A 68,022-nucleotide genomic window follows, 5' to 3' on the forward strand; every position below is an offset into this window, starting at 1 on the left:
AGCAAATGTGCGATACACAAATTGAAAAAGTGATCTTTTATTACGCTGAGTGGCAGAATGGATATTCGGATTATGATAATAATTTTGTCGAATTTCGTGAAGGCCTACCAAGATCTGGAGATTTTGATGATAATAAGCCAAAATTGGTTGTCGTGGACGATTTGATGCGGGAATCTTCGAATGGTGCAATAGTTGATTTATTTACAAAAGGAAGCCATCATAAAAATCTCAGTGTAATGTTTCTATCTCAAAATTTATTCCACCAAGGAAAAGGACAGAGAGACATTTCATTGAATACAAATTACATCGTCGTATGTAAAAATCCCAGAGATCGTGCACAAATTGCCCATTTAGCTCGTCAAATATATCCAGAAGATCCAAAATTTCTGCAAGAAGCCTATTTTGATGCAACTTCGGCAGCTCACGGCTATTTGTTGTTAGATTTGAAACAATCGACTCCTGAAAACTGTAGGTTTCGAACCAATGTATTCCCCAGTGATCCCCATCATTATGTTTATATTCCGCGCAAGGATCGCAATATAAAAGGAGGAGGGGCATCACGGAGTGTACCAGTCGTTCATGTGTGATGGCAACGAGAAGTCGTTCTGAAAGCGGCTCTGTTCGCAAGTCGCTTGGAGAAAAGAATACAGCCTTATTACACGCTCTCATCTACGCACCACACAGGCTACGCCGGGTAATAATACAACACGCTAAAAAAGATTTAGTTCGCTGCATTTGCGAGTGTGTTTTAAATTTGTTACACGGAAATATTCCTTTGAAAAATTGTGAGAAATCAAAACTGTGCAAACATAAGAAACTATTGAGAAAACTTGCCGATAAAAAACAAAGTTTAAGCAGCAAGAAAAAAATCATTAATCAGAAAGGTGGTTCAATTTTGCCGATGCTATTGGGTCCTCTGATAAGCGCACTTATCTCAGCCATTGTATAAGGATGGAACATGCACGTAAAATGATTCTTGTACCAGAGGAGAGTGTGGAGCGTCTAAAAAAAAAAATTCTTCACATGTTGATGCTCACCATGTTTTAACGGAATTGGCTAAAGAAATTCAGCCATCAGCGCAAACTCCAGGCACTGTTACAAGCAGATTAGATACCCAGCTATTGGAAATTTTAAATTCGAAAAGCCCTAGAGATGACCATGAAAAATGGAAGTTGTATAACGACGTTCTGAGGCGATATTTGTTTTATACAGAACAAACTAAAACGCCGGTGTTAGAAACGGAGACCCCCATCGAAACTGAAACCACCGAACGCTACGACCCAAAAGCTATTGTTGCTACTGTACCTAAAGTATATCAGCGAAAAGCTGCTGGCATACTAGAATACATTGACGCCATTGACACTGCTAACAGACTCAAATGGAACTCAGAAGGACAAGTGACTTTGGATGGACAAACATTTCCTGGTGTCAATATTGTGGATCTCATACAAGATGTTGTCAGAGCACGGAAAACATATTCAGCTAAAGGATGGGAACATTTTGCCGTTTATCTCCAAAGTCTGAACACCCCTCGGGAGTTTCTGGGTAATCCCAAGTTTCATCAGCCTCAGCCAGCATTGCCAGACATTACGAATCGGAGAGAACCTGAAATTGCAGAGGACGAGAGTTCTGTAGACCAAGATAGAAGAAGGAAAAGCTATACACCACGCACTCCTCCTGTACATCGTCCCCGTAAAAACTCGAAAAGACCACGGCTAAGTCCTTCCTACACCCCGAAAACCGACAAAGTTACATCATGGCTTCCGTTTTGAACAATGAAAAACTCTCGAGGACATATTTTAACCTTCCAGAGCCTGAGGCATATACAGGGACTCGAAATATTTTGTCAAAATATAAGAAAGAAATACCTGAAAGTGAAATAAGAAATTGGCTTAATGCTCAGAACACTTATACCCTTCATAGACCCATTAAGCGTAAATTTCCGCGTCTTCATTATACAGTAACCAACATTGATGATGTGTGGGAGGCTGACTTAGTTGAATTGAGATCATTAAAAACATATAATGATGGGATTTCATATTTACTTGTAGTTATTGATGTCTTGAGTAAATTTGCCTGGGTAGAGCCATTGAAAGACAAATCAGCATCACAGGTTCTTGAAGCTTTCAAACGTATAATGGATACAAATGGAGGGCGCATTCCTGTTTCGATACAAACGGACAAGGGAAAAGAATTTATGGCCAACAGTGTCCAAAAATTTTTTTCTGATAAGAAAATAAAATTTCATGTTGCACGTAATCCCGACATAAAAGCTGCAGTTGTGGAGCGCTTCAATCGGACATTGAAGGAACGTATGTGGCGTTCCTTTACACATAGTCGAACATATAAGTATACAGATGTTTTGAAACAAATTGTCGAGTCTTATAACAACTCGCGACATTCTTCAATAAAGATGGCGCCTGCGGCTGTGACTATGGATAATGCACCATACGTATGGCGCAATATACAAAGTCGATTCAAGACGGAGAAACCACGTAAAGAATCCTTTAAATATAAAGTTGGTGACTATGTACACATCAGTCGAACGAAAGGCATCTTTGAGAAAGGTTATGAAACTAATTGGAGTAAAGAAATATTCAAAATAACGAAAGCCGTTTTCAAACAATCATTGCCGATATACGAGTTGATGGATTTTGCTGACGAACCAATTGAGGGATTTTTCTACGAACCAGAATTGGTGCTTGTCAATAAACCAACGGACAAGGACGAGTTCATAGTGGAACGTGTCATACGCTCCAAGGGAAAAGGAAAAAATAAGCAGGTTCTTGTTCATTGGGAAGGATATCCTGATAAGTTTGATTCTTGGATACCTGCTGCAGAACTGCATGCAATTGGGAAAAAATGAAGAGAAACGAATTTTATATGGTGCTCACCAGCAACAGCAGCATGAGCTATCATCCTGATAATACAGCATCGAAATTCACGACCTTGCTTCCAAAACAAGTTGAACTGGAAGGAGAATGGGTAGTGGGTCTGAGTGAAATACAGTTTCCTTGCAATTTTTTACATATACGTGATGGAAAAGATTCTCCAATCAATTTCGTCAGTAATTCAATCGACAAAAAGACCAAGACAAACTCGGTACAAACATTTTTTCTACCTACTGCAGTTTTCAAAGATATAACAGATTTAGTGGGGTTCATGAATACTTTTCCGTCTTTGAGTACTCATATCCGATTTGAATATTTAGCGCAACAAGGTTTTGTGAAAATTGTAAAACCCTGCAACTCCAGGAACTGCACGAGCACAGTTCATGCAATAGACTTTTCCGATAAAGTATCCGATATGTTGGGATTTGAGAGACGTGTACACAGCCTCACAAACGCCAGGCCGTATTGTCAAGGATCTTTACCAGCAAGTTTGGCCAGAGGTTTACCTGCGAATTTGTTCATCTACAGCGATCTTTGTGTACCCTCCGTACCAGGTGACGTGCAGTCATCTCTGTTACGAGTGGTACCATTCAGCGCTTCTACGTATACCTATGGGGCCATGCACTGTACTACGTTTTCCACTCCTCATTATATTCCGTTGATGAGGTATTCATTTCGCACAATTGAAATAGATATAAGATGCAATCAGGGTGATATGATTCCATTCGAGTATGGTCCTTTGAACGTGACACTTCATTTCAAGAGGATTGATTGACTAAAAAATGAGCCCGTACATTGCATATTACGCAAACCAAGCTGGTGGAGGAACAGTGGACCGATATAATGATTTTGGAAGGATATTCGTTGGAAGTCCTTATCAACGAGGTCATGGAATTGGTGCTTTCCTTGGAGGTCTGTTTCGACGCATTCTGCCCTATCTGGGAAGCGCAGCCCGAGCTGTCGGTAAAGAAGCTCTCAATGCGGGTATTAACGTTGTTGGGGATGTAGTGACAAATGGCAAGCCCTTAAAGGTGGCGCTGGAAAACCGATTAGCCGAGTCTGGGCTGAAATTGAAAAGGAGGGCCCAGGACAAAATTGGGACCATGATGCGTGGCTCAGGATATAAGAGGAAGCGTAAACGCCTCGCCTCTGATAAGCTCACTGGCCGTGGATCTGCCAAGACATCCAAAACTCGGGAGAATAAAAAGAAAAGACCCGTTGCAGACAAACGAAGCAAGAAAGTGAAAAAAGTACCGAGCCATAAATCAAAGCGGAAGACTCGTGATTTGTACGATATTTTCAACTAATCATCATGTCGTTTCTACATTCGCACTCTTCTGAGTGTGTGAAGTCGGAGCTGGACCTATTTACCATACCACCTACCCAAACAAGTATTGAAAATTCTCAATTTGTTTATTATAATCCTGTATCTACGCTGTCGGACGATGCCCCAATTGAATTCATCGTACCAGGCCATGGAGAAGAATATATTGATTTGGCACATACCATGATCAAAGTTCGCGCCAGAATCCTGATACCCGATGGCTCTGCTGGTCTAGACGACTCTGTTGGGCCTGTGAATAACTTTTTACATTCGATGTTTAACCAAGTGGATGTATATTTCAACCAAAAAGTTGTTACGCCTCCAAATAACCTGTACGCTTATAGAGCATACATTGAAACATTGCTAAACTATGGAACCGATGCAGAGTCCTCACATCTTGGAATGTCTCTTTGGGCTACGGATAGCTATGGTGCAATGGATTCTATTGCTGTAGCGGCGGGTGATGCAAGAAACAACGATGGGCTAGCCGTACGTCAGGCATTTCCTAAGGGTGGAAAAGCATTTGATCTACTGGGACATTTACATTGTGACGTGTTCAATCAAGACAAGTTTTTGATGAATGGCGTAGAGCTACGCGTTCGTCTTATCCGTGCAAAGGACGACTTTTGCCTTATGGACGCTACTCCCCTGCATTATAAGGTGCATATAGAAGAAGCCTCCTTGATAGTTCGCCGTGTGAAACTCAGCCCTGGAATTTTGATAGCTCACGCTAAAACGCTTGCAAAGACAACTGCGAAATATCCTTTGACACGGGTGGAGTTCAAATCTTTTGTTCTCCATCGGGGGATTATGGGAGAGACAATAGACAATGCCATTTTGGGTCAACTACCTAAAAGAATCATACTGGGATTTGTTGACAATGTCAGTTTCAACGGATCGAGAAAGAAGAATCCCTTCAACTTTCAAAATTTTGGGATAAACTTTTTATGCCTGAATGTCGATGGACGCCAAGTACCTACAAAACCTCTGCAGCCAAGTTTCACCTCTGGTGTCTGCCTAGATGTGGAGGCATTCAACACCCTATTTGCTGGTACTGGAACACATTTCAGCGACCATGGAAATAGCATCTCTCGTCCGGCCTATTCCGATGGATTTTGCTTGTTCGCGTTCGATCTGACTCCTGATTTATCTGCAAGTTCCGCTGGCCATTGGAATCTGGTGAAAAGTGGAAGTGTTCGCATTGAAGTTCGCTTCAATAGAGCAACAGAGCAGAATGTAAATTGTCTGTTGTACGCCGAATATGACAATTTGCTAGAAATTGATTCCACAAGGCAGGTTGTTGTCGACTACAGTGGATGAAAATGGAGGACTACTTAATGGGCGCGCACTATAAGATTGCATTAGTTGCATCCAGCCTGCTGAACGAGGCCCACGCTAATTTCCCGGATTACCGTCGTTCTATGAATACACTTGAGCTCCTGGAGGTATTACCGCATACAGATGCATGCATTGGAGGTGTCTACCCTGCCGACCGTGTCCCCTGGACATGGCCCCGGCCCTGTGCTATCATCATCAACACCGACAACCACAATCAGGCAGGAAGTCACTGGGTTGCCGTTTACCTCGGTTCAAATAGGCGAGGAATCTATTTCGACAGCTTCGGAATGCCACCCTTCGATACAAGAATCTCTCAGCGCCTTAAGCGAAATTGCAATGTTTATGAATGGAGCCAGAAGAGACTCCAAGATATATCGTCTGATGTTTGTGGGCAGTACTGCATTGTTGTGCTTCACTGGTTGTTCAATGATCGGTCTTTACAGTCCTTTCATAAACTATTTACGTCAGACACAAAACGTAACGATCGCATTGTTATGAAAATGTTCAACAAAATTATTCATAAACACAATTGTAATCGTCGAAATTTAAGTAAACCTTTTCAGAACTTGTCTGGTAAAAGTAGTTTGCATTGTAACCAGCGGTCTTTAAAAAATATATTCCATTTGCATTAATTTAATAATAATAATAATAATAACAATAATTTTGATTACTACTATTTTTTAAAATCTGTAATATTATGTACCACCCCTCATACAAGTATAATTTCTGAATAAATGATTTATATACTCAATAAATTATGTATTACATATTTATTTCATTTTCCCCATATATACCCACATTTCCCACGCCATCCACTTTCCCCCCACTCCCGCCCTTTTGAATCACGTGACCCTTACCACCCATTTTCCACCCACTCTCCCGTTTGGATCACGTGACCCTTACCACCCATTTTCCACCCACCCTCCCGTTTGGATCACGTGACCGTGACCACCCCCCCCTTTTTTGAATCGCGTGACCGTTACCACCCACCCACCACCCACTTCCTGTCAAACAAAAACATTCTTTTGGGGACCCTCACCCCAGGGGGTCCACAGCGCGGCGACGTCCTCCTCAAAGGACAATGGGGAAAACGTGTTCGGTCACGTCTGGAAAAAGGGGGGAAGGGGGGCGATTCCTGGAAGAAAATTCGCCAATCGTGCCCACTTACTACTGCGTCCGTCGAAGGAGCATGGTGGAATGGCAGGCCAGATGGAGCTCTGCAACTGAGGGGAGGTGGACTTACCGACTGATCCCGGATGTAAGCGTCTGGGAGAATAGGCAGCACGGCGAGGTGAACTATTACCTCACTCAACTGCTGTCGGGGCATGGGTGCTTTAAAGAATACCTCTATAGGTTTGGCTATGAGGTTTCCCCAGACTGCCCAGCCTGCCCAGCCACAGCGGAAAACGCTGAGCACGCTTTCTTTGCTTGCCCGCGGTTTGGTATCTACCGGGACCGATGGCAGGAAGTGGCAGGCCGCCGGACCGAGCCCGAAGAGTTCGTGGGAGCCATGCTTGCATCGGAGGCTGCGTGGGAGGCAGCCAGCGACTTCGCGGTAGCGGTGATGACGGACCTGAGGAAAGAGGAGCGACGCCGGAGGGAGCTCGATGGAGAAGAGGAAGAGCATCAGGAGCGACGGGGGACGCGTTGAGGTGGTCTGACCGCACGTAAACAGAAGGGGTGACCCGAATGTCACTGAGGTTCCCCCCCGTGAAGTGATGCCTGACGGCGGTTCCGCGGGGATCCGGGGACGCGGAGTCTAGAGGAGTTAAGGTTTTACTGAGTAGAAATCTCAGATCTGGCATCGAACTACTTGGCCAGAATCTTCCGAAGATTTCCCGACAACCTCTTTAAAAAAAAAAATTATCAGCCTAGAAAGCTAGGCGATAGAAGTGAAACTCCATGGATCTCGATGGGCACTTGAAATGAAAATACACACCCTAGCCAGCAAGTTTTATGAGATAGAATTATTTCCCCGATAACCGAAGCCACTATTGATTTTTCGGGAATTTCTAAGGGTGTTAGGTAAATGAAAAAAAAGATAGTTGTCGTTTTCGCCGCCATTTATAAAAAATCTATTCATTCACTTCCATACTTTCGTGTTCAAGAAAAGATACAATTGGTTTGTGATCTGACAAATATAAAATGAAAACTCGGGATTGTAAATTATTTAAATATCTTGAGAAAATTGCATCGATTGTAGTGCCTGATCTGGTTGTTGAGTCTTTGGGATTATTATTCATTTTTAGATTAAATTTACTTTCTAAAAATTGTACAAGTGGTTGAGCTTCTTTCAAGGCAAAATTTACATTAAAATCACCACTTAAAATCATGGGCATAGTGTTCAAATCTTCTTCTAATTCTGCTGCGCCAGAGGGAGTATATGCCAATAATGCTCTATGTATAAATTTTATGATATCATTAATTCTTTGGTTCGGTACTGCAGCCAAGCCTTAATTGTTCTCTTGTTGATGAGACCACTCAACTGACTGGACTTGTGAATTTTCTTTTTCTTAATGTGTACATTAATGCAATGATCGTCATCAAGATGTCGTGGAAGATGTTTCACCATTATATCCACTTCAACTGGAACATTGATGATCTGTCCATATATTCCATATTGTCCATGTCCATGCCGTAATCGCCGTATTTGCATGAATGGAATTCTCGGTGATATGAGTCTTTCTCATACCGAGTCGAGGGGTGAAAGATGGGCAGGTATTTGTACACATGAGAAGCCATTATATACTGACAATATTGGGATAGCATAAGCGTTGAGTGTTCGAAGGCAGGTGTAGCAAATTTTCATTTCATCTCTATTCATTGTTGGTGCAATTGTGTCTGAAATCTCACTATGTTGGTTGGCTGGAGCTCTCGAATCCTCTTGGAACCATAATCGATCACAGATAGAGCAAGAAAAAGCGAAAGAATTATTCTTGAATTTTTTATCAAATTCTTTATGTATATTCTTAAATTGAGTAAAGTCTTTGTAAGGGAGGTTAGGGTTTATGGTTATGGTTCGTACGTCATCGTCTCTTGCTGATGGCTCTGGGATGTCTGCATCAACCCGTGGAACAAATATACAGTGGAAAATTCTATTTGCAGCGTTTAATGTTGCGGAAGGCTCATTACCATCGCCCAAATTATTGGTCTGTTCGATTTCGTCTACCAGTGAAGGGTTCGGAGGTGGTTGTAAATTTATAGCCCTCTTCCTTGCTCGGTATTCCCGGACACGTTCAACACTGGTTTTGGGGATTTTCTTCACTTTATTTAGTTTATTGTTTGAACGCAGTCGATCTCTGTATTCCTTCCACAACTGAGCATCAGATTTAGGTATGATGTGCAGCTCTGATTAATATTTTTTAAACTATTTAATAACACTTCTCACTTCTCTATATAACCTTGAACACTTAGAAACACTATATAACCTCGATAAACAACAAATGCTGCACGACTCTTGAAATATATGTATATCTTAATAAAACAAGGAGTCTCCAACAATATTCGCTATACGTGTAGTATAGGCGGACATTACCATTTGTAATCTCTCGGTATACTCCCGCGCTCAACTCACGCTCTACGCATGCGCTTCGCTTGCGCTTCAGTCCCATTCCTTTGCGTCGGCGCATTCGAATGCCTGCCAGTCAGTGAGCTATGCGCGGTCTGCGCAGGCGCCCCGGAGCACGTGGAGATGGCAGCCGCTACAGTGCGTACACGTACGTACATTGTGATGTTACCTACCGCGCTCTCCCCTTCCTTCCCCTGATACTCATGGCTCATTTCGTCGGAGCCAATCCCCCTCCCTACACAAGCTTCCCCGCTCTCGTCTTTTCCTACTCCGAATCTATCACGTTTTTCTTTCTCTCTCAGGTCTCCTTCAGTTCGACTACCCCACCACGCGCGCTATCCCCTCCCTTTTCCTGTCGCTTTTTCGTTACATACGATATTTGATTTACACCCGAACGAGCGCAATGAAGTTTCACTTCAAAAAAAAAAAAAAACCCCAGTCCCTAGAGGCCCTGAAGGGTCTGGGGATGGCCCCTTTCTACTGCCTCGGCCGGCCTCGTTTTTATGAGACCCAGCGGAGAGCGGCGGCAGTAAAGGCGCAGCCAGGCCCAGTGGACGCGATCGCTGACCAAGGGGGGTCGGTGACCGCCGGGGATGGGGGAGGGCAGGAGGGAGCACCAAAGGGACCAGGTGGCCCGGAGAGTGCCCCAGTAACTGCCGGGGAAGGCGCCCGCGAGGGTGAGGGAAAGGAGAGCGAGGAAGGCTCCCTCTTACAGAGGACCCCCTTGCCCCTGAACGGCCGCCGCTGAGCGGACGCATTAAGGGCCGGAGAGGAAGACCGCCTCTGGTGAGAGGGGGCGCGGCGGAAACTGGGAGGGGGTCTCAAGGGACCCTCAACTGGGCCCTGCCGGGCTCATCCCGCTCGGGGCAGGTAAGGGGGCCAACAGGCGACCCTGCCTCACGGCCCACCAATGGCCAGGCGGACGAGAGGAGATGGAGCAGAGGGCAAGATACAGGGAGACGGCTTAGGCTCACTGTTAGTCCACTGCTCCCAGATTAACTTGCAGCACTACAAGGCTGCGAATGCCCTGCTGAGTCGCAGTCTTGCAGTAGAGCACACAGCCATATGCCTTATCCAAGAGCCCTGGCAACACGGAGGCTCAGTAATAGGCCTATCTGGAGGCGAGGTGGAGGTGGGTATTCTATGCTCGAGGCGACCTTGGCCCCATGGCCTGCATTGCTGTCAAAAAAGCGTGTGGAGCCAGGGGAATGGCCAACTTCTGCCACAGAGACTTGGTGGCGGTTGTCATGAGACTTCGGGGGGAGGCCGGCGCGGAGGACATCGTGTTCTGCTCGGCTTACTTCCCACATGACTCGCCGACACCACCACCCACCAAAGAACTGCGTGATCTGGTAAATCACTGCAGATCCAAAAAGCTGCCACTCACCATAGGTTGTGACGCAAACACGCAGAACGTGGTGTGGGGCAGTGAAAGATGTAATGACAGGGGCACTGCTCTCCTGGAATTTATGGCAGACGAGGACCTGGAGATCCTAAATAGGGGTTCGAGCGGGCTGGGCGCCGCCCCGCGGGCTAGCCTGGTATACGGACCGATAGCGGGTGAGCGGACGGGCAGGAGCGGGGGTCTGGTCAGAGGGGCCCGCAATAGCGAGGACCATTGGGATGGACTCGCACGCAACCGTGCTCCAGACCGAGCTGGCTGCCCTAAAGACCTGCGCCAAGATGATCCTGGAGAGAGGGGACAGGGGCAAAAAGATCTTCATCTACTCAGACAGCAGGCGCGCGCTGAGGGCAATACTCAGGTATGAGTGTTGCTCTAAGTTAGTGGGTGAATGCGTTGAGCTGATGGAAGAAATTGCCGCAAATAATCGGCTTGAGGTGGCTTGGATTCCGGGCCACGCTGGCATCAAAGGCAATGAGAAAGCCGATGAGCTAGCAAAGAACGGTAGCAACAGGGCCTTTCGGGGAGAGGTGGAGCACGTAGGCGTGCACACCGACTTTGTGAAGGACCTGGTCAAGGAGCGTGGGGATAGAAGGATTGTGGAGAGATGGGACTCGGAGACGGGTGCCAGGCACACGAAATCCTTCCTAGAAAAACCCACTAGGAAGATCGCAGAGACTTTGTTGGGCCTAAACAGGGTTAAGCTCCGCGCCATAGTGGGACTTATCACTGGACACTGGCCCCTGGCTCTGTATTTATCAAGGATAGTCAAGGGGACTGACCCCCTATGCAAAAGATGCGGGTTAACGGAGGAAGATCCTCTTCACCTATGCACAAGATGCAGCGGGCTCGATGAAGGCCGGTGGGATGTTTTTGGGTCTGCATGCATGGATATATGCGTCGACAGGGACGGGATCAAGGGGCTCTATGAGTTTGCTCGTAGGGCACAGATACTCGATACCAGTGACTAGACGGCTGCCCAAGGGCAGGGTGTAAAATGGTCGAGAGGCTGATTGCACCTCTGGCTTGGACCGTCTAAGAATAATAAGTGGAATAAGTGAACTGTTATTAAATATAAAATAATGTATCTCGATGTTGAATCTAAGTAGAGTTAAAATATAATATAACGTAACATTGTTTAAATATAATTATAAGAAAAATGAAACTTACGAAGGCATATGAAAATGTGGAATATTAAGTATACAATAGAAAAAAAATAAGCCGTCATGGGACGCCTGGCAGATGTGAAACATCATGTGTGTACAAGTAATATGCATATAAGATGATATTATTAGAGGAATTAAATATAGCCTAATGGAAAAATGAAGTATTACGAATTTCTTACAGAAAATGGTAGCTTTATTTAATAACCATTTATTTACATGTGATATAAAAGTTCGATATTAATATCAAGTGGCCACAATTTAAATATTTTCATTCGTGATTTCAGTAATAGTTATATTTGATGTTTCCTCTGCCGGTATTACTGTGACGATTGGTCGATGATAACTAAAGTACGTTACAAAAATATTGGACGGAACATCATCAAGATATCTCACAAATACAGCATCTAATTTTGTTTCATATTAAAAAATATCAACACACATTTATACTAAAAAAAATATAAATATGTTAATAAAATCTAAGATAAAAATTAAAATAGGTTGGTACTATTCGATTAATAAAGTCTTACACAAGATTGATAGTATGCCTTGTGTTTGAATGATCAGGGTGGCGTCCAGTTTCAATAAGAATATGTTGTGATCCCTGCGATGATTGTTGGGAACTGAAATATTTAAAAAAATATGATATTAAAATACACAAAAAAAAAAAAATTTTAAGTGTGGCTTCAATATACTCATGAACTCAAATCTTAGTTAATTATTGCAATATCTGACTAAAGATTTGCAAATATAAATTTTATTAATAAATTTTTCTATATTAATTCCTTCATGAATAATAAAAGAATACTTAATTGAAGATGTGACGTTTGGAGTTTGGCTACCCCCTCTTTTGGTGCAATGGATAGCCAAACTGATTCTTATTATTCCCAGTGTACTCACTAAGGGGTTATATATATATTTCTGGATGCTACTAGCGGTTGCTAGTAGCTGGTGTATATATATATCCCCTCTTGGGACTGATGGTGATGGGACACTCCTGTGTCTTGTCCTCTTCTGCTGGGCCGTCGTGCCCCGTCCGCCTAGATCTCGGTGAGCCCTTCGGGTTCACTCTTCTAGGAGGGGTGTCTTGGTGACGGGTTGGGAACAACACTTAATAATCTCACTCGCGGAATGTATTAAATGTATATATATATATATTTGATCTTAATGGTATACACTCCTTGCGCGAGTGGGTCGGTATCGCGTTATTAGGTGTTTATGAGTTGGACTTGGAGCGCGGTTACGAGCAGTGGAAGACCCTGTCTGGTCTGCTGCTGGAAGGTATCTGTCTCTCTGCGAGACTCTAAATCTCCTCCAAGTCCAAATCGCTGATCTAAGCAGTTCCACGGCTTTTTGCACCAATATTGTCTTGCGTCATCATTGACGCAAGACTCATACAGTCACACAGTATACTGGACGTGCCAAAAGCCCTGAAACTGCTTTATTTGATCCCTGCTGTGGCGTCATTTGGGTGCTGACAATGGTCTAAACATCCGTTGGATTGTTCAGTCCCTTGTCCAAATGGCGTTGCAGGGAGTAAACCGATTCTCCAAACACTGGGGCAGCTGACCACAGCGTCTCCAAGACATCGTGGGACTGCTGACCAATGTCTGGGCATCGATTTTCAAAAAACGACGCATTGGCGGAGGCCAATACGTCACACTCCCCTGATAAAACTATTGCTACCCTGGTTCACAATCAGGTGGCAATAGTACTAAACTAAGAGAAACGAATTTTAATATAGTCTGTGCCTTAAGGGCCTCGGCTTATGGCAAAAGGGCTATCAACTTCCCTGCCATAAGGGCAAAAATCCCTGCTATATGAGCAATTTTAAAACTATCCCTATCGACCGGACCCTTACAGTTTTCTTATTGCTAAAGTCCTTATCAAGAACAGTATTTAACTCCTTTCGGATAAGCGTAAGAATAAGTTAGCGAGGTCGTTGATAGGTGCTTTCGGGTTGGTTCTGCTGGTTACCATCCTCCCAGGTCGTCTTGGAGGGGTGGTCTGGAGTAAGACGTCTCCTCGTTCCAGTATGGGCTGACGATCTGCCAGCCCTGGGCTCCTGTTCGTTCCGGCGGCCCGCTGATCATCGGAAGGGCCTGATATTGTTGGGTGTGCGTGACTCGATTTTGGGGAATCAGCGCAAGCTGAGTGGTGAGGGGGGCGGCTGTCTCGACTGGGCGACTTGGTTCGACAGGCTCCAAGTGTTCGTCCAGCTCCACAATCTCCGTGATGGTGGCTGTAGGCCCCGGTCGTACTCCTCGAGCGAGCGTCTTCATCGGAAGGTGTATTTCTTGGTTTGTTTTTCTCGCGCGTGATCGTCGTGGTGGCGCCTGCGGCGATGGGGTCGTGGTTCTCGGTTGGTGGGGCTCGTCCTCCCTGTTTCGAGTACCTGAACAAAACCTAACTCCCCCACATAGCGTCGCGACCTTCGACGATAGGGAGAATTTCCAACATGCCGCGGCAATCACCCCAAGAATTCCTAGCGAAATCCCCGCGTATCCTAACCCGTGTTCAACCCTCCTCAGTCTTCTGTTTGTGTCTCCTTGTCTGGACAGCGCTCGGGCTTTATCGATAATGACTTGCAGCCCGAGACTGTCCCTTGTGACGCAGTCCTCGTTGTTCTGTCCAACCTGTACCGTTTGTAGTAGGCCTATTTCGCCTAAGATTTCCGTCAAATTGTTCGGTCCGAGTCCGCGTATTGTCTTGTTTAGTAGGGTCGGTACGTCGAAGACGGCTCGGTCCACGAATTTTAGGTCGAACTTCGACGTCAGTTCTTGGAATGGGGTGAGGGTGACGGATCGCGATCGAATCTCGCAGTCCGGCGCTAGGGTGACTGTTCCGGTTCCCGTAATGATGATCGTGGCGGGTTCGCGTCTTGTGCATTTTACCCGTATTTCGTCTTCCGTGACGACGGAAAAAACCCATGTGTTGGAATTTCCTATTCGGGCCCAATATGTTCGGTCCATTGAGTTTACCCGTACATCGCATATCTCGGAGCTCGAAAAAGGGGGATTGGAGATCATTTGTACCTCACAATCCTTGTTCCCATTGTCCTCGTATAAGGGTCGTGCGGTCTTGCATATAAGGCCGATCATTCCCGTTTTACAGTGGTTGATGTCTTCACTGTCAAGCTTGAGATACGTGTTGGCTTCCTCCGAAATGGCGGTGTAGGGATAACTTGGTGTTATAAAGGCCACTAGAGACGTTGAGGTATTATTAATTTTTGTCGGCAACGTCAGGTGTCTATACACGGTATATTTTGTTAGCTCAAGTATTGGTATCGTGATGACGAATACGACCTTTTCCTTATGAAAATAGGCCGTCAGATCCGCGAGTTTTAATAATTCGGTGATATATGGGATTTCTAGGGGGACCGGGAACTCCGCCCCCCGATTATGTTGAATTACTTCGTTAGCAGCGTCCAGGATATTTTCTGGCGACATAATTGACGGGTGCAATTGTCCTCTTTTCGCGAATAGGATGGCGTTAATCAGCATTTGGGTGTCGAGCTCATATTCGCTCAGTTCCGCATCGAAAGCTGATATAAGGCTCGCCATTTTCCCATTAATCCCTATAGTATCGATTCGTTCGAGGATGTTTTCGATGGCTACGTAGACCGTCGCGTTCAAGGTCTTAATTTCTTTAGTGAGACCTTTAATAGTTTGGTGGATTGATTCGAATTCGGATCGAATAATGTGTGTTTGATTCGCCAGAAGGGCTAGGGTTTCCCTAGTTGTGTTCTGTAGGGATTCTATGTATTGTTCGTAGTAGTCCGCGTCATCTTCGTCCATTGTCCCGAAAAGAATCTTACTTATTTTCCAGACAAATCCGAGGACCGCTCGTTTCGATCTCTCCGGTGTTTCTGCTAACAATTCTCTCATGTGTCGAGGAGTACCGTCTAATAGATCGAGCCGATTAATTACCTGGTCTAATTGGTCTTCATATAACAATTGCCTCGTAGTTGGGTACAAATCCCTTTCATTCCCAACCAGTGTCGTGTGAGGATTTGTTTTTTCTCTAGGAATTTTGTTACGTCGATATGTGTAATCATATTCCACACCGTGTGATAGATTCGCAGATTCGCATATTTAGTGGTTAGGATTCCGTTTCCTCCCTCTAATCGTGTGATTTCCACGCCTGGAGTTTCCGGGCTCCCTGCGAGCATGAAACATCCAAGTATAGACGGCTATTTTGTTGTTTTACGTTTCGTCCTGCACTCCCCTTCTTATTCCTGGCTGATTGTACTCTACAGTTCATCAGTCAGAAATAAGAATATTTTTCGGGCGAAATGTGATATGAGTATCCTGATTTTTATCATTTATCAACCAATTTTACTGCTCAAGTCGAAACGACTAATAACTCTAACAATGTGAGCAGATGGTTGAAAATGTGAAAACATTAAAATGTATTCCTGACAGAGGTAGAGATCATGCGGGATCCTCTATTCAATTTCCTGGTAACATATTTATATAACATATTACAACTAATGGGGCTGTGATCAGTTCGAAATAATTATTTCATTATCCCAAAAAAAATATAATTTATTATTCTCAATCCAATGAAGTTTCGCCTTTCCGAAGTGATGAGTTATTTTTTTTTTGATAAATTTTAATTTTTAAAATTTTAACAAGTTCAGATGACCAAATTTTCAGGTGCAATAGTTACTAGAACTATTGATCCATCAAAAATACCCTGAGAGCGATAATTAATATTCTCAAAGTCCCTTTTTTTTACAAAAAAATGAGTCTCAGATATCTCCGCAATCACCAAAGTGAATTAATAAATTTTTTTTTCAACATCCCACGCACATATTCACCCCATCTCTTTATTCCCTCTAATTTCCGGAATTATATTCCAGTAAAATACGCAATATTTCTCATGCATCAATGTATAACCTCTACCCCAAAACCCGTAAAATTTCTCTCAGCACCCGATAATAATGAACGAGGGGTGTCTCTAGGGAATTTCAAAATTTAAATAATCATCGTTGGTGCGCCAGCGGGATTCATTCGTGATATTTTTTTTCTTTTTTCTCGGTATCGATATCGGTCGCCGCCCGACGTCTTTCTTGGTGCCCATGGAATATGCTCTTCCGTTGGGGGGGTGTCGGGTTACCGGGTCGCATTTTCGAGGCGTGTGTTTCACCAGTCGCTTGGTGACACTTGACGAATAGTGAAGTTTTTGTGTGTGATTTTAATATTTTTGTGAGGATTTTTTTTTCAATTTGTGGAGAATGCCTCATCGTGGAATGCAATGGAGGGCGTCCCGATCTTCAAATGGAGATGAGGTTATTTCCACCGGCGGTGTTTTCATCGGTAAGTCATTTTATTATTTTCCCTTTTTTTTTTGTATTAAATATATATAATTTGAGGAAAAAAAAAATGTGAAAAGTTTACGGTAAATTGGCCCGCCTATTTATGGCATAATAATTTAAATATCTTGGTTTGGCTATACACAAGCCTGGTAAATTCATGATTATTTTTTTTGTGAGTGATTCGGAGGTGATATGAATTAATTAATTTTTTTTCTTGACATTCTCTTTTTCGTCTAATTATTAATTATTAAGACGGGTCAAATATGAGATAAAGAGGGGCAGGGGTTGTTAACATTAAATGTATTTATTCCAATTAATGATTATGGGAATTATAATATTGCGGTTAAAAGAGGTGGCTCTAATTTTGGGGGAATTGAGGGGTCCATTAATAACAAGCCTGCAACGCGTGGTGAACAGGGGTTTGCGGGGGGGGGCTACGTCATCCACTTCTTTCTCTAAGTGGGAGCGTGGCGCGTAGTGGACCGCGGGAAGGAGGGGGACGGCCTACGTCATCCCATCCTTCAGTGGTGCTTCTTTTGCGATGGTTCTCGCGCTGTTCGAGCGCGGCGACTAGGGGATCGGGGGTAGGAGGGGGACGGCCTACGTCATCCCATCCTTCAGTGGTGCTTCTTTTGCGATGGTTCTCGCGCTGTTCGAGCGCGGGGAGTAGGTGATCGGGGGAGGGAGGGGGACGGCTTTATGGGAAGGGGTTCTCTTGCGTTTAATTTGGAAAGAAATACATTTTGATTATTAATTATTTTTTTTGTTAGAGACATTCTGTTGAAGTTCTGAAAACAGAAAGGCGATGAGTTTTCACCATTTTTCTGTTTTTTTTTTATTTTTTTTTGTTTTTTTTTTGTCACTCAAAACTTTCCCAAATTTCTCGAATAAGTTCCCAAATATTTAGATACTAGAATCCGGTGATGTGAATTTTATTGACCGGAACCGCCGATAATTTTTTTCTCTGAGGAATCCAGGGGAATTAAGAATGTCTCCTGATAAATAAGTTAAAGGGAATCGATTATGTTTCCCTTTTATTATAGTTTTTTTCCTTTCTTATTTATTCATTTTTTGTTTTCCTCAGGGATTCGCCCCGAATCAGGGAATGGATCGGGTCGACAGACAGCTCGACGATCCCGTGTTTCGGTTTGTGCGGGCCGTCAGACGGCTCGTCGGTCCAGTCGCTTCACGCCCGGGGACTGGACGGGCAGGTTATCCATTTCCCCTGGTGTCACCCTTTAGTATCAGAGTAAGTTGGGGCTATCGGAGTCCTCTATCGGCGCCTTCTTAATGGGACCGGTGCGACGCATTTTGGAAGAATCGGGTGAGTCCCCTTTTCGTTATGTGGACATCTCGACTGCCCATTGTCCTTTCGCGGAGCATCAGGCCTGGACGTTTTTCGACCGCGTCGGGCTCGTGAACCCGCGGGCTGCTGGCCGTTCTGCTGGGCATCGTCCAGCTGCTGAGCGTGAGGTTCGGGTCATCGGTGATGACCACTCCCAGGATGGTGGCCATCCTGAACGACCTTTGCCCGTGATGCCTGGACCGTCTTCCTTCGGCTGGGGTGGTTCTCGCCCAGGTGCTGGGCGTCCTCGAGGTTCCGGCCATCGACGAGGATCCGGACGTCGTCTCCCAGAATCCCGACAGTCATCGGTGATTCCTTCTGGTTCAGCTGTTGCTCCATAGCTGGTAAGCTGATCCCCTTTTTTCGTGATCATTATCCTCTATGCTGTGTGGGGTGTTTCTAATCTCTTTCTAGGAATCTTTCCTTTTCTTCTCCCTTTTTTGTTCTTCGTTGACGTGTGATCATTGAGTCGTTGTCCGTCTGTCACGTCGTTCGTTTGTGGTTTGTTTATTGTTGTATAATGGTGTTATCCGCTGGCGATCCGATTGTGCGGGTGTTGGAGGAACTCATTGAGACAGTTCCCTTCGTTGGGTCCCTGATTCGTGGTGGTTCACGGTTTTATGATCTCCCCGAGTTGTTGTTTGAGCCTCTTCTCTCTTGGGTTCCACGGGAAATTTTTGAATATCGTATGGCTCTTACTCTTCCCGCCGTTCGGTCTGGCCAATATTTTGGGTTGGGGTTGATCGATCTTCTCGATAGCCAGCGGTATTCCTGTGAGATGACGGGTCATCCTTTCCGGGTTCCGGGTTTCGAGATTGGGGATTTTGACGTTGTTCTCCCGGTACCTCTGGTGAGTTCTTTTTTATGTTTATTATATACTCTCTTTTGTTGTTCAGGAGTCTTTTCCCTGGGAGACCGTTCAAGAGGTTACTGACCTCTGGCTTACCCTGACGGTGGAGGGTTATTATCGTGTCCCTCTGTTCTCCCATTCTGCCCCGTGTCTTTTGTTTAATCTCCTCTACGATGCTTGTTGGGATCGTGTGGAGAGTATCCTCAGGATGGGTTTTATTCGTGAGGCTCGGCGGCAGGATAATCTGCGCCTATGGTTGTCGGGTGATTTTTGTCTCCCCCGTCTTTTTATTGAGGGTCCCTGTCCGGTGGTGAGTTATCCTCTTTTTTTTTCTTGGCTGATTGCTAAATTTGTGGCATTTTTTCTTAGGCTCCTCGTATGTATCAATACGGGGATGATCCTCTGGAATATCTTCGATATTTGTCCGGGGATCCTACTCTCGGGGAGGAGATTATCGATGAGTACGACTGGTTTGCCTTCTTTGAGTATGTTCGTGGGGATGCTTTTGTATGTGTTTTTTTTTCTTTTTCTATTTGTTTCTCCTGATCGTGATCCTTGCTTTTGCCAATATTTTTATACTTTGTTTTCTTTTCAGGATCGTATTCGCGGTGTCTAAGGCTGAGGGAATCCTCCTGGTTTTTCTGGTGCGGCCATCGCCGTGACCTTCCCTGGTTTGCCCCAGGATTTATATTTTTTTCTACCTTTTTTATATTAAAATATTTTAATATATATATTTTTTTTTTTGAAAATTTCACTGTTGTTTTTTTTTTCTTTCCCCATCCAGGTCGCCTCCAGTTCGGTTTCCGGAGTCAACTGATGCCAAATTAGATGATGCCTCTTCTTTATTTATGGTGAGTTATTATTTTATTTCATATCTTTTTTTTTCAGAAATTTTCTTTTGGGTTATATTTCGTCGTTTCGTTTTCTCTAATTTCGGTTTTCGGGGCAATTTTCGGTTTCCCTGAGTCGCGCTTTCTTTAGTTTGTCGCGGTGCACGATTTTCGGTCTCCTTTCCATTTGGATATTCACGTTGTTGCGATCCAAAATTTCTAGAATACGGTATGGGCCTTTCCAATCATCGTCCCTTTTTCCCGTTCTAGGCTCTTTTAGGAGCCAAACATATTCTCCTACTTGAAGCGGTATTTTCCTCACTTTTCGGTCATAATATTTTTTTGATCTTTGTTTCGATTTTATGAGGTTTATCCGGGCTTGTTCGCGTACTCTTTTTAGTCCTTCGGTTAGTTCTTAGAATAATACGCGATAGGGGTTGCCTCCGATTCCCTCGATCGATCTTGCTGAGGGTACGCGTGGTTTTACTCCGAAAACTAGCTCGTGAGGGGTGAATCCCGTGCTTTCGTGTACGCTCGTATTATACGCAAACATCGCCATATCTATCCATTTGTCCCAGTCTCCGCTATCTCCGATTTGGGTTTTCAGAAATTCGGTTAGGACATGGTGACTGCGTTCGAGGGATCCGTTTGATTGGGGGTGGTATGCGGTAGTCAGGCAGTGGCGAATTCTAAATAGTTTACAAAATTCCGCGGTGATTTGACTTGTAAAATTTGTGCCTCTGTCCGACAAGAGTGCCTGTGGCGCGCCGAATGTACAAATTAATTTGCGTGCGAGAGCCTGTGCTACGTCTTCCGCTCGTTCCGTTCTCAATGGCACGGCCAAGACGTATTTCGTTAGACAATCCTGCATTGTCAATAGGTATGCGTATCCCCTGTAGCTCCTGCCGGTGTTGACTATTGTTGCTGTTCTCTCCGTCTTTCTCTCGCACATCGATCTCGTTTTGGTTGTCGAGTGTCGTCTCGTTTCCGTCGTCAGCTGTTGCGTTATCTTCTTGGTAGGTTTGTCGACCCATATCTTCGTCTGACGTTGGTACTGGCTCTTGTGTGGGGTCGAATATACTTCCGGGTTCGCTTCCGAGGTTAGAGCTCTCTCTTTCTGTTTCCGGTTCTTCATTTGGCTGAGGAGGTTGCGTGTTTCTTTTTGGGCGTTTTGCAATATTTTCCTCTTCTGTAGATATTTCTTCGAGTGGGATTTTCCGCGGTCATCCTCTTTTTCTTTTAACTGCTGGTAATTTCGAGGGCCGTTTTCGTATCCCAGGTTTAACAGGAATTTTTCGTGGGCGTCCTCGCTTCCTTTTTGTCGGGCGGTTTTCTTGGATTTTTATTGGTTGACCGGGGTCATCCTGGGGTGGCTGTTGTTGAGCGGCGTCTTGGCTTCCGTGTGAAGTCGTTCTAGGACCCTTGTTTGGTTCTTCGTTCACCGAGACGACTCGGCATTTTGACACGTGTGTGTCGGCATTCCCTGTTATGACTTTAATAACATCGGGCGAAAGGAGTGTGATAACTTCGTGTGGTCCCACCGTGTGATATGGTGAGAATTTCTTGTGCCATACCATATCACCGACCTTTATGTCGACGTAAGCTGAGACCCCTTCAATCCCGGTCTCGCTTGTGTTCCAATCTGTCGGGGGGGTATTCACTGCAACAATGTTTTCCCCCCGAGCGATATCTGGTCTATCGCCGCGCATGACCAGTACTTTGTTATCTGACCATAGTTCTTCGATCACACATGGCCCTATTCTTTGGCCACTTGGTCTGATAGTGTACCATATCGCGTCCCCGACCTCTACGTCCCAAATTTGCGCGTTCATTCCGGTTATGATTGCGGCGGTTTTCTCCTGAGTGACTTCATCTGTCTCCTCAGGTATCGGGTTTCGCGATAGCGCGTCCGCGTTTAGATTTAATTTTCCCGGTTTATATTTGATCTCATAATCGTATTCTTCTAATTCATTAGCCCAACGACGTAATTGGGCCTCTGGGTCTTTTGTTGACCTCAGCCACACTAGTGGTTGATGATCGGTTATCAGGGTGAATTTTCTTCCGTATAAATATGGTCGGAATTGCCTAATCGCAAATATTATCGCTAGGAGTTCCTTTTTTGTTGTTGTATAGTTCTTTTCTGGTTTTGTGATCACTCGCGAGCCGTAGCTTATAAGCAGATCTTCGCCTATCTTGCCTTGGCTGAGGATTGCCCCGACCGCATAATCTGATGCGTCGGTCGTGACGATGAACGGTCGAGAAAAATCTGGATGCCGTAGTATGGGGTATGACGTTATTTCTCGGGCTATTCCTGTGAATGCTTTTTCTTGTTTTTCTCCCCATTCAAAGGGGACCTCTTCTTTTAAGAGTTCAGTGAGGGGGCGTGCTTTTGTCGCAAAATTCTCCATGAATTTCCGATAGTACCCCGCCAATCCGATAAATTGTCTAATTCCCTTCCTATCCTTAGGTTTTCGATATTTTAAAATGGGTTCTATTGTTTTGGGGTTAGGTTTTATTCCCTCGTGGCTGACGCAATGCCCCAAAAAGGCTACCTCTTCCCTTAAAAATACACATTTAGAGGACTGCAGGCTCAATTGTGCATCATGGAGTCTGTCCACGAACGATTTATATTTTTCTCTGTGATCTTCTAAAGTTTTTCCTAAGACGACTATATCATCCGTGTAGACAAATAAGCCTGCCCCCTGTAGTCCGGATAATACTACGTCCATTGACCTCTGGAAGGCTGGTGGACCGTTCGCAATGCCCATTGGTATTCGGGTATAATGATAGTGTCCTCCCGTGGTTGAGAAGGCTGTTTTGGGGCGACTCTCCGGGGCTAGAGGGATTTCGTGGAATCCGGATACCAAATCGAATGTTGAGAAGTATCTCATGCCCCCTAATTGGTCGAGTATATCCGTAATATTGGGTAGTGGGTATGCGTCCGCGACCATTTTTTCGTTTAGTCGACGAAAATCGACTACCATACGCCGCCGTTTCTCTCCGTCGTGGCCTGGTTTTTTCGCAACCATCCACGCTGGCGAGTTATACGGTGACTCAGAGGGTTCGATGATCCCGGCTTTCAGCATGGTATCTATTTCTTCTTTAGATTTGTCTCTGATGTGGAAGGGCAGGCGGAATTGTCGGACTACGACGGGTTCGTCGTCTTTTAGTTTAAATTGATATCCCGGTATTTTGGCTTCTTTTAGTTTTTCGTGATCAAGCTTATATACCCAAGGAGTATACCTTATTAAATTTTCTGCCTCTTTCTGCTCTTCCTCATCCAGACCCTCCAGCCGGAGCATTTCCATTATTTTGTTGGTTCTCTCCGACCGGTTTTCTGAACTCTCTGATTCGCTAAATGCTTTAATTTCCGCTTCCGTTGCAATTGACTCTATTTCTTCTAAGTCGACAAATGGAATTTTAAATCGTTCTGCGGTTTCCCGGGTATTGTACGCGTATGAAAAAGCTACACCTTCCCTAGGTTTCACTATCGCGTCCCCGAAGTACACCGCTGATTTGATGTCCCTTCGCGTGAGGTAACCGACTTTTGCGTCGAATTTACCCACTCTGACGTAGACCAATTTTATTGTCCTAGGCGGAAGGGAAATTGATTCCGTGTTTAAAAACGTGTGTATCCCCTCCGCTATTGTAAGGGTGTCTTCCCCGTAGTCAATTTTGACTGCCCTGCTTTTCAGAAATGGCCTGCCCAGCATTCCATCTTCTGAAAGGGGAAAACTCGAATCGACGACATGGAATTTGTCTTCGATTCCTTCTACGTTCAGAGTTACGTACCCTATCGTTCTCGATTTCCCCGGTGTAACCCCTTTGACAATTATTATGTCTTCACGATTTATCCTTAATTCCGGACTGAGTTTGTCTGATCGTACTAGATTGACATCAGCTCCTGTGTCTACAAAGAATTTTCCCTCCCTACCCCTCATTCGGTCTACCTTTAGATGTACTTGGGTGGGAGGTATGTCCATTACGCGGAAATTTACATGGGCCGTTTTATATATTGTTTTTTTCTGCGCTTTTGACTCGCTCATGTCTTCGAGTCCTAGATCGCGCAGCTCTTCTGGACTCGTTTTTAGTTTAAATTTTGGTTGGTACTCGCGACCGCCTCTTGGTCATTCTTTGGGTTTTCTCTTTTTTCTTCAGTCGCGATTTTATTCGTTGGACGTTGTTGTTTTTTTATTAGGTGAGCGGGGGTTCTATAATCCCGTGCATAGTGCCCCGGTTTGGCACATCTGTAGCAAACGTTATCGTTGGTGTTAGGTTTCGTCACCCGTTTGTCTGACTGTTTCCCCCCTCGGTACTCGGGTTTGTTCTTTTCGTTTCGGACTGCATGTTTCTGTCCGTCGGATTTTGTGGAGTTTGTAAACCTGATGTTCATCGCTCTCAAATCAGCCTCAATCGCGTCATCATCGATTGATTCGATTCTTCGAATCTTCCCTTGCCCTTGAGACTGTTTTGGTTTTGCATGCAGCCTCCATAGCTGCTCAAAATCCTCGGTTTCTTTTATTTTCGACTCGATCGTGACCGCGAGTCCGACGGCCTCGTCAAAAGATGCTGGAGTCAGGGGAAACATCATGCTCTTGATGTCTCTTCTGAGTCCGGCGAGAAAGGCTTCCCTCATATTTAATTTAATACCGTGGATCGTGATCCCGTAATCTGCCGTCGGATCCGTGTCAAGTCGACTTTGTGCTTTTAATAGAAGAGCCCTGAATCGCGCTTCGTAATCTGTGACCGATTCTCCGTATTGTTGAAACAGACGCGACATTTTTCCCAGAATTTGGCGTAGGTTTTCCCTTGTTCCGAATGATAGGCGAAGCTTTGTGACAAGGTCATCGAGTGAGTTTATGCTTGTTAGCGCGCTTTCTACCGCCAATCTTGCTTTCGGACCGAATTTTGGCAGGCACTGGTGCAGAAAATTTAGCTCATCTCCCGGCCTCAAAAGTCTCCGTGACATATTCAGGCTAGTGATGAATCTCTCTACATCATCCCCTACCTCATATTTCGGTAACGGTCTTATTGCATTTCTCACTCGTTGATCTTCTCCGTAGCCGTGATCTGCCCATTGATTGTATCCCAAGCCCAATCCGTGAGCTTGTGGTGCGTGACCTGAGAAAGCTCCCTGTCCTACATTCCCGTCTTCGAAGGTACTTTGAGGGACCGTATTCGGTCCTCCGAGACCGAAATTGGCCCTTCCAAATCTCGCACTCAATTCCGACATAGGGCTTCCGGGTACCCTTTCCGATCTACCGATTCCATTGCCCCTGTGAAATTGTTGTCCCAACTCCTGTCTCCCCATCGCGTAATTCATTCCTAGCATAGGGCTAAATGGTCCTAATCCCAAATCTGATCGATTATTTCTGTAGGGCGGGCCCATCTGTCCCATTTCTGGTCTAAGGTTCCCTGGTATTGGGGAACTGAACGCGAAAGGTTGGGGAATACCGACTGATGTTGGTGCGACCGTACTTGCTGTTATTCTCGACTGTAAGGTTATGAATGTGGTTGTCGTGTTTGCCACGCATGATGTTGCCGTCGGGTTACTTGTTATCGTCTCGCGGTTGACCGGTTCCGTCGGTCCTCCCGTGGTGGTTTCGTTTGACGCGCCGTCCATGTCTATTGTATTTAATTCTGTGTGTGTTAAATATGGTCGCGAGTCTCGGTTCCGTCGGTCGCGTCGTTGGGTCCGACTGGCCAAAGATCGCGGTGTGCGGATAGGAGGAATTTTTAAGTTTGTTCAGTACTTACGCGAGTCCCATGACGATTGTCAGTAGTCCGATATTCATCCTGTCGTCCCAGATCTCGTTTGTTATCTCTGCTAATGATAATTTTATTTTTTTAGGTTTGGCGCTGAGTTGTCTCCGGTACCGCTGTTGGCGAGTTGTCCTGTCCAAAATTTCTCCTGCTGCTCCTGGCTTGGCGTTGGGTTGTTCCTGGTGTTGGTGTCAAGCGTTGTCACTGCTATACTTCCCGTCTCGGCTATCGGTCTGCGTTGTCGGTTCGATTTTCTCTGGTGTTGGTTGGGGTTCTATCTTTTTATTTTTTTTTAATCTCCTTCCTTCGTCGACCGTCGGCTCCGTACGCGTAATTCAGTGTGTTCCCACTTCTAGTGTCACATAATTCTTCTGCACTATCTCCTGATGAGTGCCAAAACTAGTTCGGCGCCAATGTGACGTTTAGAGGTTGGCTATCCCCTCTGTTGGTGCTTTGGATAGCCACATGATACTTATTATTCCCAGTCTACTCACTAAGGGGTTATATATATATATATTTCTGGATGCTACTAGCGGTTGCTAGTAGCTGGTGTATATATATATCCCCTCTTGGGACTGATGGTGATGGGACACTCCTGTGTCTTGTCCCCTTCTGCTGGGCCGTCATGCCCCGTCCGGCTAGATCTCGGTGAGCCCATTGGGTTCACTCTTCTAGGAGGGGTGTCTTGGTGACGGATTGGGAACAACACAAAATAACCTCACTCGCGGAATATATTAAATGTATATATATATTTGCTCTTAATTGTATACACTCCTTGCGCGAGTGGGTCGGTATCGCGTTATTAGATGTTTATGAGTTGGACTTGGAGCGCGGTTACGAGCAGTGGAAGACCCTGTCTGGTCTGCTGCTGGAAGGTATCTGTGTTCTCTGCGAGTCTCTAAATCTCCTCCAAGTCCAAATCGCTGATCTAAGCAGTTCCACGGCTTTTTGCACCAATATTGTCTTCTGTCATCATTGACGCAAGACTCATACAGTCACACAGTATACTGGACGTGCCAAAAGCCCTGAAACTGCTTTATTCGATCCCTGCTGTGACGTCATTTGGCTGCTGACAATGGTCTAAACATCCGTTGGATTGTTCAGTCCTTTGTCCAAATGGCGTTGCAGGGAGTAAACCGATCCTCCAAACACTGGGGCAGCTGACCACAGCGTCTCCAAGACACCGTGGGACTGCTGACCAATGTCTGGGCATCGATTTTCAAAAACGACGCATTGGCGGAGGCCAATACGTCACACTTATATTATTTTGCAAGTGATTGTTATGCTTTGCAAAAATGAGTGAAATCCTATAAAAAAATCACAAAAAAACTTTCGTGAAAAAATTTCGCCAAGTTGACGTTTTATTGGCTGATCCTATTTTCCAAAAAAAATATGGTTACTTTTGTTTACAAAAAAAACTTTAAATAAAAAATACGCCAAGCACATCGTTCACAATTCATATTGGTTAGAGGAACCTGATATCTCAAGTGAATGAATCCAGGAACATTTATGAATAGCAAATCGCCATTCTAAACGCTAAATAACAAAACGCCCTCTGCAAATTGTCGGCTCAAGTCTGATCAATGAGTCTGAAACACATAAATGATACATACGCTCATATGTTCATGTGTGAGCAGACTTTAATATATCTGTGATTGCTAAACTGGCGGAGCAGGATTTTTTGGCGCCTGCATCTCGGCGCCACCTTTTTGGCGCCGGTTTTTTTGGCGCGCAGGCTTTTTGGCGTCCATATATATTTTGGCGATTTCCAATTTGTGTGGGAATAATGTTCAGAAATTTGCAAATGTCTGGGAATTTCGAATTGGTTTATGAAAAAAGATTTGTTGGGGAAAAAATTCAAAAATAGAATTGGAAAACTAATGAATCAATAGATGAATTTCTGATAATTTCACAATAATATTTTTTCAAGCTATTGATACAAAAGTCCTATAATGGTTTATGATCATTGATACTCTTATTGCTCACTTTAACACTGTTGACAATTTGACATCACGTTTTCAAGCCTACACATCAAAAACCACAATGTCATAAACAAGCTTTGCTATTAGTAAATATGGTGATTAAGTCTTTGTTCATGCTAGAAGTCATTGCATGCGGAAATTGTTCGCTAATCCTCGTAAATATTCCAGTACAGTACGATTATCGAAGTCCTTCACAATATTGATAATTCATTCATCATTGGCGGCCCATTTGCTTCGTTGTTTCGGGTGGTTATCGCCGCGAAGATACCCTTCATAATATGCATCAAGTGAGCTCTGAACTGTTCGTAATCCATCAATAAATTTCCACAATGATGGGTGTGAGACATCCAGTTCTCGTTGCAGACGTCTGTGGGCTGCTTCTGCAAAATTATTGGTCCGGTCTTGGTTAGCAAGAGTCCTTTCATGGACAGACCATGTAGAAGGAGGGAAACGAGCTCTGCCACGTTTATTTCTTCTCATGGGTCCCATATAAGTATCCTGGAAAAATAGATGAAAAGGTTCATGTATGTTATGGTTGGAAAATTATATGAATGTCATTAACTAAATTAATACCTCGAAATATTGTAGGACTGGATGAAGAGCGTCAGGGAGGATGTCATAGAGTGTCTCAATAGCAGTCTCAATATGTGACATTGGTATGAAAGCCAAAGCTGGGATCATTCGCGCCCACACAGCAAACTCTGGCTCATTATTATAATGTTTTATTAATCCTTCTTCTCCAAGTTTTAATTTCACGTTTTTTGTCAGATGAAATAGGCATCCAAAAATGTTTGCTTCTGAAAACTTTTGTCCTATACTATTATGAGCTGCTAGTTCATAATCGATGGAAATATTGTTAGGATTAAATTGTGGCCATAGCTCTTTAATCATGTGAAACAGATGATCATAAGTTGATTCACGTTTATCTGGCAATAATGCATAGAGTACTGGAAAAACAAATCTCCCACGTGCAGCGAGGATTACATAGACTTGTGAGAACAGAGGTGGTGATTGTTTAAAGGTCCCGTCCATGAAAACAGTCTTCATATATTGGCTCCAATTTTGATTATCTTCTCTACCGAAAATAAGAATACGATCTGCACTATTACCGCTGTCTGCTAGCAAAAATTTAATCTCGTCGCCATCAGTAATTACGTAATTCTTATAATTATCTGGTATGATCAATTCTTCGAGATTTGCTGGGGCCGGTGGAACTGCATTTACTTTGTTACGTACTCGCTCGATTATTTTTCGTAATGAATCTTTTTTTGGTAACTTAGCTTTGACTGAGCTAGGACATCCCGTTAATGAATTATTTATTATTTGTGCTGGAGTTTCAGGTGTATCAGCAGCTCGTCTTTTCATGGCTTCTTTGACCTTCGTAGCCTGCACAAACGCGATATCATTGCCATGTGTATGTTCGTTTATTTCTTTCACAACTTCATTTGTAGCTGCAGAGGTATGGATTCGCGCTTTGCAGTCATTTTTAAATTCACATCGCCAAAATTTTCTTTCTCCATTGGCACTCATTTTATCAAATGTAAACATGTGAGCGTTATGAATATATTTCTCCCGTCCGCGATTTGTTTTAGTCATTAGAGCTGTCATGGTTTACTTGGCGGAAGTTGCCATCCGACTGAACAACGGTTGGAATTTTCGGGATGAATTATGGGTCACAAATTGATAGTTTTAATTCAAAGGAACCCTTGAAATAATCGCTAATTTTTCAATGGGTGCTATGTAAATATTGACGGTGGTCTATTTTGTTTTGGAACGATGGGCGTCGAAGTATTCGCGCTAAGAAGAGGAGAATAATACGAGAGAGATAGGGCATGAATAACTCATGAAGATTAGTATCTATTTTGTTATTAGAAGTCATTCTAATGTGCAGTATGAGGGTTACCTTTTCTACGAGGACAAAAAGACGTAGCATACACGACGTAAGATATGTATATATATACAGGGTCCTCTTTATCTTATTGTGAAGGGTGCACCGGCGTGTTTGGGGGGTGGTTTGGAACCGAAAAGTCCTTTTCCACTTTTCGCCCCGACGCACCCCTATCGAGATATGGGGGTGAAAAGACCGGCCAATGGGGCGCGAGCTTTGCGCGGCTGTACGTCCGTGTGCCGCGGGTAAGCGGTGTGCGTGCTTCCCCTTCTCCACGGACGGACGTTCCATTCCGCTAGTGAGAGGAAGAGAGGGGGGGGGGAAGATATTTCTCTCTCAATCATTGCCAATTTCAGGACAAACCTTGGGGGGGGGTAGAGGGGGTGATTAAATTACATAATTAATGTTTAAAATTGTCGAAATAATAATAAACACGTTAAATAATAAACGCGATTTCTTGATTATCAAAGAATCAAATTGTGTACAACAAATGTCTTATGGCGGGTCCCGTAAATCCATTTGTTTATGTAATAATTGGATGTAAAATTTAAACAACAATCCGCGATTAATTATTAAACTAAGACATCTACGCGATTTTTCGATAAGATCTGTTTAAACTATAGCTAAAAAACGCCCCCCAACTCAACGACAAGTGATCGATGAATTTCGGATACTTCCGGGGTTCATCGGGTCACTGGTCATCGGTCTCGGTCACGAACTTGAGAGCCGCCCCAAATCAGTCTTACAACGTATCTCCAACGTACCGGTCAACGTAATTCTATAATTGCGCATTTACCAACGTCTCTCAACTACAATTAGAATACCAACGATCCAGGATTTCACACGGGTGAAACCCAACGAACTTTGTGAAACTTGTATAGTTTTTTACAATTAGTGACAATAAATATACGAAGTTTTTATAACTTAGTGTCGTGTGTCTTCAATTGCACCTCACTACACCAATCCCAATTTTTCCGACGCCCGACCACCCAAAACAACGTTCCTCAACTAAACATTGGTCCTTCGAGCCGGATCGTGCGGTAAAAAACAGTGAAAAATTGTGAAAGTGCAGTGAAATTTCAACGAAACCAAAAAGGACGCCAAGTCCTATAGTGAAATCAACGACCCGTGGAATATTCTGGAACATTCCAACGATAAACCCAACAACATTCCAACGATAATCCCAACGTGAGAACAATAAGAATTTATTGCCCTCGACCCTTTGTGTTGACTTTGTTTACATTCCATCGGGTCTCAAATTTCTCTAACCGCGCGTGTGACCATTCGGGAGTGCTCGGCCCACTTCGCTCAACTTCGCCAGCAGTCCCCCACTTACTGGGACTGTGCTCAACGAGTGAGATCGCACCCCACTCAACGTCAACGCAGCGGTCGGTACAGCTCAACGGTCGGTAACGTAGTTATCAGTTACCAACATGGCAGATGATAGAGAGTACGAGCCAACCCAACCCATTGAAATCAACGTCGGGATCAACCCCGTACCTCCGATCGTCGTTAACCCTCCACAGACGCAAGCTCCAACCACACAGGAGCATGAAGACTGGGCAACTGCAGTGGAAACTTTTCCTTCAGTCAACATCTCAACTATCAAGACAAGGAAGTCTGAAATTGCAACGATGCCATCAACTTCAAGTACACCAACGCAGCTCTCAACAGGAACAAACAATCAACTAGAGTTTTTGCAAGACAGAATACTAGAATTCAACGCAATTGATGAGGAACTGAGGGAATTAAGAGCCTCAGATACAACGCTGGAGGAACTCAACGGCCATGAGGAGTATTTAAAGGACGCCTGGATCGAATTTGCTGAGCGATCGCAGGCATTGATTGCTAATCTACCCCCAGATCACAGCTGGATGACGGGAAAAGCATTTCTCAGAACAGGAGAATTGAAACGTCAGACGCTAAAGAGGATCTGGAAACTCAAAGGGGAGATATCAACGAAGGAGAAATTATCCGCGGGTAGAACAACGACCAGTCAACTGAAAAGAATCGATCTCCCAACATTTCAAGGTAAATTTTCCCAGTGGAAAGAGTTTTCTGATCTGTTTCAGAATCTGGTTGGGAGAAAACCAGACATGTCGCCTGCAGAAAAGCTGGTGAGGCTGAAGGAGGCTCTTAAGGGACCCCCAGCTGAGCTAATCTCGTCCTTCACTGCTACGGACATCAACTACGAGAAGGCATGGGACAAACTTCAACGGCATTATGAAAATCCACGTCTCATCGCCGGACACCTCTTCAACAGGGTGCTCAACTTGCGGCCAATGGCTAAGGGAGACGACGAGGCCATGATAACCAACGCACACATTGCTCGTGAGACAGTGGACCACCTTATCAGCACCGCCGGGATTCCCAAAGAGGATTTGGGCGATCAATTCGTTTTTCACTTGCTCAAACGATCAATGGAGGCTGATACTCGCACCACGTGGGAACAGAGGCTGGGAACATCAACGAATTACATACCTCTGCAGGAGTTAGTCAACTTCCTGGAGTCAACAGCAAGAGGCATGACTCCAGATGATCAACACGAACCAACGGTTCATCAACGGCCAAAAGAGAAAATTCAACGTGGAAAATCACCACCTCGAGCACGCGTTTATCATGCCGCCGAAGCAACAGTTCAACGAAAGGAACCTCAGCATATTAAGCCTGCTGATTGCTGTGGGTACTGTAACGCCAAGCACTTCATTGGAAAGTGTCCATCATTTCTCAGCCTCTCAGCGCAGAGAAAACTAGAGCATCTGTCAACAACACGACTATGCTACAACTGCTTCGGTACACACCTGGTGACGAGATGCAAGTGCACTAAATCTTGCATGAAATGTCAACACAGGCACCACACGCTGTTGCACATGGACCCAACAGACAGAGAGAGACCACCGACATCGACAATCAACAGCGGTCCAGAGCAACAATCAACGAGGGAGGAATCAGGTTTGAGTGTTTGATTTATTATAATTTTCATTCATCACTCAGATCATTGATCCTCACTCGTTTTCAACAGGTCGTCCAACATCAACTCAGTCAACTAGATCCAACGAGGATTCAACAGATTCAACGGCTAACAAGAGGATTTACGCCCCCCTGAGTCAAGTCGAAGAATCGACTCAACGGAAGTCGGTCAACGCAGAGGACGCTAAGTTCTCCCACAAATCAACGGATCAGCGACTAGTGCTCTTGGCTACGGCTAAAGCCAGGGCATTCTCCAAAAGCGGATTCTACACGATCGCCAGAATCCTCATCGACCAAGGCTCAGAGCTTTCATTTATTTCGGAAAGCCTGGTTCATCAGCTTCAACTACAACGACGACATTCAACGATTGAACTCATCGGAATTGGTGGAAAACACGCATGTTCAACGAGAGGGATTGTGGCAATCACGCTCCAATCAACGAAACAGCCATTTCAACAAGTTGAGATCAACGCCCACATCCTGCAAAAGGTAACCTCACGGTTACCAACGTTCTCATGCTCATCTGCATCAATCGGATCACTGCAGCAGCTTCAACTGGCAGATGAGAACTATTCAACACCTGGACCTATCAACATAATTATCGGAGCTGACAACTACGGGAAAATCATCGGCAACGGGATTGAAAAATCCAACGATGATCAATTAGTTGGCCAACTAACAACATTCGGATGGACAATATCGGGTCCATTATGCAACACAAAGTATTCAACGAGGACCTCCTTATCCGCGGCAAGGGGATCTTCCAACGAACAATTAACGGAGCTTCTACAAAGATTCTGGGTCCAGGAAGAACCACCAATCTCAACAAATCCAACCAACGAGCTCACCCCAGAAGAATTAGAGTGTGAAGAACACTTTCAACGCACTCATCAACGAGACACTTCTGGGCGCTACATTGTGCGACTGCCACTTCGCACATCAACAGCCGCGCTCGGAGAATCGAGGAATAAAGCGCTTCGTCAGCTCCAGTCGGTGAAACGAAGACTAAACGCTAATCCTGACTACAGCAAACTCTACTATGACTTTATCAACGAATACGAAGCACTTGATCACATGCGACGTATACAACAAGTATCAGAACCAGCAACAAACTACTACCTGCCACATCATGGGGTTCTGAGGGAAGATTCGTTAACCACGAAGCTTCGAGTAGTCTTCAACGGCTCCAACAAGACATCAACGGGTATCTCACTCAACGACATCCTCCACGCGGGCGGAAAGCTCCAAGTGGATGCAATGGATGTACTCACATGGTTGAGACGACATCGACTCGTCTTCGGCACCGACATCGTTAAGATGTTTCGACAAATTAACGTACACCCTGACGATTGGAATCTTCAACGCATTCTTTGGATAGACGAAAATCAACAACTTGTGACATATCAACTAACAACGGTCACATATGGACAGAAATGCTCTCCATGGCTCTCTTTGAGAGTTCTTCAACAACTCGTCAACGATGAAGGTCAACGATTCCCTGCAGCAGTGCTAACGCTAACTAAAGGCCGTTATGTCGACGACATTTACGGTGGAGCGGACTCTGAGGGAGAATTCAAAGAAATGATAATTCAACTTCAACAGATCTGCCAGGCGGGCGGATTTCCACTTCAAAAGTGGACCAGTAATCGCCCAGAGATACTCCAACAGCTCAACTTGTCAACGGGACCGGCAGGTACAGTGCAATTCGAGGAAGCAGTCACCAAAACGCTCGGATTGTGCTGGCATCTAGCAACAGATTTATTCCAATATAAATCAAGAACATTCAACTCAACGAGATTCACCAAGAGGGTACTGCTATCGGAAATAGCTCAAATTTTCGATCCTCTTGGATTCATCGCACCAGTCATTGTCCGAGGAAAAATACTCATCCAAGAACTATGGCTGCTTAAACTCGCTTGGGATGATCAACTTCCACTCGGCTACGTTCGAAGATGGAAAGAGTTCAGGGAGGAACTCACGCAACTAAATCAACTTTCCATCCCAAGATGGCTAAATCTATCGCCAACTATCATCAACGTACAAATACATGGATTTGCCGACGCATCAACAGCTGCCATGGGAGCAGTCGTTTATCTACGAGTTCAACGAGACAACGAACCACCAACAATCAGCTTGGTGTGTGCAAAAACAAGAGTTGCACCACTGAAAAAGCTGACGATTCCACGCCTGGAGCTAACCGCGGCCCTCCTGCTAACAAAAATTGTCAGCTGGGCACAACGCACATTGGAAATCAACGGAGAGACATACCTTTGGTCTGATTCTTCAGTAGCTTTGGCATGGATCAACAGCCATCCATCGAGATGGAAGGAATTCGTTCACAATAGAGTAACGAAAATCCAGGAAGAGTTACCAACAGCCGTATGGAGACATGTTGGTGGGATTTACAACCCTGCTGACTGCGCTTCACGTGGCATTTCACCGAGTCAACTCAACGAACATCACCTTTGGTGGAAAGGGCCTGACTGGCTAGCAAAACCGTCGTCAGACTGGCCACAAAATACAACCAGTGCTCCAACGGAAGTCTCTCTTGAAGAGAGACCAGCAACAGCTCACCCAGTAGCTGCTGAAGCTAGGCAGCATCCACTGACAGAGTTCCTGAACAGATATTCTACTTTATCAAAAGTATTACAAGTCACCGCAACGATGAATCGAGCCATCCAACGACTTCGACGACAACCAACGCCCGATTCATCAATATTAACAACGATAGAACTCAACGAAGCGAGGACATTCTGGGTTAAGGTAACACAACACCAATACTTTGAATCTGTGTTTCAGAACTTGAACAGAGATATTCAACTACCTCGCCAACATCCACTGGCCAAGCTCACCCCGAGAATTGATGATCAAGGAATTCTCAGGCTTGGTGGACGACTAAAGAACTCATTGCTTGATCCAGACGAGACTCATCCAATTATCTTACCACGACAATCTCGCCTGACAACGCTCATCATCAACGAAGCTCACCAGAAAACACTCCACGGAGGAGTTCAACTCACCATGGCTCATATCAGACAACGATACTGGATCGTTGGTGGCAGAAAGTCAGTGCACGCATCAATTCTGCGCTGTGCTATCTGCACCAGATTCAGGGCAACACGAGCCCAACAGTTAATGGGTCAACTTCCAACATCTAGGGCAACGCCTTCAAGACCATTCCTGCATACTGGAGTAGACTATGCAGGGCCATTTCCAATCTTGAAGTGGAGACCAACGAACGCGCACCCATCATCGGTTCATATAGCTGTTTTTGTGTGTTTCACAACCTCAGCTGTTCACCTTGAACTGGTCAACAGACAAACAACGGATGCATTTATCGCAGCATACAAAAGATTTACTGGAAGGCGAGGCATTCCAGCTATCATGTATAGTGACAATGCAACGACATTCGAAGGAGCAGCCAACGAACTCAACAGACTATACAACCAAGAATCTCCAGATAACCAACAAATTAGAGCTGCTCTTGCTTCCAACGGAACCCAGTGGAAATTCATCCCACCAAATGCTCCTCACTTCGGAGGCAAGTGGGAGGCCGCTGTAAAGTCAACGAAGTATCATCTACGACGAGTATTAGGAACAACAACGTTAACATACGAAGAGCTCAACACGATCCTGATACAAATCGAGGCCTGTCTCAACTCAAGGCCTATTGTTCCAATGAGAGATGACCCAGATGACCTTCAGGCTCTTACACCAGGGCATTTCCTCATCGGAGAACCTCTTCAACTACTCCCGGAGCCATCTCAACTCAACACAAATATCAACAAAATCACACGATGGAATCTGGTGACCCAGAAAATACAACAATTCTGGTCGAGATGGTCCAGGGAGTGTCTTCAACGTTACCACTCCATCTACAAGTGGAATCAACAGCAACGCAACATCAAGGTGGGAGATATGGTCCTGATGATCAATGATGATCTCCCTCCAGCACGTTGGCCACTGGCGCGAGTCATTGCGGTAAGGCCAGGGGCTGATGGACTAGTGAGAGTTGCAGAACTGCTCACAGCAACACCAGAAGTCCCAACGAATCCAGATGGATCACCATCGACACAGAACATTCGGGTTCAACGACATCAATACACCAGACTGATAGCAAAACTTTGCTTGCTACCAACGGACCCAACACCAGCAGACCAACAAGATGACAACTAGGGATTACCATCAACAGAGGATTCATCACGCCTGATGAATGCGGGCGGGATGTTTAAACTATAGCTAAAAAACGCCCCCCAACTCAACGACAAGTGATCGATGAATTTCGGATACTTCCGGGGTTCATCGGGTCACTGGTCATCGGTCTCGGTCACGAACTTGAGACCCCCCCCCAAATCAGTCTTACAACGTATCTCCAACGTACCGGTCAACGTAATTCTATAATTGCGCATTTACCAACGTCTCTCAACTACAATTAGAATACCAACGATCCAGGATTTCACACGGGTGAAACCCAACGAACTTTGTGAAACTTGTATAGTTTTTTACAATTAGTGACAATAAATATACGAAGTTTTTATAACTTAGTGTCGTGTATCTTCAATTGCACCTCACTACACCAATCCCAATTTTTCCGACGCCCGACCACCCAAAACAACGTTCCTCAACTAAACAGATCATTAATGTGTAAAATTGAATTTTTGGCAAAAAAACGGTCTTGACAAAATGTTGTAAACCCATTTGTTTACAGGATAATTGGCAAAACGTGTTTTTTGGTGGAAAAATTCTGAAAATCGCGGGCATCCCCCTTGGCGTTCCAAAGCTAATTATTTAAATGTTAATTATCTCATTACGCAATAGCCCTACGGGGTTTTGTCAAAAGATCTTTTTTATTGTAAATTTAATTTACAACAAGAAAGGTCTGTTTGAGGAGTGACTATGTTTTTTGCCGGGATTTAGGGGAAGTGGGACAATTGGTGGTAGAAAATAATGTTTTAACACAAATGGTCCACTAAACCTATTGCTGATGTACTTTTATTAGGCGTGAGCCTTGTGTCCTGATTATACAAACTATTCCTCGTGGAAATTTATAACGTTGCGTATCTCAATAATAATCCGCTGAATTGCTAACACTCCGATAAATTGACAAAATAAGGTTTTAATAGATGATGTACTCAAAAACCCGATGAACTTATACGTTCCTTACAAAATATCTAAACGCCCGATTCTAATTTCTCGATAGGGACGTTAGACACAATTTATAGATGAGGACTGCTCTGATTGAGTTCCCGTAACGAACTGAATGCTTTTAGGTTGTTCTGCGTGAACTGGCCCCGAATTTCAATGCCCTCAAGGTCGCCCGAATTTTCTCGATTGTTCTGATGCTAAAACCTGGCGATTTTCTGTTTACGTTTCAAACATCCCGGGGGCATTCATCATCAGGGATGATGAATTTCGTTGATAATTCTCTCAATATGTTTTGATAAATGTTCATATGAATTTATTTCGTTGAATTTTACTCGTCGATTAACTCTGGCTCTGGCTCTGGCTCATCTTCTGGAGGAGTTTCTGCTGGTGGTGGATCCGTCGGTAAGAGACAGAGCTTGGCGATAGGTCTCTTGAACGTCATACTCGTACTGCTAACTCTCTCGATGATGGGTGTGCCGTTCTGATTTGTTGGAACGACTGCTCTTGATGTTCTGACAGTTGCTACTCTTGTTAAACTGTCAGCTCCTGGATGAACAGCTATAACTCTTGCGATTGGCCATTGTGCGGGTGGATAGTCCTCATCTACCATGAGAACCATGTCCCCGACCTTGATGTTTTCTCTCCGTTGATTCCACTTCTAGATGGCCTGGTATCTTTGAAGGCATTCTCTGGACCACCTGGCCCAGAATTGTTGAACCTTCTGCGTGACTAGATTCCATCTCTGCAGCTTGATAGGATTCTCATTGACTAGTGATGGCTCTGGAACTAGTTGCAGAGGCTCACCGATCAGGAAGTGTCCTGGGGTGAGCGCTTGTAGGTCCTCTGGGTCATCCGACATTGGGGTGATTGGCCTGGAGTTCAGACAGGCTTCTATCTGAACCAGGACGCTATTGAGTTCCTCGTAGGTGTATGTCGATGGCCCGAGGACTCTCTTTAGGTGATGCTTCGTCGATTTAACGGCTGCCTCCCATTTTCCACCGAAATGGGGGGCTCTAGGCGGTGAAAAGCTCCACTGGGTCCCATTCGTGGCGAGGGCAGCTTGGATTTGCTGATTTTCTTCGGTCTGCTGATTGTAGAGCCTGGTGAGGACCTTGGACGTTCCGGTGAACGTTGTTGCGTTGTCACTGTACATGACCTTTGGGATACCTCTCCTTCCGGTGAATCGCTTATAGGCTCCGATGAATCCCTCTACCGTTTCCCTTGTAACCAACTCCAAATGGACTGCTGATGTACTAAAACACACAAATACTGCAATATGTACCCGTGAGGGTTGAGCGTTTGTGGGTCGCCATTTGAGGATGGGAAGGGGTCCTGCGTAGTCCACTCCCGTGTGGAGAAACGCTCTCGTCGGAGATACTCTTACGGCTGGTAGCTGGCCCATGTGTTGCTGCGCCCTTCTTGCTCGGTGCCTGGTGCAAATGGCGCAGCGTAAAATATACGCGCGTACCGTTCCTCGTCCTCCGATGATCCAATATTTCTGGCGGGTGTAGGCTAGTGTTAGTTGAGTGCCGCCATGCAGGGTTCTCCGATGAGCTTCTTCGATAATTAATGTGGTGAGGCGAGACTGACGAGGTAAAATAACTGGATGAATCTCGTCAGGGTCTAATAGAGAGTTTTTGAGGCGGCCACCAAGTCTGATGATGCCCTCTTCATTGATTATTGGCGTCAACTTAGCCATTGGATGATTTTTTGGCAGTTGTTGATCTCTCACAAGTATCCTGTAAGCAGAGGCAAAATATTGAGTTTGTGTTAATTTTACCCAGAATATCCTGGCCTCGTTGAGCTCTTGAGTTGTAAGGACAGGTGACTGGGGGACCTCTTCTCTTCTAAATCTCTTGATTGCCCTACTTATTGTGGCTGATACTTGTAGGACTTTCTCTAGTGTTGAGTATTTATTGAGGATTGCCGCAATTTCTTTAACCTGCATTGCTGTTGCTGGATGAGCTGGAGTTGCTCTTGCTTCTATTGCTGCTTCCTCTGGAATGTCGATTGGTGATGATGGCCAGTGGTCATTCTCTTGAGTTAGCCACTCGGGTCCTGACCACCATAGTTTATGCTCTGATAATTCCCTCGTTGTTATTCCCCTGGAGGCGCAGTCAGCTGGATTTTCCTTTCCACTGATGTGCCTCCAGGTAGCGGTGGGAAGTGACTCCTGAATTTTATTTACTCGATTTTGAACGAAGTCCTTCCATCGTGATGAGTGGCCCCTGATCCAAGCCAGTGCTACTGCTGAATCAGACCACAGGTGAATTTTCTCGTCTGTTAATTCCAGCATCTTCTGCGTTGTGACCACTAGCTGAGTGAGCAGTACAGCTGCGATTAACTCGAGTCTGGGGATGGTCATACGTGTGAGAGGCGCCACCTTTGTTTTAGCGCAGACCATTGTCACTGATGCTGGTTTGTTGATCTCCTTGCAACGGATATACACCACTGCACTCATTGCAACGGTTGATGCATCTGCAAATCCGTGAATCTCGATGCCCGATGTGTTTGATGAGATTCTCAGCCATCTGGGTACAGATATCTTCTCTAGTTCATTGATATTTTCTCTGAAGTTTCTCCATTTTCGAACGTACTCCTGAGGAAGTGATTCATCCCAATTGATTTTGAGTCTCCATAAGTCCTGGATGATCATCTTGCCTCGTACGACGACTGGAGCTAGAAATCCTAATGGATCGAATAGTTGGGCTATCTCTGATAGCACTGATCTCTTAGTAAAGGTCTCTGAGGTGAATTCCTTGGATTTGTAACGAAATGTGTCACTCGATTGGTGCCAGCACAGTCCGAGCACCTTAGTAATAGACTCCTCGAATTGGATAGGTGATGAATTAGTTGATAAACCTAAATCTTCCAGCGCCGTTGGGCAGTTGGTGCTCCACTTCTGTGGGGGAAATCCTCCTGCTTCGCAGAGACCTTGTAGCTGCCAAGCGATTTCTTTAAGCTGATGTACTGTGTCTGCTCCGCCGTAAATGTCATCTACATAACGGCCTTTGGTGAGAGTCTCGACTGCGGCTGGATAGCGATGTCCTTCGTCTTCGGCTAATTGTTGAAGGACTCGAAGTGAGAGCCATGGAGAGCAATTGAGTCCATAGGTTACTGTGGTAAGTCTATAGATGATGAGCTCATGATTCTCGTTAAGCCACAGAATCCTTTGTAGATCCCAATCGTCTTCATGCACTGCTATTTGTCTGAACATCTTCACGATGTCCGTTCCAAATGTGAACCGATGTCTTCTAAGCCAGGTCAGCACGTTCATTGTGTCAACCTGAAGTTTTTCACCAGGGTAGAGGATGTCGTTCAGCGACAACCCCGATGAACTTGGACTTGATCCATTGAACACAACTCTTAACTTTGTTGTGATTGAGTCTGTGCGCAGAACCCCATGATGCGGTAGATAATAGGCTATTGCGGGTTCTGTGCTCTCCGCTGATTTCCTCATGTGTCCAAGTGACTCGTACTCCTCGATGAATTCTGTGTAGAGTTTGGCGTAGGCCTCGTTTGATTTGAGGCGCCTTGTGACTGATTGGAGTTGCCTTGAGGCAATGAATCTCGATTCTCCTAGCACTTTTGCTGATGTCCTTAAGGGTAGTCTCACTATGTACCGTCCTTTGATATCTCTGAAGTGTGTGCGTTTAAAGAATTCTTCGCACTCGATTTCCTCTGGTGATAGCTCTTGATGTGAGTTATATGGTAACTCCTCCTGGGTCCAGAATTTTTGCAATAGCTCTAATAGTTGTTCGTTCGATGAGTTCCTTACGGCCGTTAGGGATACTCTCGGTGAACAACCTTGATTCTCGATTGGCCCGGTTATTATCCAACCGAAAATCGTTTGTTGGCCAACTAGGTGAGTTTGTTTGGGCTTGACGACTCTGTTTTCGATGATCCGCCCGTAGATGTCCGCCCCTATGATGATGTCTATTGGACCAGGTGTAAGATAGCCAGGATCAGCTAGCTGAAGACCTCGGAAGTGGTTGATCCCGGTTGTCGAACACGAGAACGATGGCAGTCTTGCGGTTAGCTTCTTTAAAATATGTGCGTGGATTTGAATTTGTTGCGTGGTATGAACTGCCTGGAGAAGTATTGAAACGACTCCTCTCGTGCGACCTGAATTGATTCCTCCTATTCCTGCTATTTCTATTGATGATGACCTCCGTTGAAGTTGAAGCTGATGCACTAAAGAGTCAGAGACGAACGATAGCTCTGAGCCTTGATCGATTAGTATCCTTGCTAGGAGTGAATAGCCCTTTGCTGAATAAGCTTTGGCTTGTGCTGTTGCAAGCAGTACGTGCTGATGATCTCCTGAAGAATGATGACTGCTCTGCTGACTGATTTCCTGATTGATGATACCTTCCTCGATGATTTTCTCCGTTGGCTCACTGATCTTCTCATTGATGATTGATGTTGATGAATTTTCTCGTGCTATTCCGTTATGCGAGGGTCCGGCGATTGGTTGGTCTCCTGCTGTGGAAAGTCTTCGTTCAGCCCCTCCACTTCCAGTGTAGGAGTTTCCGCCGTGAATGAGGGCGTGGTGTCTTCTCTTGCAGGTGTAACAAGTCTTGCTGCTCTTACATTTGGAGAACAGATGTGGTCCAAGACAATTGAAACACAGCCTTTTGCTGGCCACCACCTCATTCCTCTTCTCAGGTGATAGATCGATGAATTTAGGACAGCTGGAGATGAAGTGTGCCTCCTTGCAGAAGGCACAGTTGTCCTTTGAAAAATCCTTTGGGGTTTGTCCTGGCTCTTTCTGAGCACTCGCTACGACGAGAGCGCTCTTCTTTCGATGATGCATTGCTGATGTACTCTGATGATTTTTCTCTGTGTTTGCATGTAGCTTAGAGCCAGCGTTGATACCTCTACCGCAAGAGTCAACGAAGCTAGTGACTTCTTGCAAGGTAGGGAAATCCTTAGAGCTGCCCACATACAGCTCCCAGGCTCTTAATGTCTCAGTGTCCAGCGACTTCCTGAGTAGATGTACGATCATCTGTTCGATAAGCTGCTCCTTGGATAGACCAGTCATGGCTACAAGCTGGTCCATTGTCTCCAGAGCGGCTGCTGAATTGGAGCTGAGGCTCTCCTCAGTTGCCTTGCTGATTTTCGGAAGATTGAGGATTCGATTGAATAGAGCTTGAGTGATCAATCTGGGATCCTCGTACTTCCTCACGAGCTTCTCCCAAGCTTTCTCGTAATTATCGTCAGTAACTGTGAAGGTAGATATGAGACTAGCAGCTGTTCCCCTCAGGGCTTCTTTCAGTCGAACCAGCTTCTGCACTGGCGGGATGGATTGATCTTTTCCTACCAATGACTGAAACAGGTCACTGAATTGTTTCCATTCTGAGTGCCTCCCATCGAATGGAGGTAAGCTGATGCGCTTTAATTGATGTAACTGACTTGATGAGGTTGAGTTGCTCTGAGCTGATTTTCTCTGCAACTCTCCATTTAGACGAAAGATCATCCTGAGACACTCTCTCTTCAGGACTGTTGCGCTCTGGAAGGTCTCCTTCATGATGTCCTCTTGAGTTGGATTTAACTCGTCGCTTAAACTCGTATGAACGTCGAGCATCTCCTTCCAATCCGCGTTGATAGTTCGTTCCAACCCATTCAACTCCTCGCACGTGAGTGGGGGTAGACTTCAACTCTCCAGTGCTTGATGAAGTTCTTGATTGGTATGATTGAGGGTATCTAAATGCAACTCGATCTGTTGCAATTTAAATCGCTGAGATCCATTCAATTGTCCTAGCGGGGGTACCTCAGACATCCTTTTTTTGATTTGAATTTCCGATTCTCGATGATTTTCTGACATAGGTTTCGGAATGTCCTTGCTGCAATGTGCATTATGAGATAAATCAGATATTGAAATGGTTGGAACAACACTTTGAATAGACTCATCTGATTGTTGGTCGTCTTGAGAATCGCTGCTGCTGCGCTGCTCCGTGATTTGGTTGTCCATGGTAAGTGACCGTTGTGTGAGGTTACCGACCGACTGTGCTCTTCGCTGTGTCGGTGTGTTGATGTGTCTCACGTCTGCTGGACTCGGCTAGGTTCGCTCGGCCAATTTGAAGGACCTCGGTTTTTCACTCACGGTGTTTACAACGAGCCGTGTTTACTTTTAGTTTATGACCTCAAGGAATTCGGCACTGACTCTAATAAACCACGAATATTGACCCGAAATCTCTGTCCGTTGATTTTCTTATGTGAACCCCGATAATTTTCTAATCGACGTGGCGTCGATTTTCCACGAGGTTTTCTACCACTCTAATTATTCACTATGCCCCTAATCCGGCTCGAAGGACCAATGTTTGAGGAGTGACTATGTTTTTTGCCGGGATTTAGGGGAAGTGGGACAATTGGTGGTAGAAAATAATGTTTTAACACAAATGGTCCACTAAACCTATTGCTGATGTACTTTTATTAGGCGTGAGCCTTGTGTCCTGATTATACAAACTATTCCTCGTGGAAATTTATAACGTTGCGTATCTCAATAATAATCCGCTGAATTGCTAACACTCCGATAAATTGACAAAATAAGGTTTTAATAGATGATGTACTCAAAAACCCGATGAACTTATACGTTCCTTACAAAATATCTAAACGCCCGATTCTAATTTCTCGATAGGGACGTTAGACACAATTTATAGATGAGGACTGCTCTGATTGAGTTCCCGTAACGAACTGAATGCTTTTAGGTTGTTCTGCGTGAACTGGCCCCGAATTTCAATGCCCTCAAGGTCGTCCGAATTTTCTCGATTGTTCTGATGCTAAACCTGGCGATTTTCTGTTTACGTTTCAAACAAGGTCTCTTGACAAAATCCTGTAAAAGAGCCTCTTATCGAGATAATTAATAATAAACAATCGCGGTCGGAATTCCGAGGGGATAGCTCGCGATTTTCGCGGAATCCGGCGCAATAACCGCGTTTTCTTGATTATCAACTAAACAAATGGATTTACGGCCTTTTGTCACAAGACATTGTTTGGGGAGGTTCTAATCTGTAGGGTGGATGTGGGTGACGAATCAGGTGAAGGATCTGACAGGATTAATCCGGGTGAAATTAAGTTCGTTATTCACTTTTGTATAAAAGTTTAATTGGGGCCACGTGCCACCAAAGTCGAGGGTTTACACATATATTTAACACTTAATTGATCATTTACTGAGTTGTTCTTGAATATTTGATTCACACTTATTTTGATTTGTTGAATAGCTTAATAAGGTAGAAATAGACCCTTTATCTCTGAAGGAGATGCACTTGGGGATTCACTTAGGTGATGTACTGGGGTAGAATTAGGAGATTTACGCGTTACTGCTCTCGATGGCTGTCCACGGTAGACTGGGGCGAGTTTTTGGGCTTCCGGGGTCAGCTCGTGGGTCTAGTGACCCGAGGTGTCGCTGCTGACCTTTTGGCCTGACCGGGGGCCTTCATTTGTAATTTGGCGCTAAACATTCGCGTTTCAATCATCCCGGGGGCAATTCAACGTCAGGAATGTTGAATTCTTCGAGGTCAGCTGATCCTCTGGAAGGTGTTGGATGTCCTCTAGTTGTAGTGCTGGGTGTTGTATCTGCTGTTGGACTGCTGGTTGCCTGAGGGAGGCGTAAATTCCCTCGAGCTGTGACTTCCTCTTGTTGATGATTGGTTGTTGTCTGTAAGGGGAAGGACAGGATGAGAGACGTATCATTTGTCAAGTAATTGAATAATTAATCAAAATGATACTTAGCTCTCAGTCCTGTGATTCCTGGAGGTCCCCTTGTTGATCCTCTGGAGGTTCTTCTGCTGGTGGTGGATCTGATGGTAGTAGACAGAGTTTGGCAATTGGTCTGTCAAACTCTGCGTAGGTTACCCTTATATTTTGAGGGTCCGGTGACCCGTCAACGTGTCTTGACACTTGGGGTCTTGCTGTTCTCACTGTGACGACCCTGGTGAGTCCATCTGCTCCTGGTCGTGTTGCGATGACTCTGGCGATTGGCCACGTTGCGGGTGGATATTCATCCATCATCAGGACCATGTCGCCGACCTTGATGTTGTCCTGTTGATTCTTCCATTTGTAGATTGCTTGGTATCTCTGCAAGCACTCCTTAGACCATCTGGACCAGAGTTGTTGGGTGATCTGGGTGACGAGGTTCCATCTCTGTAGCTTGCTGCTAGGTTTCTGGAGAAGAGATGGTTCTGGTACTGGTTGAAGGGGCTCTCCTACCAGGAAGTGTCCTGGAGTGAGCACTTGGAGGTCTTCTGGATCATCTGACATGGGACAGATTGGTCTGGAGTTGAGACAGGCTTCTATCTGGATGATCACGCTGTTGAGGTCTTCGTATGTGAGTGTAGATGGTCCTAGTATCCTCTTCAGGTGATACTTCACGGATTTCACGGCTGCCTCCCATTTACCACCAAAGTGTGGTGCTCTTGGCGGGATGAACTTCCACTGAGTTCCATGGGTTGCGAGGACAGCCTGAACTTGTTGGGTTTCTCTTGACTCCTGGTGATAAAGTTGCTCTAGGACCTCTGCTGCTCCTGTGAAGGTGGTGGCATTGTCACTATACATGACTGCTGGAATGCCACGTCTTCCTGTGAATCTTTTGTAGGCGCCGATGAAAGCCTCTGTTGTCTGCCTGTTGACGAGCTCTAGGTGAACTGCTGACGTGGTGAAGCACACAAATACTGCTATATGCACTGTTCCTGGTTGTGCATTTGTTGGCCTCCACTTCAGGATGGGGAATGGACCTGCATAATCCACTCCTGTGTGGAGAAATGGCCTGGCTGGTGAAATCCTTGTTGATGGCAGTTGACCCATCTGCTGTTGAGCTTGTCTTCCTCGATGACGGGTGCAGATGGCGCAGCGTAAGATGTATGCTCTGACAGTACCTCTGCCTCCTACGATCCAATATCTTTGTCTCGTATAGGCTAGAGTCAGTTGGGTACCTCCATGTTGAGTTCTCTGGTGAGCTTCGGCAATGACCAATGTGGTGAACCTTGACTGTCTGGGTAGGATTATTGGATGTATTTCGTCTGAACTGAGTTCAGCGTTCTTCAGACGACCTCCTAGTCTCATGATGACTTGGTCATCTAGCGTTGGTGTTAGCTTAGCTAGCTGATGACTTCTTGGTAACTGATGATCTCTCTGCAAAAGTCTAATAGCTGATTCAAAATATTGTGCTTGTGTTACCTTAACCCAGAATGTTCTTGCTTCATTTAGTTCTCTAGTTGTCAGGACAGGTCCCGGGGGCGTTGGGCGCCGGCTGAATCTGTCTATCGCTCTGTTGATAGTCGCTGTTACTGCCAACAGTTTGGCCATTTTGCTGTATCTGTTGAGGAGTTCTGCTACCTTGCTGATTTTCATCCTTGCTGGATGTGCTGGTACTGGCTTTGCTTCCTTGGCCACCTCTGGAGTATCCATTTTTGATACGTCTATGGTTGATTGAGGCCAGTTTTCTGGATCCTGATTAATCCAGCTTGGTGCTGACCACCAGAGTGGATGATCTACTAACTCGTTTGGTGAGATTCCTCTTGAGGCACAGTCAGCTGGGTTTTCTTTGCCACTGACGTGTCTCCATATGGCCTTTGGTAGCGTTTCCTGTATTTTGATAACCCTGTTATGGACGAAATCCTTCCATCTTGAGGCTGGGCTTCTGATCCAGGCTAGTGTGACTGATGAGTCTGACCAGAGATAGGTTTCCGTCTGATTCCGGTCTAGTTGAAGCATCTCGTATGTTGAATCCACTAGCTGGGTTAAGAGTAGAGCTGCTGTGAGCTCTAGCCGAGGTATGGTTATCCTTTTGATTGGTGTGACCTTGGTTTTCGCACACACTAAAGTTGTTGATGTATTCTCGTTGCTTGATCTCGTTCTAAGGTAGACCACTGCACTCATGGCTACCGTTGAGGCATCTGCGAATCCGTGGATTTGGATGTTGGTAATCTTCGATGATAACTGTATCCACCTGGGTACAGTAACTCTGTCTAAGTTGGTGAGATCTCCTCGGAATGTCCTCCAACGTTTCTTATACTCCTCTGGAAGAGGATCATCCCAGTTGGCTTTGCGCTTCCATAGCCCCTGCAGGAGAACTTTCCCTTGTACTACCACTGGGGCGATGAATCCCAATGGATGGAAGATCTGAGCTATCTCCGATGACACTGTTCTTTTGGTGATGGTAGCTGCGTTGAATTTCCTCGATTTGTACCTGAATGTGTCGGTTGACTGGTGCCAACACAAACCAAGTACTTTTGTCACTGATTCCTCAAATTGAATCAGGCTGCTCTCTGTTGTTAGGCCTAGTTGATGAAGAGCTTCTGGGCAGTTACTGCTCCACTTTTGTAGATTGAAACCGCCTGCTTTGCATAGTCCTTGAAGCTGCACTGCTATTTCCTTGAGGCCTTCTTCTGAGTCGGACCCTCCGTATATGTCGTCGACGTAACGACCTCTCGTGATCGCTTCGACTGCTGCTGGGAAACGGTGTCCTTCATCGTCTGCTAATTGTTGGAGCACTCTGAGTGATAACCAGGGCGAACAATTGAGACCGTAGGTCACTGTGGTTAACTGGAAGGTGATTTCCTGTTGATCGTCGTCCATCCACAATATCCTTTGAAGATCCCAGTCGTCCTGATGTACCTTAATCTGTCTGAACATCTTGATGATGTCCGTCCCAAAGACGAGCTTATGTCTTCTCATCCAGGTTAAGACGTTCATCGCGTTGATCTGTAATTTAACACCAGGGTATAAAATGTCGTTAAGGGACATACCTGATGAGCTGGCGCTGGAGCCGTTGAATTCTAAAATATCAAGAAAACTATCGATTTTAGCTACGGAACTCGCGATAAATTTATCAGATTTTATCATTAGTAATGAGATTTTCTAGAAAATTCAAAACGAAATGTTACGATGAAACTAATTAATCTGAATGTTCAAAAATAATCAAATAAATATTTATAATAAACTATGGAATTATTATCAAATTATTTCCCGTTTCGCAAATAATCTGACAAATAAAAAAAACGACAAAAGCTCAAACGAATAGAAAAATAATCAAGAATCCGCGGAATTCTCTGTATTGATTTAAAAATTAATCTGTCCCGAAATATGACGAGTAAACTAATTCAGCTGTCGCATTATTAATTTAGTTATTACTTTTATTGATACATACCAATAATTCCAAAGTTCTTCCTCGATCCGATGTTCACCAGGTCCTGTTCACTCGGAAGGCCAGCAGACGATCCATCGTGCAAGTTATCTCCAAAAGCCCTGGCAGTATCCATTTTCCACCTGAACAACACAATTAACACTATTTTCTTTGAACATTCAATCACTGTTTGATCATTTACCCCACCATAACTCTACTTCCAACAATTTATTTCCCTCAAAAAGGACTTTCCACCCCTCAAAAATCAACTCAACACTTCTGAATAGGAATTATTTCCCAACAAGACGTTATAATAACTAGCTTTTTAACAAATTAATTCAAGAATATAAACATCTAACAATATTAAAATCTTGAACTCTACAACTTGGTAAAATATCAACTTACACTTTGCACTGGCGTTTCCAACACGAGTATAGTTTTCTCACTCACACGACGACTCAACCAACAAGTTAAACAGAGCAAGATACTCCACAAGAATTCAGTAGACAATGTTCACTTGGTCAATTTTCGTTCAAAACACGAACTTCGTTGTTTACTGTTTTTCAAACGATTCAAGATACAAACGAGCGGGTATAAGCTCACGACCGAAGATGAAGCGAATCTGACATGATTTTCAAAATTGCCAGTTCGATAGACCTGACTATTCCCTCCACTTGTCCAAATTTTTGGACAAGTGGAACCAATCAGAGACGTTGAATAGGTCATTATGAGGAAGGTCACCTGTTGGGGATTAGAGTGGGGACGACCCCATCCGAGGGGCCATATACTTCCGAATAATCCGGAGCCCGACAATATGGCGAGACACTAGGCCTGCCCCCTCCACCTGTAAATTTATAGATTAAGACGAATGTGTCTAATGATTCTACTGGTCATTATTATATTGTTAATTATATCAAATAATTTTTCATCGCCGGTGGTCACAGAAGTAAATATTTTTTATTATTGAAAATAAAATTAACGTAGAGTATTTTATATTGGATTTACCTTAAAGGTGTTGTCATGTAAAATATTTACTGGAGATTTTTTTTAAATTGTTATAGTGAATAAGTTTAAAAAATTCCTGCAAAATGATGACATGATGTTTGAAATTGTTTGTTTTACAGTTGACATGAAAATTTCTTTAATTTTGACAGCTTTTCACGTGGTCAAAAAAAGCGTGACGGAACAGTATTTTTTAACAATTAACGGCTCGATAATTTTATCAATAAAAATTGTTTAAGATGGAAGGCGCATCATTGACCGATTTGATTTCGAAGAATAGTAATAAAAGTCCGAACGCTAAACGAAGCCCCCAGATATTATATTGAATGATAGATTGATTGATACGTTTGAACAATTCGTTTAAGAAGAATTTGTTGAAAGGCTCATTGTTACATCTCAAATAATCTTAGTCAAATAATTATTTTACTAATATTCATCATAAAATAACTAATCAATATCAAATATAGTAAAATAAAAAATATGTGTTCAACATAAATAAATATTGAATATATTCAACATTTATTGATATATTTATTTATACTTTTTACATTTGAGACATGTAGTTTTAGTAATATTTATGTCGTGTCTTGTGATAAATTTTAATAATAAGATAATTTAATAATAACGGCAGAGTGAGGCAAAACGAAAAGTCATCAATCGTCAATCACTGGGGATCGATAAAGTGATATTCAATGATTTTTAATCATTTTTTTTATCCTTATAAATACGTAGAAAATATTCGATATCATCGCCCAAATTTCATCAATTCAGGTGGAAACGTGAACAATTAATTAAGACGTCAGGGGTACACTCAAGGAAATGCATAATTTTTCCTTATCGTTAATTGTCAATTGTCGATTAGTCATGCTGGAGACAGCATGGACCAGTCATTATTCCAAAAAATTTTACCAGACATTAGGACAATGAAAATTTTCAGTGAAAACAGGAGAAAAAATTCTGAATAATGTGGGAATATTCATTATTCCTTTAATGACCCAGGCAATTTACCCAAAGCAAGGGAAAACCCAATTAGACCTTCGGAAATCGTATTAATTATTCAATATATTAAGTTCTCAAAATATACTCTGCAAAATTAAAAATGGTCATGTAGAACCCCAGTGAGCTCAACAAACGCTATGATTCGCTACTGAGGGAGAAAGTGAAGGACTTCTACGACTTGAACGTCACCTGGGGCGAAAGGCCTGGGTAGCGAGCTTTGGCCGACTTAACATGACACCCCAATCTCTACTCCCAAGCCAGATAAGTCTATCACCCTCAGTAAACGACTTTTATACTATCAACTTCGAGATCTCTACAAAAGAGTGACTATTTTTGTATTTTATATGATCCTGATCCCCCAGAGGCTACGCCAATCCCTCAAGAAATTTTTATAAAAGAAACTAGCAGGCCCGACCACGCGTTTCTGGGGCTAAGGTTTTTGTTATATTATATTGTACTGAACTATTTACGAGGAACGGTAGGAGAACATCAGTCAGGGTAATCACCATGCTTTTTTACCTAGATGCCATTTGTAAAAAAATATGGCGACCTCCATGACAGATTTTCTACTATCGTAGGCTCTTAGTACAATGAAATTAATATTTACAAAGAAAGACGTTAAAGCTGGTATAACAGCTGGTATCCCATCTTTTAAGTTGAATCAATCTGCACACGGTGTGCCAATTACATTAAAATCCGTTAAGTAGTTTAAGAGTCCATCGCGGACAAACAACGTTATACGGTTGTAAGTTTCACATAGCAGCGCCATCTCTTGAGTACATACTCAACCCAGTCAATGCATATCGCCATCTGTTAAAATCATTTTGAGTTAACAGATTAGAATGTTTGTGAATGTCAAATAATAGACAAATAATTTGCAATAAAATAATACTGTGACTATAAATTAAGATGTAAGCTATTCCATCTTTTAAGTTGAATAAAACTGCACACGGAGTGCAAATTTCATTAAAATCGGTGATGTAGTTCGCGGACAAACAACGCGATACGTTTGTAGGTTTCACATAGCAGCGCCATCTATGGATTACTTACTCAACCCAGTTAATAGAGATCGCCATCTGTTAAAATCATTTGGATTTAACAGATTAGAATGTGTGTGAATGTCAAATAACAGACAAATTTGCAATAAAATAATATTGCGACTATAAACTAAGATTTAAGCTATCCCATCTTTTAAGTTGAATCCACCTGCACACGGTGTGCAAATTTCATTAAAATCGGTTGAATAGTTTAAGAGTCCACGGCGGACAAACAACGTGACACGTAATTTATATATATATATATAGATATATAAAAACATGCATTTACACACAACATGCATGCGTGTGCATGTATATCTATAAATATATATATATATATATATATATATATATATATATATATATATATATATATAAATTACGTGTCACGTTGTTTGTCCGCGATGGACTCTTAAACTACTCAACCAATTTTAATGAAATTTGCACACCGTGTGCAGTTTGATTCAACTTAAAAGATGGAATAGCTTACATCTTAATTTATAGTCGCAGTATTATTTTATTGCAAATTCTTTGTCTATTATTTAACATTCACAAACATTCTAATCTGTTAACTCCAAATGATTTTAACAGATGGCGATATGCATTGATTGGGTTGAGTATGTACTCAAGAGATGGCGCTGCTATGTGAAACTGACAACCGTATCACGTTGTTTGTCCGCGATGGACTATTAAACTACTTAACGGATTTTAATGTAATTGGCACACCGTGTGCAGTTTCATTCAACTTAAAAGATGGGATACCAGCCGTTATACCAGCTTTAACGTCTTTCTTTGTAAATATTAATTTCATTGTACTAAGGGCCTACGATAGTAGAAAATCTGTCATGGGGGTCGCCATATTTTTTTACCAATGTCATCTAGGTAAAAAAGCATGGTGATGAACCTGACTGATGTTCTCCTACTGTTCCTCCTAAATAGTTCAGTACAATGTAATATAACATTAACCTTAACCACAGCAACGCGTGGCCGGGTCTGCTAGTACCGATATACAGGGTGTCCCAGAATTGCACGTCCAAACTTTAAACTTAAGTTGGGGGTGAAATTCTGGAACGAAAAGTCCTGAGCGACTTTTTGATCAGATGCACCCTCTTCAAGTTATTGAGGGTTGAATTTGGACGAATCAGGGGCGTGGAATACCCAGTCGCACGTCGGTGAGAAAAACATGCGAGTGTAGTGGTGTCCCCACCATACCGTACTACTCCCTTGCGGCGGCAGAAAGAGATGACTGGTGTCGAAATATGTAATCGAAATACTAAAAGATTAATAATGCTTTAATATTATAAAATTTTATAAAATTAAATTGATACAAATTATAAAATGTTTTTTGGTGAATCAATTTTGCAATCGTATGATTTCTTCTTTCGATGAACACAACCATGGACAATAGAACCTAAGTAAAACGTTAAGATTCGTTTTCTTTAGTTGATATTGTTTATGTATTTTTCTAAAGAATAATTTTTTTTTAATTAAATCTATTTCTGTTTTTCGCTGGGGGGGGGCGAAGCCTCCGGCTCGCCTCGACTGCGACTTGTCACGCCTCGTGCTGCCAACTTCACACTTCTCACAATCCTCCACCTATCGTCCTCATGTCATAATCTACTATTATGTAGCGGGCGGGTGTTCATTTTTTTTATTTCCCTCCCCTTCCTCTTACCCTCCGCCGCCAGTCGTCCCTTTCTGCCGCGGCAGGGGAGTAGTACGGTATGGTGGGGACACCACTACACTCGCATGTTTTTCTCACCGACGTGCGACTGGGTATTCCACGCCCCTGATTCGTCCAACTTCAACCCTCAATAACTTGAAGAGGGTGCATCTGATCAAAAAGTCGCTCAGGACTTTTCGATCCAGAATTTCACCCCCAACTTAAGTTTAAAGTTTGGACGTGCAATTCTGGGACACCCTGTATATATACCATGATATATATTTTGTACAAATCATTTTTGTATGTGAAAGGTAGTTAAAAGATTTCTATACAAAAATGTGGGCACCTAGACGTTTCCAGGATTGTTACCGTGGTTTGTTTAAAAATTAATTGTAGAATTGTACACTTTCAGCCGATCATCCACTGGGAGTTCAGAGTAATATCTCCGGATTACCTTCGGAGGAGCTGATCACATACCACAGAGGAGATTATGAATTTTAATTGGATGAAAAGTAAAATCAACTCGAGGAAAGTTGGGAGATAACTCTAAATAAATATTTAAGAATTTCAATATGTTTCATAAAAGAAAACAAGATTTTTGTTAAATTAAATTGTTTTATTCCCTGATTGTTCTCACCTTAAAATATTAACTCCATTAGAAGCAAATTTTCCACACTGTTATTTTAATTACAACTCGTCATCACTAGCCAAAGTCAGAAATAGTGTTGATGATGGAAAACAAAATAAATTATTAAAGCAATGTTAATGTTTAAATAAATATTGGGATTTAAATTACAAATATATTTTCATTTATCCCATTATATAAATGTGCAGTATTTACATTCATGGCAAAAATATCTAGAGTTTCAGTCGATTATGACCAGCTCCTGGAGAACTGGTAATGATTGCCAAAAATTGATGTTTTCATTCACAGATTTCATTGAAAAAGTTTTATGAAAATTTTAGTATAAAAATCTATCAATATATTTTTTAGAACAATTAATTGTTCATTCATTTTGTATTTTAATTTTCAGTGTGTGATGTCAACTTCAATCAAATGTTCTTCGAATTATACAAAAGTTGAGTGGACTTGATCGAAATATTTAATATTTTTCTACATTACTAGAAATGAATAATTTTATCCGTGAATTTTTATGAATTAATCAATTTTTCCCACTTACTAACTACTAATTATGTATAATAATAAGCCAATAATATTGTATCAATACAAGAAACTAAACTAATTACTATTTTACAATATTAAGTATTTATGGGATCATCAGGAAAATGAAAAATGTTTTTTTATGAAGAATTTTGCTAAACAAGAAATATATAAGTTCTTTCTGACCACGCAATAAATACCTCAATGAGAAATTATAAAATTAATTCTTCCTAAGTATTGATGAATCTATGTCACTAATCTTCCGGTATATAAACAGGGCACTTCTGTTTTACATTATGGTATATATAATTAATTGAAAGAGATGAATCCCCCGGCCAATGCCACTGCACTCGAGTGACAAATGTCTCGAGGAAGCTAGCACAAGCTGATTCTGGTCGACGATTAGCATAAAAATTTTCATTCGTCATAGAATTGAAGTAATAATGATGGCTAGTTTTCCTACTGATAATTCGTGTCCAGGGTGCACTAGTTGTCTTCAAGAATACCACACTATTTGGTACAAAGGATAGTGGATCGTTATCGGGGCGTGTCCTCCTCGGGTATGAATCTTGTAGATAATGTACTAATAATTTCTTCTTGTTTATCAATGTACACGGTTGTACATGAAGTTTCATGGGTAACTCACGATCCAGAGGATGCAATTCCTTGGCACGAACTGGACAATATGCAGAGTTATTGGGCTTCCACAGAGACTCACAGAATTTATTGATGAGAGCATACCTAAAAACACGATGATTTCAAATAGATTAGAAAATTATTTTTAAACGTCCGTATAAAATTTTGTAAAAAGTCCAAAACATACCTTTCTGGAAGTGAATTTCTGCTGACATCCTCTCCTCCCAGGAGATACGCATCGACAATATGCAATGCTTCAGTTCTCCGGATATTATTTTCCAGTCCTCTCATCTCCTCCACCAGTTCAGCATAAACAAATGTATTAGGAGGCAGTTCAATATTGTCGGCCCTCTCCCAGGTATTCTTCACCAACCTAAAGACATTGGTTCTTCCCATACCCAAGTAGAAAGTCAATTGTTTGCTAGGTGTTGTTCCACTGGCATCCGATCCACAGAGTACTGCATACCAATCACAGGGATTTTCCAGGATAGTCGTTGTCACATTCTTAGAAGTCAAAATCATGGGAGGAGCGCTCAGGTACTTTACAACAGATTCGACGACGATTGAACGAAGTCTCTCCTCTGGTTTCAAGAGCATGGGGACTATTCTAGTCTGGTCCGGTAGATGCCAATATTCAAGACACTCCTTCTTCATCTGCGTCTGCTTCGGCTCAGAGAGGTTCCGATTCTCGGCAAAGGCAGCGATCTTCAAGAGTCCCATCACTTGTTTCCTTCCCAGATCGTTGTTGGAACTACAAATATAGTTGTAGAAGCTATCGGCATCTTGGAGCAACTCCACAGGTACCAATTCCCTGATATCGCCGTTCCCGTCAGCCCTCAGAAGAACTTCCCTAGCATATGAAAGATAGTTGATCACAGCCTCAATTTCACTCTTCTTCTTCTCGCAAATCAAGTACCTAGAACACGAGAAAGAAAAATTAATGAAATTATTGGAAAATTTACAAAAAAAAAAAATGTATTTTATATTGTAAAAATTAGACAATACACACCTTTCAGAGTTGCCAGGTCTAGATGTATTCGGCTTGAAAATTGATATTTTTTCAAAGCATCTGTATAGCAAGTAAATCAATCCCACGCTGAATGGTGTGAACAGATCGAACAATTTAGTAACAAAGTGTCCACCTGTCCGCACAATCTTAAGGGCCACCAGGCATTGGCACAAGTATAACTGTTTCGACAAAATCTCCTGAATACTTTCTATTCCCTCAACCGAAAATCCTCCATCAGCCATCATGAAGTGAACACCCTGTCCTTGGGTATGATTCATGATAAGTTGTTGATAGGCGAGTTGATTCTCCAGATCATAAATATTACCATCACCCTTGGGTCCATAAAAAGGATGAAAAGTTTCTGGTGGTCCAGCGTAAAAGTTATGTAATTGAAAGTCGTTGGAGCCCCTCAGGGTGAATCCAAAGCCCTTTGCATGCCACTTCCTCCTCCACAGGACATATTCACTGAATCCTCCAGGACCGGCGCATACGTCGGCGAAGTAGAGGATCTCATTTGGATTTGCCGTTGTTGGATTAGTGAACATGAAATTGCAGGCTCTGTCAATATTAGCCATTTTTACAGCATCTCGATTAAGAAAAAATACACCTCTGATTGTTTCAAAGGGATTCGAATGAATCCTCGCCCTTTGTATTTCAGATTTTTCTAAACCATCGAAAATGCTCTTCGAGCTTATGACCTGGTGAAGGATCTGGGGCTCGCAAAATAAAGTTTCATCATCAATGGTCTTTTTCCAGGGAGCCCTGCGCATCCAACCCCTGAAATCCTCTGCTATTGGTGGTTCCTGATCATTTCTCAACCAGTAGATTTTCTCCCTAACGCTTATGATTTCTTGGGATGGATCCCATTTCCCAATGGCTTTGATCAGAGCTTGGTTACTATGACCCAAACCTCGTCGACCCTTATGCAAAGAAGCCTGAATGGGCTCAGCGATAAAATGATTTTTCTTACCCAGGCCCTTGCCACGAGTAAAGTCCATATTTTGCATTATTGTATGGACGACGTTCGAAGTCACGTGGCGAGAAGCGGAGGATTCCTCCAGAAGGGAGCCACCCCGGGTCATTGGGATTGAGAGAGAACCAGATCCTCTACGCCGTTTAACCATAACCGAAGGATTATCAAAAGTTGTAGTTCCGGTCTCTTCCGGTTTAGCGACGTAATTATAACACCTTTTGCTCGAAGCGGAAGCCTGGACGACATCGCCGTCTGAAGATTCTAAAATATCAAGAAAACTATCGATTTTAGCTACGGAACTCGCGATAAATTTATCAGATTTTATCATTAGTAATGAGATTTTCTAGAAAATTCAAAACGAAATGTTACGATGAAACTAATTAATCTGAATGTTCAAAAATAATCAAATAAATATTTATAATAAACTATGGAATTATTATCAAATTATTTCCCGTTGCGCAAATAATCTGACAAATAAAAAAAACGACAAAAGCTCAAACGAATAGAAAAATAATCAACAATCCGCGGAATTCTCTGTATTGATTTAAAAATTAATCTGTCCCGAAATATGACGAGTAAACTAATTCAGCTGTCGCATTATTAATTTAGTTATTACTTTTATTGATACATACCAATAATTCCAAAGTTCTTCCTCGATCCGATGTTCACCAGGTCCTGTTCACTCGGAAGGCCAGCAGACGATCCATCGTGCAAGTTATCTCCAAAAGCCCTTGCAGTATCCATTTTCCACCTGAACAACACAATTAACACTATTTTCTTTGAACATTCAATCACTGTTTGATCATTTACCCCACCATAACTCTACTTCCAACAATTTATTTCCCTCAAAAAGGACTTTCCACCCCTCAAAAATCAACTCAACACTTCTGAATAGGAATTATTTCCCAACAAGACGTTATAATAACTAGCTTTTTAACAAATTAATTCAAGAATATAAACATCTAACAATATTAAAATCTTGAACTCTACAACTTGGTAAAATATCAACTTACACTTTGCACTGGCGTTTCCAACACGAGTATAGTTTTCTCACTCACACGACGACTCAACCAACAAGTTAAACAGAGCAAGATACTCCACAAGAATTCAGTAGACAATGTTCACTTGGTCAATTTTCGTTCAAAACACGAACTTCGTTGTTTACTGTTTTTCAAACGATTCAAGATACAAACGAGCGGGTATAAGCTCACGACCGAAGATGAAGCGAATCTGACATGATTTTCAAAATTGCCAGTTCGATAGACCTGACTATTCCCTCCACTTGTCCAAATTTTTGGACAAGTGGAACCAATCAGAGACGTTGAATAGGTCATTATGAGGAAGGTCACCTGTTGGGGATTAGAGTGGGGACGACCCCATCCGAGGGGCCATATACTTCCGAATAATCCGGAGCCCGACAATATGGCGAGACACTAGGCCTGCCCCCTCCACCTGTAAATTTATAGATTAAGACGAATGTGTCTAATGATTCTACTGGTCATTATTATATTGTTAATTATATCAAATAATTTTTCATCGCCGGTGGTCACAGAAGTAAATATTTTTTATTATTGAAAATAAAATTAACGTAGAGTATTTTATATTGGATTTACCTTAAAGGTGTTGTCATGTAAAATATTTACTGGAGATTTTTTTTAAATTGTTATAGTGAATAAGTTTAAAAAATTCCTGCAAAATGATGACATGATGTTTGAAATTGTTTGTTTTACAGTTGACATGAAAATTTCTTTAATTTTGACAGCTTTTCACGTGGTCAAAAAAAGCGTGACGGAACAGTATTTTTTAACAATTAACGGCTCGATAATTTTATCAATAAAAATTGTTTAAGATGGAAGGCGCATCATTGACCGATTTGATTTCGAAGAATAGTAATAAAAGTCCGAACGCTAAACGAAGCCCCCAGATATTATATTGAATGATAGATTGATTGATACGTTTGAACAATTCGTTTAAGAAGAATTTGTTGAAAGGCTCATTGTTACATCTCAAATAATCTTAGTCAAATAATTATTTTACTAATATTCATCATAAAATAACTAATCAATATCAAATATAGTAAAATAAAAAATATGTGTTCAACATAAATAAATATTGAATATATTCAACATTTATTGATATATTTATTTATACTTTTTACATTTGAGACATGTAGTTTTAGTAATATTTATGTCGTGTCTTGTGATAAATTTTAATAATAAGATAATTTAATAATAACGGCAGAGTGAGGCAAAACGAAAAGTCATCAATCGTCAATCACTGGGGATCGATAAAGTGATATTCAATGATTTTTAATCATTTTTTTTATCCTTATAAATACGTAGAAAATATTCGATATCATCGCCCAAATTTCATCAATTCAGGTGGAAACGTGAACAATTAATTAAGACGTCAGGGGTACACTCAAGGAAATGCATAATTTTTCCTTATCGTTAATTGTCAATTGTCGATTAGTCATGCTGGAGACAGCATGGACCAGTCATTATTCCAAAAAATTTTACCAGACATTAGGACAATGAAAATTTTCAGTGAAAACAGGAGAAAAAATTCTGAATAATGTGGGAATATTCATTATTCATTTAATGACCCAGGCAATTTACCCAAAGCAAGGGAAAACCCAATTAGACCTTCGGAAATCGTATTAATTATTCAATATATTAAGTTCTCAAAATATACTCTGCAAAATTAAAAATGGTCATGTAGAACCCCAGTGAGCTCAACAAACGCTATGATTCGCTACTGAGGGAGAAAGTGAAGGACTTCTACGACTTGAACGTCACCTGGAGCGAAAGGCCTGGGTAGCGAGCTTTGGCCGACTTAACATGACACCCCAATCTCTACTCCCAAGCCAGATAAGTCTATCACCCTCAGTAAACGACTTTTATACTATCAACTTCGAGATCTCTACAAAAGAGTGACTATTTTTGTATTTTATATGATCCTGATCCCCCAGAGGCTACGCCAATCCCTCAAGAAATTTTTATAAAAGAAACTAGCAGGCCCGACCACGCGTTTCTGGGGCTAAGGTTTTTGTTATATTATATTGTACTGAACTATTTACGAGGAACGGTAGGAGAACATCAGTCAGGGTAATCACCATGCTTTTTTACCTAGATGCCATTTGTAAAAAAATATGGCGACCTCCATGACAGATTTTCTACTATCGTAGGCTCTTAGTACAATGAAATTAATATTTACAAAGAAAGACGTTAAAGCTGGTATAACAGCTGGTATCCCATCTTTTAAGTTGAATCAATCTGCACACGGTGTGCCAATTACATTAAAATCCGTTAAGTAGTTTAAGAGTCCATCGCGGACAAACAACGTTATACGGTTGTAAGTTTCACATAGCAGCGCCATCTCTTGAGTACATACTCAACCCAGTCAATGCATATCGCCATCTGTTAAAATCATTTTGAGTTAACAGATTAGAATGTTTGTGAATGTCAAATAATAGACAAATAATTTGCAATAAAATAATACTGTGACTATAAATTAAGATGTAAGCTATTCCATCTTTTAAGTTGAATAAAACTGCACACGGAGTGCAAATTTCATTAAAATCGGTGATGTAGTTCGCGGACAAACAACGCGATACGTTTGTAGGTTTCACATAGCAGCGCCATCTATGGATTACTTACTCAACCCAGTTAATAGAGATCGCCATCTGTTAAAATCATTTGGATTTAACAGATTAGAATGTGTGTGAATGTCAAATAACAGACAAATTTGCAATAAAATAATATTGCGACTATAAACTAAGATTTAAGCTATCCCATCTTTTAAGTTGAATCCACCTGCACACGGTGTGCAAATTTCATTAAAATCGGTTGAATAGTTTAAGAGTCCACGGCGGACAAACAACGTGACACGTAATTTATATATATATATATAGATATATAAAAACATGCATTTACACACAACATGCATGCGTGTGCATGTATATCTATAAATATATATATATATATATATATATATATATATATATATATATATATATAATTACGTGTCACGTTGTTTGTCCGCGATGGACTCTTAAACTACTCAACCAATTTTAATGAAATTTGCACACCGTGTGCAGTTTGATTCAACTTAAAAGATGGAATAGCTTACATCTTAATTTATAGTCGCAGTATTATTTTATTGCAAATTCTTTGTCTATTATTTAACATTCACAAACATTCTAATCTGTTAACTCCAAATGATTTTAACAGATGGCGATATGCATTGATTGGGTTGAGTATGTACTCAAGAGATGGCGCTGCTATGTGAAACTGACAACCGTATCACGTTGTTTGTCCGCGATGGACTATTAAACTACTTAACGGATTTTAATGTAATTGGCACACCGTGTGCAGTTTCATTCAACTTAAAAGATGGGATACCAGCCGTTATACCAGCTTTAACGTCTTTCTTTGTAAATATTAATTTCATTGTACTAAGGGCCTACGATAGTAGAAAATCTGTCATGGGGGTCGCCATATTTTTTTACCAATGTCATCTAGGTAAAAAAGCATGGTGATGAACCTGACTGATGTTCTCCTACTGTTCCTCCTAAATAGTTCAGTACAATGTAATATAACATTAACCTTAACCACAGCAACGCGTGGCCGGGTCTGCTAGTACCGATATACAGGGTGTCCCAGAATTGCACGTCCAAACTTTAAACTTAAGTTGGGGGTGAAATTCTGGAACGAAAAGTCCTGAGCGACTTTTTGATCAGATGCACCCTCTTCAAGTTATTGAGGGTTGAATTTGGACGAATCAGGGGCGTGGAATACCCAGTCGCACGTCGGTGAGAAAAACATGCGAGTGTAGTGGTGTCCCCACCATACCGTACTACTCCCTTGCGGCGGCAGAAAGAGATGACTGGTGTCGAAATATGTAATCGAAATACTAAAAGATTAATAATGCTTTAATATTATAAAATTTTATAAAATTAAATTGATACAAATTATAAAATGTTTTTTGGTGAATCAATTTTGCAATCGTATGATTTCTTCTTTCGATGAACACAACCATGGACAATAGAACCTAAGTAAAACGTTAAGATTCGTTTTCTTTAGTTGATATTGTTTATGTATTTTTCTAAAGAATAATTTTTTTTTAATTAAATCTATTTCTGTTTTTCGCTGGGGGGGGGCGAAGCCTCCGGCTCGCCTCGACTGCGACTTGTCACGCCTCGTGCTGCCAACTTCACACTTCTCACAATCCTCCACCTATCGTCCTCATGTCATAATCTACTATTATGTAGCGGGCGGGTGTTCATTTTTTTTATTTCCCTCCCCTTCCTCTTACCCTCCGCCGACAGTCGTCCCTTTCTGCCGCGGCAGGGGAGTAGTACGCTATGGTGGGGACACCACTACACTCGCATGTTTTTCTCACCGACGTGCGACTGGGTATTCCACGCCCCTGATTCGTCCAACTTCAAACCTCAATAACTTGAAGAGGGTGCATCTGATCAAAAAGTCGCTCAGGACTTTTCGATCCAGAATTTCACCCCCAACTTAAGTTTAAAGTTTGGACGTGCAATTCTGGGACACCCTGTATATATACCATGATATATATTTTGTACAAATCATTTTTGTATGTGAAAGGTAGTTAAAAGATTTCTATACAAAAATGTGGGCACCTAGACGTTTCCAGGATTGTTACCGTGGTTTGTTTAAAAATTAATTGTAGAATTGTACACTTTCAGCCGATCATCCACTGGGAGTTCAGAGTAATATCTCCGGATTACCTTCGGAGGAGCTGATCACATACCACAGAGGAGATTATGAATTTTAATTGGATGAAAAGTAAAATCAACTCGAGGAAAGTTGGGAGATAACTCTAAATAAATATTTAAGAATTTCAATATGTTTCATAAAAGAAAACAAGATTTTTGTTAAATTAAATTGTTTTATTCCCTGATTGTTCTCACCTTAAAATATTAACTCCATTAGAAGCAAATTTTCCACACTGTTATTTTAATTACAACTCGTCATCACTAGCCAAAGTCAGAAATAGTGTTGATGATGGAAAACAAAATAAATTATTAAAACATTGTTAATGTTTAAATAAATATTGGGATTTAAATTACAAATATATTTTCATTTATCCCATTATATAAATGTGCAGTATTTACATTCATGGCAAAAATATCTAGAGTTTCAGTCGATTATGACCAGCTCCTGGAGAACTGGTAATGATTGCCAAAAATTGATGTTTTCATTCACAGATTTCATTGAAAAAGTTTTATGAAAATTTTAGTATAAAAATCTATCAATATATTTTTTAGAACAATTAATTGTTCATTCATTTTGTATTTTAATTTTCAGTGTGTGATGTCAACTTCAATCAAATGTTCTTCGAATTATACAAAAGTTGAGTGGACTTGATCGAAATATTTAATATTTTTCTACATTACTAGAAATGAATAATTTTATCCGTGAATTTTTATGAATTAATCAATTTTTCCCACTTACTAACTACTAATTATGTATAATAATAAGCCAATAATATTGTATCAATACAAGAAACTAAACTAATTACTATTTTACAATATTAAGTATTTATGGGATCATCAGGAAAATGAAAAATGTTTTTTTATGAAGAATTTTGCTAAACAAGAAATATATAAGTTCTTTCTGACCACGCAATAAATACCTCAATGAGAAATTATAAAATTAATTCTTCCTAAGTATTGATGAATCTATGTCACTAATCTTCCGGTATATAAACAGGGCACTTCTGTTTTACATTATGGTATATATAATTAATTGAAAGAGATGAATCCCCCGGCCAATGCCACTGCACTCGAGTGACAAATGTCTCGAGGAAGCTAGCACAAGCTGATTCTGGTCGACGATTAGCATAAAAATTTTCATTCGTCATAGAATTGAAGTAATAATGATGGCTAGTTTTCCTACTGATAATTCGTGTCCAGGGTGCACTAGTTGTCTTCAAGAATACCACACTATTTGGTACAAAGGATAGTGGATCGTTATCGGGGCGTGTCCTCCTCGGGTATGAATCTTGTAGATAATGTACTAATAATTTCTTCTTGTTTATCAATGTACACGGTTGTACATGAAGTTTCATGGGTAACTCACGATCCAGAGGATGCAATTCCTTGGCACGAACTGGACAATATGCAGAGTTATTGGGCTTCCACAGAGACTCACAGAATTTATTGATGAGAGCATACCTAAAAACACGATGATTTCAAATAGATTAGAAAATTATTTTTAAACGTCCGTATAAAATTTTGTAAAAAGTCCAAAACATACCTTTCTGGAAGTGAATTTCTGCTGACATCCTCTCCTCCCAGGAGATACGCATCGACAATATGCAATGCTTCAGTTCTCCGGATATTATTTTCCAGTCCTCTCATCTCCTCCACCAGTTCAGCATAAACAAATGTATTAGGAGGCAGTTCAATATTGTCGGCCCTCTCCCAGGTATTCTTCACCAACCTAAAGACATTGGTTCTTCCCATACCCAAGTAGAAAGTCAATTGTTTGCTAGGTGTTGTTCCACTGGCATCCGATCCACAGAGTACTGCATACCAATCACAGGGATTTTCCAGGATAGTCGTTGTCACATTCTTAGAAGTCAAAATCATGGGAGGAGCGCTCAGGTACTTTACAACAGATTCGACGACGATTGAACGAAGTCTCTCCTCTGGTTTCAAGAGCATGGGGACTATTCTAGTCTGGTCCGGTAGATGCCAATATTCAAGACACTCCTTCTTCATCTGCGTCTGCTTCGGCTCAGAGAGGTTCCGATTCTCGGCAAAGGCAGCGATCTTCAAGAGTCCCATCACTTGTTTCCTTCCCAGATCGTTGTTGGAACTACAAATATAGTTGTAGAAGCTATCGGCATCTTGGAGCAACTCCACAGGTACCAATTCCCTGATATCGCCGTTCCCGTCAGCCCTCAGAAGAACTTCCCTAGCATATGAAAGATAGTTGATCACAGCCTCAATTTCACTCTTCTTCTTCTCGCAAATCAAGTACCTAGAACACGAGAAAGAAAAATTAATGAAATTATTGGAAAATTTACAAAAAAAAAAAATGTATTTTATATTGTAAAAATTAGACAATACACACCTTTCAGAGTTGCCAGGTCTAGATGTATTCGGCTTGAAAATTGATATTTTTTCAAAGCATCTGTATAGCAAGTAAATCAATCCCACGCTGAATGGTGTGAACAGATCGAACAATTTAGTAACAAAGTGTCCACCTGTCCGCACAATCTTAAGGGCCACCAGGCATTGGCACAAGTATAACTGTTTCGACAAAATCTCCTGAATACTTTCTATTCCCTCAACCGAAAATCCTCCATCAGCCATCATGAAGTGAACACCCTGTCCTTGGGTATGATTCATGATAAGTTGTTGATAGGCGAGTTGATTCTCCAGATCATAAATATTACCATCACCCTTGGGTCCATAAAAAGGATGAAAAGTTTCTGGTGGTCCAGCGTAAAAGTTATGTAATTGAAAGTCGTTGGAGCCCCTCAGGGTGAACCCAAAGCCCTTTGCATGCCACTTCCTCCTCCACAGGACATATTCACTGAATCCTCCAGGACCGGCGCATACGTCGGCGAAGTAGAGGATCTCATTTGGATTTGCCGTTGTTGGATTAGTGAACATGAAATTGCAGGCTCTGTCAATATTAGCCATTTTTACAGCATCTCGATTAAGAAAAAATACACCTCTGATTGTTTCAAAGGGATTCGAATGAATCCTCGCCCTTTGTATTTCAGATTTTTCTAAACCATCGAAAATGCTCTTCGAGCTTATGACCTGGTGAAGGATCTGGGGCTCGCAAAATAAAGTTTCATCATCAATGGTCTTTTTCCAGGGAGCCCTGCGCATCCAACCCCTGAAATCCTCTGCTATTGGTGGTTCCTGATCATTTCTCAACCAGTAGATTTTCTCCCTAACGCTTATGATTTCTTGGGATGGATCCCATTTCCCAATGGCTTTGATCAGAGCTTGGTTACTATGACCCAAACCTCGTCGACCCTTATGCAAAGAAGCCTGAATGGGCTCAGCGATAAAATGATTTTTCTTACCCAGGCCCTTGCCACGAGTAAAGTCCATATTTTGCATTATTGTATGGACGACGTTCGAAGTCACGTGGCGAGAAGCGGAGGATTCCTCCAGAAGGGAGCCACCCCGGGTCATTGGGATTGAGAGAGAACCAGATCCTCTACGCCGTTTAACCATAACCGAAGGATTATCAAAAGTTGTAGTTCCGGTCTCTTCCGGTTTAGCGACGTAATTATAACACCTTTTGCTCGAAGCGGAAGCCTGGACGACATCGCCGTCTGAAGATTCTAAAATATCAAGAAAACTATCGATTTTAGCTACGGAACTCGCGATAAATTTATCAGATTTTATCATTAGTAATGAGATTTTCTAGAAAATTCAAAACGAAATGTTACGATGAAACTAATTAATCTGAATGTTCAAAAATAATCAAATAAATATTTATAATAAACTATGGAATTATTATCAAATTATTTCCCGTTTCGCAAATAATCTGACAAATAAAAAAAACGACAAAAGCTCAAACGAATAGAAAAATAATCAACAATCCGCGGAATTCTCTGTATTGATTTAAAAATTAATCTGTCCCGAAATATGACGAGTAAACTAATTCAGCTGTCGCATTATTAATTTAGTTATTACTTTTATTGATACATACCAATAATTCCAAAGTTCTTCCTCGATCCGATGTTCACCAGGTCCTGTTCACTCGGAAGGCCAGCAGACGATCCATCGTGCAAGTTATCTCCAAAAGCCCTTGCAGTATCCATTTTCCACCTGAACAACACAATTAACACTATTTTCTTTGAACATTCAATCACTGTTTGATCATTTACCCCACCATAACTCTACTTCCAACAATTTATTTCCCTCAAAAAGGACTTTCCACCCCTCAAAAATCAACTCAACACTTCTGAATAGGAATTATTTCCCAACAAGACGTTATAATAACTAGCTTTTTAACAAATTAATTCAAGAATATAAACATCTAACAATATTAAAATCTTGAACTCTACAACTTGGTAAAATATCAACTTACACTTTGCACTGGCGTTTCCAACACGAGTATAGTTTTCTCACTCACACGACGACTCAACCAACAAGTTAAACAGAGCAAGATACTCCACAAGAATTCAGTAGACAATGTTCACTTGGTCAATTTTCGTTCAAAACACGAACTTCGTTGTTTACTGTTTTTCAAACGATTCAAGATACAAACGAGCGGGTATAAGCTCACGACCGAAGATGAAGCGAATCTGACATGATTTTCAAAATTGCCAGTTCGATAGACCTGACTATTCCCTCCACTTGTCCAAATTTTTGGACAAGTGGAACCAATCAGAGACGTTGAATAGGTCATTATGAGGAAGGTCACCTGTTGGGGATTAGAGTGGGGACGACCCCATCCGAGGGGCCATATACTTCCGAATAATCCGGAGCCCGACAATATGGCGAGACACTAGGCCTGCCCCCTCCACCTGTAAATTTATAGATTAAGACGAATGTGTCTAATGATTCTACTGGTCATTATTATATTGTTAATTATATCAAATAATTTTTCATCGCCGGTGGTCACAGAAGT

General features: G+C 42.5%; 6 protein-coding genes across 6 annotated transcripts; 1 reads left to right on the plus strand and 5 right to left on the minus strand.

Annotated features, from left to right (window-relative positions):
• Positions 1-27,922: 27,922 nt before the first annotated feature.
• Positions 27,923-29,384, minus strand: LOC135171755 (uncharacterized). The gene is made up of 3 exons (XM_064138329.1): positions 28,350-29,384; positions 28,045-28,274; positions 27,923-27,965 (listed from the first exon to the last, which is right to left on the minus strand). The coding sequence occupies exons 1-3, from the start codon at positions 29,382-29,384 to the stop codon at positions 27,923-27,925; spliced, it is 1,308 nt and encodes a 435-aa protein (XP_063994399.1).
• Positions 29,385-31,097: 1,713 nt separating this feature from the next.
• On the plus strand, positions 31,098-36,810 carry LOC135171756 (uncharacterized). Its single transcript, XM_064138330.1, has 2 exons — positions 31,098-32,616; positions 32,687-36,810. Exons 1-2 carry the CDS (start codon positions 31,098-31,100, stop codon positions 36,808-36,810), a joined length of 5,643 nt encoding a protein of 1,880 aa, XP_063994400.1.
• Positions 36,811-38,437: 1,627 nt separating this feature from the next.
• Positions 38,438-43,363, minus strand: LOC135171758 (uncharacterized). Its single transcript, XM_064138331.1, has one exon. The coding sequence runs from the start codon at positions 43,361-43,363 to the stop codon at positions 38,438-38,440; it is 4,926 nt and encodes a 1,641-aa protein (XP_063994401.1).
• A 2,150-nt stretch (positions 43,364-45,513) lies between these two features.
• Positions 45,514-48,621, minus strand: LOC135171759 (uncharacterized). Its single transcript, XM_064138332.1, has one exon. It carries the CDS (start codon positions 48,619-48,621, stop codon positions 45,514-45,516), a length of 3,108 nt encoding a protein of 1,035 aa, XP_063994402.1.
• Positions 48,622-54,984: 6,363 nt separating this feature from the next.
• LOC135171760 (cap-specific mRNA (nucleoside-2'-O-)-methyltransferase 1-like) lies at positions 54,985-57,710 on the minus strand. Its single transcript, XM_064138333.1, has 3 exons — positions 55,588-57,710; positions 55,115-55,505; positions 54,985-55,023 (listed from the first exon to the last, which is right to left on the minus strand). Exons 1-3 carry the CDS (start codon positions 57,708-57,710, stop codon positions 54,985-54,987), a joined length of 2,553 nt encoding a protein of 850 aa, XP_063994403.1.
• A 6,358-nt stretch (positions 57,711-64,068) lies between these two features.
• Positions 64,069-66,794, minus strand: LOC135171761 (cap-specific mRNA (nucleoside-2'-O-)-methyltransferase 1-like). The gene is made up of 4 exons (XM_064138335.1): positions 65,494-66,794; positions 64,672-65,400; positions 64,199-64,589; positions 64,069-64,107 (listed from the first exon to the last, which is right to left on the minus strand). Exons 1-4 carry the CDS (start codon positions 66,792-66,794, stop codon positions 64,069-64,071), a joined length of 2,460 nt encoding a protein of 819 aa, XP_063994405.1.
• Positions 66,795-68,022: the final 1,228 nt, after the last annotated feature.

Source organism: Diachasmimorpha longicaudata, unplaced genomic scaffold, assembly GCF_034640455.1.
Source record: "Diachasmimorpha longicaudata isolate KC_UGA_2023 unplaced genomic scaffold, iyDiaLong2 ctg00000099.1, whole genome shotgun sequence".
Lineage (NCBI taxonomy): Eukaryota > Metazoa > Arthropoda > Insecta > Hymenoptera > Braconidae > Diachasmimorpha > Diachasmimorpha longicaudata.

What these genes read in the sequence shown, in the direction of transcription:
- LOC135171755 (XM_064138329.1), bottom strand. Translation starts at nt 29,384, where the DNA reads ATGACAGCTCTAATGACTAAAACAAATCGCGGACGGGAGAAATATATT. An exon ending in CAGTCCTACAATATTTCGAG is followed by an intron (nt 28,275 to 28,349) that starts GTATTAATTTAG and finishes CTATTTTTCCAG; the next exon opens with GATACTTATATGGGACCCAT. An exon ending in CTTGATGCATATTATGAAGG is followed by an intron (nt 27,966 to 28,044) that starts GTATCTTCGCGG and finishes AATATTGTGAAG; the next exon opens with GACTTCGATAATCGTACTGT.
- LOC135171756 (XM_064138330.1), top strand. Translation starts at nt 31,098, where the DNA reads ATGGCAGATGATAGAGAGTACGAGCCAACCCAACCCATTGAAATCAAC. An exon ending in ATCAACGAGGGAGGAATCAG is followed by an intron (nt 32,617 to 32,686) that starts GTTTGAGTGTTT and finishes CGTTTTCAACAG; the next exon opens with GTCGTCCAACATCAACTCAG.
- LOC135171758 (XM_064138331.1), bottom strand. Translation starts at nt 43,363, where the DNA reads ATGCTCGACGTTCATACGAGTTTAAGCGACGAGTTAAATCCAACTCAA.
- LOC135171759 (XM_064138332.1), bottom strand. Translation starts at nt 48,621, where the DNA reads ATGATAAAATCTGATAAATTTATCGCGAGTTCCGTAGCTAAAATCGAT.
- LOC135171760 (XM_064138333.1), bottom strand. Translation starts at nt 57,710, where the DNA reads ATGATAAAATCTGATAAATTTATCGCGAGTTCCGTAGCTAAAATCGAT. An exon ending in AGAAATTCACTTCCAGAAAG is followed by an intron (nt 55,506 to 55,587) that starts GTATGTTTTGGA and finishes TCGTGTTTTTAG; the next exon opens with GTATGCTCTCATCAATAAAT. An exon ending in TCGAGACATTTGTCACTCGA is followed by an intron (nt 55,024 to 55,114) that starts GTGCAGTGGCAT and finishes ATATACCGGAAG; the next exon opens with ATTAGTGACATAGATTCATC.
- LOC135171761 (XM_064138335.1), bottom strand. Translation starts at nt 66,794, where the DNA reads ATGATAAAATCTGATAAATTTATCGCGAGTTCCGTAGCTAAAATCGAT. An exon ending in AGACCTGGCAACTCTGAAAG is followed by an intron (nt 65,401 to 65,493) that starts GTGTGTATTGTC and finishes CTCGTGTTCTAG; the next exon opens with GTACTTGATTTGCGAGAAGA. An exon ending in TCGAGACATTTGTCACTCGA is followed by an intron (nt 64,108 to 64,198) that starts GTGCAGTGGCAT and finishes ATATACCGGAAG; the next exon opens with ATTAGTGACATAGATTCATC.